Below are 72,089 nucleotides of genomic sequence, written 5' to 3' on the forward strand. Positions count from 1 at the left end.
GCGCTGCACTTTTTATCCCACGTACAGGATGTGACATAACGGAGGTGTAAATTATAAGGTAGTTAGGGTCATTGCATTTGTGTAGGAGGGCATTACATGAGTGTTGTTGATAGGTTGATTAAGGGGAGTAATTTTGCTAATGTTTTTCGTAATGGCTTCTATGGTATTAAAATTGTAAAGTGGTACTGATTTTCAGTAAGACAGTAAGTACTCGGAGTAACATAGTAGTAACACTAATACATTCTCATTGCTTTATTTACAATGTTAAAATTCTACCCTGTGCTAAAATCTCAGATTTTGGTATCAAAACTATAATAGCCTATTTTGAGAAAATGTTAAATGGAAACTTTTTCCACGGAACGTTTTCAAAGATTTTTCAACAAAGTGTTCAACTTTGAAAATCTTTGTCAACAACTCTGGATTGAAGGGAGATGTTCAAGTATAAGTTTCTAGTTGACAATCTCATAAAGGTATTTGAAACTACTTATTTTAAGAGTATTTCAATTCCAGTTTCTGAGAGAGAAGAGATAATAAGTTGAGAGAGAAAAGTTGTTTGACCTAAACGATTTATTTGTTTCACTTCAGGCATCAAACTACAGGGGTTTTTTTTTCTAAAAACGATCAATTTTCATTTGTTAAACCTCGGATGATTCAAGAACAGAATATTTTATTTAAAAGTAGGTTACACGTTCATTTTACAGTCTCTATTTAAAGAATAATAGTGAGTGGTCAGGTCATAAACTGAACTATGAACAAAATTTATTTTAGCAGCTGAATAACTCGTGTATAACAAAGCCTTTGTTATATCAATCAATTCATAATATACACCACCTTATTTCAACCTCTATATATTTTTGTCGTTATATATCATTATGTTAAATTTAATGTCCACTATTAAAACAAATACTTAAAAAAATATGTATTGTTTTTATTGAACATCAAAGCTTCACATGTACTCCAATAAGCAAAAGAAACCATATATTACACTAGTATTTTTCCACTTATGGTTTTAAATTGGTTACAAGTCTGTCGACTGCTCTTTGTGGCGAGTTGATTTTTTGTATACATGTGAAGTTTGAAGCGTGGGATATTTAAAAATGGGATTTCCTACACATTCTTAAATAAAATTTACATTTTGTACACTAACACAGTAATAAACAGGAACTGTCTGTCTACGTAGCCATAAAAATAGTTTACCTTGACGAGTTTAGATCGGATGAAAATCAAAACACTTTTCTAGTGAAGATAATTTTATGGTAGCTTGGAGGAAATCCTACGATACAATTCTTGATGCCTAAGAAACATGTATTTTGTATTTTCACAATATTTTGAGCTATAGTTTGCCAAATGGGCTCTAAGCCACCAACTCAGTCTACTCTCCCCATGTAGACCTTTTCCTTCAGTTTAAACTGCTGGTGTTTTTCTTTTCTTCTTTTGTTTTATCATAATATTTATATTAGTCATATTTAGAAGTTATATTGTAGTCAAGATTATTTGTTGTAATAAAATGAAAAAATGCCATGTATTTATTTGTACCGGTATTTTATTTATGGGAAATGAAAATGAATTTCACTTCATGTCATTTAAAGTATATAAATCGTTCGCCATTGAAGGGATTTGAGCCCAGCCCTCCAGAACTAATTTCCTATAAATAGCCAACATCAAAATTACTTTCAGTGGTTCATCAGTAAACCTTAAACGACCGATGGCGATTATTTATTTCTTAAGTCTGCCAAATAATACTTACAGAATTAAAAGCCGTATTATTAAACGAAAAATTATACAAACCTTGTTATAACTAAATTTGTTTACCAATATAAAACAGACGAGAACATGCTTCGCATCAAAACACCTGGTGAATCAAGGCGATTCATCTAAAAGTCAAAGTCATGGCAGTATGCATTTCACGATCAAGGAATTCCACTAAAAGGGGAGAGAATATCGTTAAACCCAACCTTCTGATGCACGTGCGACCTTGAGAGCCCTTTGAACTCATATCTTTCCACTATAAACAACTTGATAAATTATGCAACTCTAGTAAGTTAGTGGATGTCAAATCGAAAGTAAACTCTTGATGAATTTAATTTAAAAGTGTCTCTTGATTTTGTTTCTGAAATTATTTGGTGTGTTATTTGTCAAGAACAGTTATGTCAAAAATACCTCTACGTAAAAATATTGTAAGAGGGGAAATGAATTGTTTTACAGATATGAAATACACACAAAAAATAAAATTAAAATAAAACAAACCTTTAATATTTTACAAATTGAGCAAACATTTTATAATATCAGTCTAATATACAGTCGTACATATATATTTCATTTTTGACTAAATTCACCGTTTTAGTATCTTCTGAAATACCTGTTGTAGTACCTGTTGTTGTACTGTTTATTCTTGTATTGATTGTTGTAATCGTTAAAGTTGTAGTTATTGTTTGGAGCCGTCCTGTAGAAGTACGCAGGTTGGGCTGAAATCGAAATAAAATATGTTATTGTTTGATCTATTAAAACGATTTGTAATTTTTTTTAGTTATCTTACGCACCATATACAAAAATGCTATTTTATAGTTTTAAATTTTATGTATGTGTTTATGAAAGTACGTCAAATTAATGGTATCAGGTGTTTAATGTTTTATGTCCAGCCTTTTTTGAACGTGTTAATCTTGAGCAATTCAAAACAGTTTCTGTTTCTATTTCTAAAATAAAGGGTTATAAAAAGTGAGGTCAATGACTACTTACTACATAAAGGAGTAAAACTAAGGAGCCCAAATAAATTTCAACACCAAATTCAGTTTTACCTTTGTCGAAAAATATATTTGTATATTTATTGTATAAAAATAAATGACTGGGATGGTGGCGTCGTCCTGTAATCCAGCTACTAGGAGGTCACGAAATGTGGATAATTTTAGGCATGCACTGTGGATGTGATACTCTCTCGTGTGGATTAACGTCCACACGAGTGAGTACTACGACTATCCGCAGTACTATCCTGATAATTAGACCAATTCTTATATACCAAGGCAAAAGTGTGGTTCGGATTTCACCATAAACTGTAGGTTCCTTAGTTGTCATTAGCTGTATGGGCTATTAATTAACAGCTGTGTCTAAGGAATATGTCGGCCTTAGTCACTAACAAGACTACAAGATCGCGCCACCACCTACACTACCTACACTCACCTCCATTCATCCTTGGCTTAAAATACCTACTTCGTATGGTCACCATTTAATCGAAAAGTATTAAAAAGTATAAAAAAGTATTAATCTGCCCTTTTTGTTTAAACTCAAAATGTAATGTGTACAATCAAAGAGTTCGCATACCTGCTGGGGTGGAGGCGGTTTCCGGCGCTGCGCCCGCTGCTGCTGCCGCCTCCAGAGCAGCCTGTATCTCCGCCGGCACCGGGGGCGGTGTAGGTAGATGGTCTCCCTTGGGCACGAAGCCGTTCTCATCCGCCGTGTAGACCACGGTGTATACGACGCCGTCATCCCCGGTGTAGGAGTACGAGCCCTGCGCCGCGGTGCCGGGGCCCTCAGGAGCCTCCTTCTGCACCCCTGACTCCTGCGCGCTTATGCCGTTACCTGTCTCGTAGCTGAGGGAAAAAGGTCAAAATCATGTGAAATAATTTGTCTGAAACCCTTATGGTCTATATGGTTACTATCTAACTTTAAGAAACTGCAGATTCTATTTGTATTATTTCTCTTTAGATCTTGTCTTTAGATTAACACTTTTCAACTACTGCTAAATAATGTTTAGAAAATATCAATTTTTCAGAAACCATGAAGGTTATCATGACCTTTTACGCAATAAATTGATGAATTAAAATAACTGTACAAATCAGGCTAAAAATTAATATGCCTTGATCCAATACTGTGTTATTAGGAATCTATTTAAAACATCTTTAACGTTTAGTAGACTTAAATAGTGGGATGTTGTCCAGGTTATAAGAATCAGATTATAATCAAACTATCATTCAATAGTACATGTTATTGTATAGTTTATTTATCATTATTTGTCATTTGAAACTGAATTTTCCCCCGATACTATTTCTTTCACATTACATGTTCCATGGAACATGATACTTTTCTTAGTTAATTTTTTGTACTATTTTCATTTTTTGCGATTTTATCTTATTAACAGTTTTGTCAAATGAGATCAAAATATTACTGAACACAAGAATGCATCGTCAACAAAAGCCTAACCTGTATGAGTAGGATCCGTCCCCGGCGTTCGGAATGTTGGTGTATGACAGGATAGGGATGACCTCTGGTGCCGCTCCCGGCCCCACTCCAACTTGTGACCCTGGGGGTGGGAAAGCCACCCCCGCCCCAGCTGGTGACCCCGGAGGTGGGAAAGCCACCCCCGCCCCAGCTGGTGACCCCGGAGGTGGGAAAGCCACCCCCGCCCCAGCTGGTGACCCCGGGGGTGGGAAAGCCACCCCCGCCTCAGCTGGTGATCCCGGTTGTGGAAAAGGAGCGCTGAGGTCACCGGGGTCTCCTCCCGACCCTACAGCCCCTGGTGGGGGTGGATACACAGGGCTTAGTTTGTCAGCCCATGCTGTTGCTAGTATACAGAGACCGAGGATCTAAAAAATATTTTCAAACGTAAATTCTCAATGTCTTTCAATTCAACTTCTTACAGATTTAACCTAAATACAGGAACTGACATGGTTGTATACATTTTTTACATATTTATTTTGATTAAAATATAATAACAAAATTCATATTATGCACTGCGACGTCCTGTAATTTCGGAAAGCTATATCTAATGCTGACTTTTTATTTATGTAGAAACAAGATCTTTCGTGAAAGCCCGACTTATAACAAAAGTGGAACAAAGTGTTAACCTGATTGATTGAGTCTTTAGATCCCATCATTTACTAAATAAAGGGAGTCCAACAAATCATCTACTTTTTAGCTTTTAATTTAAATTTTATTTACTATTTTGTTAAATTAAAAAAAAAATTAAAAATACTGTTGTATTTAAATTATGTTTTAATAATACGGCACATTAAAGTGATACTTGGCGGATATATTCTCGTTCATGTATGGTTTTATATTCTGTAAGTTTGGTAACTCCTACAGTTTATTCAATTCGAAAAAAAAAACATCTCTAAATATTTTATTTTATCTATGGTATCTGGTTTTACTTTAACCAGATTGTTAATGTTTTTGTCCTACACCAGGTATAGAGCCAACCTTAATTTTATTGTTTATATTGTTAAGAGATCCTAGCTTGGGTCCATATTTTTTTGTATTAATATATTTAATAAAGAAACTAAGGTGAAAATTATTAAATATTAAAAATATGAAGCAATACTCATTCTATGCAGGCCTGACACTGACATTATATTAATATTTTTTTTTTAGAATCCGTAGAAAATACTAAAGCTTTAAAGTTGTTTTGTCATTTTTATTGTGTGTATTGCTTGGCGTCATGGAAATAAAAATGTGTACAATTATACTTGATTTTATGAATTAAGTACCCAGTGTTAATGTATATTTTGTCCTAGAATAAATATTTATTACTGATTTTAAAACATTTTTGAAACTTTTTGCATATATTGAATCAAACTTAAATTTTAAAGGCAGTATGTGCAGTTTGAAAAACGGGTTTTTATACTGATTAACTGAATAATTATTTTATTCAGGGTATATATGCTTTTATCGCCAAAAAGGTTATCCCTATATGCTTAGAGTAGTAGAAGTAGCTTCAAACTTACCCACATGATGAAGAATAGATCCAAACTATTTGGAGACGAGTCTATTCTAGGCTTTTATGACCACTTCCCCCACCGAAAAAATAAAACTATAGCGATGCGCTGGGCCCCGCCTGTTCCCGACAGGTTTTGACATACGAGGCTAAGATTACCAGTAGCTGATACTGCCTTTGTTTCAAAACCGATGGCATAAGGGGGCCATTACATAGTTTACATAATATGATCCATCCGATCTGTGATGGCTCAATCATTAACACCCACGTTTGAAGGCTACAAGATAAATGGGTTATCGCACATCAACTGAGTGCGGCACCACTATAATTAATTTGACATCTCCTTTCATCCATTGTCTGGTTTAGAGTTGTATTCGATTAATATACTTAGGCATGTCTTGCAATACGTTGGCGTTGTTCAAAGGTTTATTGCGGACATTTTCCATCACGAATGTAAAAAAACAATACACAACGTTTCGGGATCTGGAATCTGATCCCGTCTTCAGGTGAAAAAACTTAACTAACACATTACAACTAACAATACACAAACGCCCAACCTAAGTTGGAATACACTACCGAGGGTAGTAGTCAAAAAATATGCACTGTATAGCAGTCAAGTCATGATACAACATGCAATTAATAACAAAACACAAAACACTATAATCTATAAAAGGTTTACGTACAAAAAACTCACACAATGGAACACCAACAACACCGTACGCTATGACTCTACCAATGAGACTGACTGGCTCATTGGTAGAGTCATAGCGTACGGTGTTGTTAGTGTTCCATTGTGTGAGTTTTTTGTACGTAAACCTTTTATAGATTATAGTGTTTTGTGTTTTGTTATTAATTGCATGTTGTATCATGACTTGACTGCTATACAGTGCATATTTTTTGACTACTACCCTCGGTAGTGTATTCCAACTTAGGTTGGGCGTTTGTGTATTGTTAGTTGTAATGTGTTAGTTAAGTTTTTTCACCTGAAGACGGGATCAGATTCCAGATCCCGAAACGTTGTGTATTGTTTTTTTACATTCGTGATGGAAAATGTCCGCAATAAACCTTTGAACAACATTAACTCACCATCACCAACAATGAACTTCAAACAAAGAATACGTTGGCTTTTATGATAAGATTTTTTTTTCATTATTAGCTCCAATGCTTATATTGGTCTTTTCGATTAGCAAGTAAATATTTATAAAATATTTATGTAACCATACCATGTTTGTGCTTGTAAAATTTGAAACTAAGTAAAGAGAGAAGTCTTTTACTCCTTTTTTGGGTTGGCATTCGTAAAGCGAAACAAATTTTCCCTAGTACCAAGATCAAATCAATTTGCCATAAAAATACAAATAAATTCCTTTCCACTCAGTTTTACAGTAGTTTTATTGTATAAAATTACTACCATCAACATTACTCTTGTTACACTAAAACAAAGACCCAATGTTATTTTAAATCTTAAATTAAAAATCTAAGTAGTGTAGAAAATAGTGAGATTATTTGAGCTGTTTTGTTACATACTACATCTATAAATAGCTAAGACTTGTTCATTCTAAATGCTTGTCTTTAAATTAAAGACTTGTCCGTAATATGAAGGAGTCAAGTTACGAACTTAAAAAAGCTACTAGATTTTCTCATGATCAAATAGGACCTCCTAGGCACTATAACAACTAATTCCAGCTACATAATATGTAAACTCGATTACACGCAAATAGTAAACAAAAAAATGCATGTTTCTTTTTTCGAGTTTGCTCACAAGGGTTAAAAAAAACCAAGACCACACCTGACACAAATTTCAAAAATCCACTCTTCAAATGGGCCCATTCAGTGACGAACACGAACTAGTCTGTTCAATTTAATCATCGCTGATTAATGTGGTCCCGTTTGTTTCCATCCAATTACAATCGCAGTAGAACATTTGAGATTTATGGCCAAGCGAAACAAGTTGATTTACACAAGGCTCCTCTGCAACATTACACAACCGATACACGTGTCCGCCAGGAGACCTCTATCACGTGCTTCTGGGGAACTGTGGGATAATAGTGGTCAAGAGGCATCCCCTGGCATACCACATTAGCTCTATGGTTCTCAATTACTGTGATTTGGACCTAGTCTTGTTCAAAGGTGGCAAGCGTTGAAGAATTTTTCCATAAGGTGGCATAGAAGTGGTGTGTGTGCTCTACATTTGTTTGAGTATTTTTGAAGTGTATTGTTTTATATGTAGCCCCCGATTATTTTTTTTATTTGCATGTATTATTTTGTTTTGCATTTAATACAGCAGCTATTGAAGAAGCTAGAGGTTTAATTTAGTTATAAAGTTAACTCCTTTTCACTGTTATTTGGTATCACTGATTTAATTATTCCCCGTAAGGGATTTATTTGTTTGTATATAAATATAATTTGAATAATTAAAACACATATGATACACACACATTATATTTAGCTGTTTCTCCAATATTTACGTTATGGGTGTGTGTTTTAATTTTTTTCATCGAACTATGGCTGAATTATTATAAACATCTTAATGACCTAGGTTCATCGAATGCGGAATCCAAAATAACCTAAATATTCTCGTAACAGAAGAATAATAGTTCTTCTTATTTAAGAAAATCTGTAGAGACATTCTTTAAACAGTGATGGCAATACCCGTATGCCATATGACTGATGTAATATGTAGGCCTATCCTTGGTTTCTAAAAACCTTAAAATACTAAACACGCACACACATGAAACTGACTTTTCTTAATACGCACAATAAATTATCAGAAAACTTGTAGAACTCCGCCTCCACTTGGACTAACATTAGTGACTAGTAGCTACAGTAGTCTTTGGTATTTACCGTAGCATCTTAGCACGTAGTGTATCTCGTACCTTTTATGGTTGCGCTATTTGTATTATTTTGTACATTACATATCCTCCTAAGCCAAGCGCAGTGTCACTCATCGCAGCATTGATTGTAAAAATCAACATTAACCTCTAGCTTGGATGACAAGCAACATATGTAAACATATCCTGATGAGTCAAATCCTCGTCAGATGTCAAGGTTGCTGTTAAAATGGTGAAGTAATGTAGCATTAGATAAACAAAGAGAGTCCAATTGTCGTTACTATGGATTATACTAAATAACTAGTCATATGCATACTTTTGGAATGACTGTCCTTGAATACATCTGAAAAATAAAATGAAGATAGTTAAGCAAGTGAACTATGGAAAAACTAACTGAATTGCTGAAAGGAAATGTCCTACAGCATACAAAAAATCACTCACCATCCTTATACATCATCAAAAGTCCTTACTTTTTAATATTAACCTTGAAAATCCCTTCTAAGTGGCCTTATACAAAATCCAGATTCATACACGGTCAAGTTCAACGGCCACCAGTTATTTCCTCTTCCCTGACTACAAGGAATGTAAACAATGCTGCACCGGTTCCGACAACTAGTAACTGGAGCGCGAAACTGGTTCGGGTGACAACCTGTGACAGGCCGTAACAGTGACCTTGACTTTGACCGCTGAGGAACTGGAACCGCTCCAGATACGTCAGCGAAAGTAACCTGTCTGCTCCGCCTTCTGCTCGACATTCTGACACACTCAGTTGCTGCCGGCGTCCTTACCTCATCTATTGGGTAATGTTTGATAGTACTGTGTCACCGTGCAAGCGGTGCACTTCCCATGTGATCATGAGGGAAAGTCTTCAATATGCAAATCTGTGCCGGTAACAGGTGGGGAATGCTTGAATATGAACATGTTAGGTAAAAAATACCCTCACTGCGACAAATTATTACGGGGTGAAAAACATTTTTTAAACAGATTTTGAAAGCTAACATTCCCTGGTTTAATAGTGTTATGTTTAAGATACCTTTTCTGAGGACGGAATAAAATTCCAGATCCCAAAACGTTGTGAATACTTGTTTTTACTAGTCGGAATGATAAATGTTTCTGTTTCCCTCAAAATCTACTCGCTGGTTATTTCCTGTTCTAAATTATGCTAAGTTAGGTTGTGTTAGAGTAGCCTCCGTATTGTTTATCATCCCTTACTATTGCTAAAAACAAATATTTACATGTATCTAAACTCCACTTAAACAAATAATTGGCTTTTTTATAGTCCTTAGAAACAATGAATAAACAGCAATAAATCCAAACCAAGGCCTAATCTGTTGATGTTTACGATCATATTTTAGCATTTGAAATTAAACGCAATTTATCAGTTCAGTAAACCCCTTTTCAGGAATTCTCTTTTTGGAAAATAAATCGTACTTACCCAAAGCCTTGCAAAACATTCATGCTCTATTCTGATATAATGCGTATTCCAAATTCAGAAACTTCCTCAACCATTGTTCTATCAAGGCCTTACTACAGCCGTATGTCAAGGACATAAGATGGCAGCAATCTGGAGGTCAAAGTCAATTATTGATCAGGCTTGACATAAATCACAGACTTCCAAGGAAAATAACGTACCATCATGCTTGTGTAAACAGAGGATGAGTAACATGTGGGCTTTAACTTAACGGACCTATTGATGCTTTGATATTAGTACTGCGGTCGTCTGAGTCTGCATTAGCTCCATAAAAATATTAACTTATACAATGTTTAAGATGAATTCCTTCTTAATATTCACGTTTGCCAAATGTTCTATAAAACTCAGACGCATGAATGATGTTTAGAGAAAAAAAGCTAACGACGTAAAAAATAACTGCTTACAAATAAATGTTAACAAACCCTTCCTGCACCTATAATAAATAGTTAGATAAATTAGGTTTTATGTACTCTGCATTATGAGCAATACTATACACAATCACATATTTACATTTTCATTTGATTCCCCAATAATGAAACACAATCAGGATTAAGTTTAAAATATTCCCACATTTATATCATCCAATCTGACAAGGGTAGCTGGCAATAAATATGTGGGCTGTGAAACCGGCTATAAAAAAAACGATCTTTGAACTAATCCCTTCTATAATGTTTTTATATTCCACGCATTGAGGACTCATAGGTAAGCACAAGCGTTTACTATTTATATACAAAAGTCAATGGTAGCTGGGTAATTATATAGTGCCAAATATTAAATTATTAAATTTGGCAGTTAAAAACGGAGAGGTTTGAGACTTTAGTAAATTTAAACCTGAACCCAAATGGCTTTAGAAATGTTTGTTTACCATCCAATAAAAAAAAAAAAAACTTGATTGAATACAGAACTTGTAATGGTGTGCTACTAGTTTAGGCCCTAAGCTCATCATTATTTCATGTATAAATAAAAATACGCATCTAATGTGTTATTTTTGATAGCCAGTTAAGTTAGGAAGAACGCTTGGCGTTTTCAACCCATTATGAATTAAGAACGAACCTATGCGTAGTTTTGATAATGACCTAGTCGTCTCTATAGCAAGACTAATTATTTAAGTTCAATGATCAATGATAAAACCCCAACTACGTTCGCACCAATTCTATGAACGTGATTTTTGTACCTTAACCTTTTCATAGCTCCACAATGTAAAGCCTATTACTTCTTCCAAAGCCGCCGCACCAGGAACAGTGTGAGTTTCAACATTATATAACCTTGTTATACTCAGTTGTCTACAATTACACTGACACAGTGATCCGTACTTCTTTAATTATTCCATGCTCTGCCAGTTACCTAACTCCTTCACGACGTACGGTAGTAAGGGGTCACCAGGTCTGCTGCTACTCCACTACTCCACACAACTCCACAACTCCTGAACTCCTTTCGGACTTCAGCAGGTCCTTGCTCAACGGTATCCTTGACCGCAGACTTCATACACGATGTGAAAGTACTACCATCCTTATTAAGGTTTTGTCTAGTTGTTACTGTCCTAGGAAATGTCTTAGGATGCGGCCCACGTTCAAACAGGTTTAGCAGTTTCATGTATTTGTTTATAGATGTATTTAATTTGGTTAACGTTTCAAGTTTTTAAGCTCATTTTATATTCAAATATATTAATATGTCTAAAGATTAAAGTTTGGGATTGAAAAATAGTGATATCCATCCCGTAGGCTTGCACAATATTAAAATTTACAACTGTAGAATTTTTGGAACAAATATATATAATAAATATAACGATAAATAAATAAATATAATAAATACTCTTTGCTGACTAATCTTAAACAAAATAAATACATTTTAAATCATTTACTGGATGTTAATGACAAAATAACTATTAAAGAAAGAATTAAATCTTAAGAAATAAATCACAGATAACCCCATACTAACTCAAAACATACTGGGGAGCGAGCTGGCGTAGTGGCTAGAGCGCGGGACTTCGGTCCGTGAGGTCCCGGGTTCGATCCCCGCCAAGTCACCAATGGATTTATCCAAGTGATAATGCCGCAACCCCTAGGTCTAGCCTGAAGTAATGTGAAAAACAATCCCAGGCTCGTGCCTAGCGTCCTAGGAAAAAAAAAAAAACTCAAAACATACTGTAATTTAATTTCAGTCGTCTATGGAGATATGTAGTATTTGATTTATGTTAAGCAATTAATTACATTAATATTGACATTAAACATGTATACCTTTGAAGGTTTAGTAATTCACAATTTAAATTCAAGAATGTTATTTAAATTAGTTCACTGTTGGATAATCTAATACTCTGAAAACCCTTAACATTAAATCTCATGAAACTGATGTTGTTATTTTTAACTCAAAAGTAAATATTTTAAAAGATGAATATATATTGATGAATGATGTATTTGACAACGTTACAAGTCTTAAAGGATATATGTTAGTGAGGGTAAAGAAATTAAACCCATACAACTTTATCAAACATGCAAACTTTATTAATCTCTATCTACTTCTAAATATGTACAAAATATCTACACCTAGTACGACAACATCATTGACTCTTAATCTTCAACAATAAAATAAATACTACTACAATTAAAATTACATCAGGCAGTCATGTCTCAAACTATAATTTAAACTGTTTACTTTCATCATTTTCTGACTAATAACCAATGCATTCTATTTTCTTTGCAAATGCACTTTCCCTTTAGTAATTTACTACACACTAAAAGAATACAATTCAATGGGTGTAAAATTTATCACAAATAAATAAATTAAAAAATAATAGTCCTTTATTTCCCAGGTTTTGGGTAGTTGTACCCATTTCCTCCGCCACTACCTGCAAATAAAAATAAACTAAAATACAAATAGTCTTTAAACCAGTTTTATTTAACATAATCAGTTCAGTAGATGGTGTTCTAATACTTGTATGTAAAAATAAGTTAGAGCGAATAGTGTCCACTTAACAAATCATTTAGTCGAGTCAATATAGGCACTTGAGATAGAACAAATTCCAACAAATGGTTTTTCGACGGTTTTTGGTAGTAATAGGTGTAGAAAGTACCAGGAAAAAAGTCTACCAAAATCGGACAACCGGAAGTCGGGGTTTTCCAAGATGGCCGCCGCGAGGTACTCAAATCGACAAGATGACTGCAAATTCGTCGATTCATAGTTCCAGGATTGGCCGATTTCCACGAAAATTGGCAAACACATGTAGAACTATATTTCCAACCTTAAATATGAAAACTAGGCAGACAAAGTAACCCAAAGATGAATTTTCAGGGTATTATGTGCTAAAAAAAAAAATTTGTTTACCTCAAATATAGGTTTTTCTAATATTTTGTACAAAGTTTGTTATAATTTCAAATTTATTTTTTCACCATTAGATTCAACACAAAAATCCTAACAATTTAGTATATTGAATCTTTGTTCTGCTTCAATTTGTTACAGAGATATTGAAAGTAATAACTTTAGTATGTTTTCTTGCCGAGATAACTCAATGTTAATCTTATGGAGAATAAGCATAAATATTAATATTATTTTTCATTAAACCTATATAGATAAGACTTTTTTCTGCTTCATATTATCTGTTTTAATATTTTTTTTTACTAAAAATTCCTTTTTGGCAGTTACCATTGCAGCAAACCTACGTATTCGGTTCCTCAGTTTTAATCATAAAGAGAATAATAGAATGTTACCTTAAAAAATTGCAAGAAAACGTTTTATGGTTTTATTGTAGTGTTGGGTATGCAGAGTAACATAGTAAAAATTGCCAAAAATCGGTCTACTGGAAAACCCTTAGAATCAAGATTTAATATGACGGATTTTCTTAACATTGGAAAATAAATCTACATGCATTTTCATTGATATTGACTTCAGACCACCACCGATATTTATTGGGTGGTCATTTCTTCATTTCGACAGGGAACGTGTTTTCGGCCGTCATTTTGGATCCCCATAACGGATATAAATATTTTTTTTATGTAATGACAGTGTCATTTCAATAGGGAACGTGTTTTTGGCCGTCATCTTGGATCTGCCATATTGGATATAAATATTTTTTTAAAAGTAGGTAATGGCAATGTTGTGACACATTATTTTAAACTATATTTTCACGCCTATTCCATTGCCAAAATGAGTTTTTAAATATATTTTAGCGAATTTCCCATATATAGGGAATAAGCTATTACCGTAGTACTCATGGTAAGACCTGGACCCGAGACCGATTTAATTTTTCATTTTGAGGTCCCTAGAGGCCAAAAACACCATCCGTTCAAATTCATATATATATATATATATTTATATATATATTTGTATATATATTTATATATATATTTATATATATATATATATATATATATATATATATATATATATATATATATGTGTGTGTGTCCGTTAGCGCGATAACTCGAGCAAAAATGATCCGATTTTGATGAAATTTGGTACAAACGTGTAAACCTACGTTTATTCGAACGAGTTCGCGATCCAGCATAATCGGACCATGGGAAGGGGGGTAATGGGGGGTTTTATTGGGTAAAAATGGGGTTTTCCCATTTTTGAACTTAAAAACAAAAAATTTTGCGATTTCTTTCTAAACCGTTTTGTAGAGCTTAAAAAAAGAAATAATTTAGTATATTGAAGCGCTGTTGTATGCCTAACGGTCAAAGAGAAAATTCAAAAATAGTGCAATTAAAAATTCCCATGTTATTCTTATGGAGAAAATGAAAATTGTTGTAGTTTACTTGTTTATGGGTATATATTAATAAAATTTGGCAAATTTATTTATTTCATCCTATACTATTGACGTATGGTCAAAAAATACTTTTTACCTTCCCCGTAGCAGCAAACCTAAGTACTCGTTAAATCTAATGTTATTTAAATAGGGAATAATATGTCTTATTTATGGAAATATTTTCGTAAAAATGTAATCAAAGGAGTTGAAATTCGCTTAGTCTGCAGGTTTGCTGCGGCGGGGGTATTTTATTTTTAAAGATATATTCAAACGACAATTCTCCTGCATACATTTCTTAAGGACGTTTCGTATTTTGAACATTTTTAAAGATATTTTTTCTCATATCTCCAGTAGGCCTACATATTAACGCTTGCAGTTTGTTCTAGCCTTAAACATTTAGTAATGTAAGGGCTTACATTTGAGCTATTGAACATTAAAATCTGACGAGTTAGAGACTAGTTACCAACCCCAACAAAATATTAAATTTCACTTTTTAGAAATAAATTTTTATTAAAATATTTATATCTCGGGTTCGTAATACGCCACCAAGTTTTTTTCTGGTTTCAAATTACTCAGTAAATGTTTGGGTTAATTTGTTTAATCATTAAATAAAATGTGACAAATTTAATATGGGTCTGTCTTATTTAACAATAATTTTTTTTCGAGATTAGTCTTTAGCTTAAGACATATACCCCCAAATCGAAAAATAACTCCCAATACTCTTTATAATCCTAAAAGATTCATCAAAGTATTGACTTTTACTGAAGTTATGGATTATTTATTGGGAGTTATTACAATTGGGGATATATTTACTTAACTAAAGACAAATTTCAAATGCAAATAATTTAATATTAAATTAAGGTGCATGACTCATTTTTTTATTAATTAGTCAGATATTATTTAGTGACTAATAAAATAAAAACCCAATTCTCTACTGAGTAATTTGAGACAAGAAAGAACTTGGTGACGTATTAAGAACCCGATATAAAAATCATTTAAAAACTGATTTATAAAAAGTTAAATTTAATATTTTGTTGGGATTGGTATCTCGTCTCTAACTCGTCCAATTTTAATGATCAATGGCTCAAATGAAAGCCCTTACATCATTAATTATTTAAGAATGAACTACTAACTGAAGATAAGGAAAATAATAGTAAAAAATTTCAAAGTACAAAACGTTTAAAACAAAAAATGTATTTAAAAACGGATTTCGGCAATGGAATATGCGTGAAAATCTAGTATATATAGTTATAATGTGTCACAACACTGTCGTAACAACAACAAAAAATTATATCCAATAAGGTGGATCCAAAATGGCGGCCAAAATACGTTTCCCATCGAAATGAAGTACTGACCACCTAATAAATATCGATGTTGGTTCCAAGTCAATATTTAGAAAATTGTGCATAGAAAATGCTTATGGTATCTTTTTTTCAAAATCTGTCCAATGTTGGGAAAATCCGACTCTGCACACCCAAAACTACAACATAAAACCATAAAACGTTTTCTTGCAATTTTTTTAGGTAATATTCTATACTTCTCGGACTAATAAAAAAATTGATTATTGCTTATTCTCTTTATTATTAAAACTGAGGAACCGAATACGTAGGTTTGCTGCAATGGTAACTGCCGAAAAAGGAATTTTTAGTAAAAAACTATTAAAACAGATAATATGAAGCAGAAAAAAAGTCTTATCTGTATAGGTTTAATGAAAAATAATATTAATATTTATGCTTATTCTCCATAAGATTAACATTGAGCTATCTCGGCAAAATCTTTTTTTTTTAGCACATAATACCCTGAAAATTCATCTTTGGACTACTTTGGGTCTGCCTAGTTTTCATATTTAAGGTTGGAAATATAGTTTTACATGTGTTTGCCAATTTTCGTGGAAATCGGCCAATCCTGGAACTATGAATCGACGAATTTGCAGTCATCTTGTCGATTTGAGGGCCTACGGCGGCCATCTTGGAAAAACCCGACTTCCGGTTGTCCGATTTTGGTAGACTTTTTTCCTGGTACTTTCTACACCTATTACTACCAAAAACAGTCGAAAAACCATTTGTTGGAATTTGTTCTATCTTAGAGGCTTTTTAGGGCTAAATCGACTCGTCTAATTTGGTAAATCTAGCATCAGTAGAAAGAGTAAGGTTACTATGCCTTTGTACTAGCATCAAAACATATACACAAAATATCACATGATCACACTTAGATGTCATACTAACTTCACCAAATAAAAAAAAAAAAATAAATGTCCTAGTTTTGCATTCAGAATTTCGGTGGGGGTTTTCTGTTTGATATTATACTCCTGCTCTTTCTCAATGAACCTGTTATCACGCTTGGTAAAATTGTTAATTAATTTCGAAGAAAAGATTTACTTCTCCAAATTAATAAAGATACATCAAATTATAAACCTTTTTAATTTCTAACTATACGCCTTTTCAATTTTGGACGTTTTAAGAACTTCAAATTATGACTCTTTTTTATAAATACTACGATTGAAGATCGATTTTTATGAAACAAATCTAAATTAATTGGTGTGATAAGACCACATACCTGCCCCGCCTCCTCTTCCAACTCCACCGCCCCCGCCGAATCCACCGCCCCCAGCTCCACCTCCTCGACCTCCGGAAGTGCTCGCTGGATACGTGGGACCACCGCCTCCACCACCTCCCGAGAATCCACCGCCCCCCGCGCCACCTCCACCGCCGCCTCCGGAGTAACCTCCTCCACCTCCACCTCCTGAAAATATGTAATGATGTTATTGTGATTCATCATAGCAAAATTTAATAAATTTCACCAGAGGATCATTTGAAGTAATTAAGAGATAATAAGATAATTTAGAAAATAAAGAGTCACCGTATTACTATGGTTAGGTTTGGATAAGTCACGGTGGTACCATATGTTTTGAAACACAGTAGAAAGAACCTTCCAGTATTTAACTCATGTGCTGAACCTTGTAAGCTTTTTACAGTTAATGTAAAACACTATCTAAGAAACACTAACTTATACTAGGTTATTAAAGCTGTTGCTGAAATGTATTACAGCTTATGGGTTTTAGCCTCAGGCATAAAAAAGTGTTAGTACCGACTAAGATGTGATGATCATTTTGGCAGAACAAGTTAAAATAGTTGTCCAAAGAAACCTTAGGTTCAGGAAAGAATTTTCAAAATGGTTCTAGTGGCCTACGTCTTAAGACATAGCTATACGTATAAGTTGATTGATTAGGTTTGACACTTTTTCATCCCTTACAGTCAATTTTTTCGCTATCATTTTGTCGTTGTTCTAATGTAATTGATAATCCTATCTGAAAACCCCTTACCCAATTATCACACTAACAGTGTCCAAAACAATTGCATTGCAGTATTTTCTTTATACGAAAAATATTGGCTCTCAGTTATCATGAACCTATATATTGAGTCAGTAAAGATTACTAATAATTATTTTTCATTGTTCATAAATCAAGAGTTTCCTACCTTGTCCACCACCGGCAGCCTCTTCAGCAGCGTTCTGCTCCAAAGACTGCAGAATCTCTGGAGGTATGGGAGGTGCTGTAGGAAGATGGTCTCCCATAGCTACGAACCCGTTGGCGCCCGCCGTGTAAGTTATTGTAATCAACTTACCGTCAGGGCCTGGGGCAGGAAAACGGAAAATTATATACTGTTTGTAACATTACCAATGTCAGCAGAACAACTACTGTAATGTTCCTTTGGGACGAGATTAAAATAAAATTTATTACATTTTAAACTTAAGGGGGGGGGGACACTAATTTGCTAAACTTATTTTTGTCAGTACGACACATGGTTTTTTAATGATGAATTACTGTTTGGACAATTTATTAACTTAGCTGTTGAGTTGGTCTTAGTGTTAAGTTAAATATAATGCTTGTAAAGATAATTCTGTCAAGGGTTCCTCGCCGATGTTACAAGGCAAAGTATTAGTCGAACGTTATTATTACCAATCTTTGTTAAATATACTTGATTTTTTATATTATTTATATGTGAACGGACTTTTTATTTGAGTCATTTATTGTAAATCAAGAATGAAAGATTTATAATTATGGATTTGACGAGAAAAAAAAATCTAAACTAAGCAATAATCATTCTTTAAGGATATATTTGTATGCCAATTTTTGTTAAACTTGTTTATCGTCTACCATAAAACTTGATTACATTAAAATAGGAACTTGGTATGTGTACATAAGTATACTCATTAACATATTGTAATGACAATTTGATACTCCAATCTGAACATCTACATCTTCTTATCTAAATTCGTAATAAATTGTCACTATCAAGTTACCTTCATAACTGAAGCTCCCCTGAACTTCAGAACCCGGTCCTTCTTCTGCCTCAGCCTGCGAACCTTGCTCTTGAAATTTTATTCCGTTGCCACTCTCGTAGCTAAAACATTACAAGTTTTTTTATTTTTATATGTCGGTGATATATGTCTTAAATTTAATAATTTCCTATTACTAGCATAAAACTCAAAATTATTTCGGCAAAAATGTTTGAACTATTTTCAAATTTCTAAAACAGACACTTTTTTTTAAATTCTTTCAATTCTAATAAAATGTACTTAGAAAAATCTATGAACTCGGTGTTCGCAAAGAAAATTGTCCGTTATAGGAACCTTAAATGACAAGTAAGCTGCAAGGAATTTCAAAACGATTAAAGATTTTACGAATAAAACCTATTGGTGATTGGCAGGATTTTAATCCCGAACTCGGTCTCCTAAGCCCCATGCTCCCCCGCTAGACCATCTTGCTCCCCAAAAAGCAATATTTGTTTAATAATAAACTAAGTTACCTAAATGAGTATGATCCATCGCCCTTGTTGGGTTCGTTGGTTTGGGAGATGATTGGAATAACGTCCCCTCCCCCTCCACCACCACCTCCGCCACCACCGGCACCTGCTCCACCTCCAAATCCTCCTCCGCCCCCACGACCTCCTGAAGTGCTGGCTGGGAAGGCACCTCCTCCTCCACCTCCTCCGAAACCACCACCGGTGCCACCTCCGCCTCCAAATCCACCCCCACTTCCACCGCCTCCTCTTCCTCCTCCAGCTCCTCCGTAGCCGCCTCCTCCACGACCACCAGCCCCACCGCCACCCCCGAACGGCGCCGCTATGGCCCCCGGACTGCCCCCGGCACCACCGGCCCCGGCTGGAGGGAGGTAGTTATTGGACAGTTGTGCAGCGGTCGTCAGACCAACCGCTAACGATAACGCTAACTGAAACATAAAAATTCATGAAATTAAAGTTTAAAAATATTAATTTAAGCCTGCCTCAAAATTGTAAAAACGTTTGGCTGTTCCGCTCCTGATAAATTCAGTTTCAAAGGACAACTTAAAAAATGAGGTTAACGATTAAGTATAATGTTTAGTGGAAACCCCTTTTATTATGACTTCACCTAAACCAAATGAACCGTAAATTATTCATTCCTTTAGTACACTAAATTATTACTTTTTAAATAATTATCAAATATAACCGTTAAGGGTTACTTTACAGCTATCTGACTGACACCTTATGACCAGCATTCGTTTCTAAATGGTATTTAAGCTACCTTTGATTTTTGTCAGTTGCTTTTTTGTTCCTGAAGTTATTCAGTAGCCACTAGTGCGCATTTCACCATTATTGGAAATTCTCATAAATGACCACATAAAGATGCAATTTTCATCAGTACACTAACTAAACAACATCAAAGAAGAAAATTGACTAAAATAAAAAAACAAAAAAGTTAATTAATAAAAGGTTTTTTATAAAAGGTCTTAGTTAATTTCATTACTAGGAAATACTATAGTTTTAGAAAGAGGCGTGTCTGTATCTAAACATAATGTTTACTCTTCAAAACATATCAATTCTGTAACGTGAAAGTAATATAGTGTTCACTACTTATTCAGTTGTATCTTTGATATCTACAGTATAATAGAGCACTGTATCTCTGTTTGTATTTGGCAGTGATAAACTCAGGACACAGGACGCAGGACCGATGGTCACGAAATTTGGTACATACGTGTAGAATTTCATAGAAAAGAATAGGTACACGATCAATTATGAAATAACTCTCAGAGCTTAGCCCTGGGACGGACCTCTTAAAGGTACCCATGACAGGGATTTTGAAAGAATTTGAGTAAGATTTGTTTACTAACAACACACATGACAGTAAAATTTAAAACACCATTTAAATTAGTGGTATTTTTCGTTCTGCTATTTGATTGTATTTATTGAAAGAAGATTTGTTTTTTGGTGCCGTGTGGTTGATGAATTTGACTATTGCACAAATTTTAAATGCAATAAACTATTTAAAATTCTGGCATGTATTACGGTTTTCCAACTTTAAGTTGTAATATTTAGGCAGGTAAAACAGTTCGTCTAAGAAATGAATTTTTTTTAAATGACGTGTAAACATTTTAATATTCCTGGAAATAATTTGGATTTATCTTCATTAGTTTAAGCGTTAAATTCCGATTGAGCTTTGTTTCTACGACATCTGGTAAGTGTGTTGTAACTGTTTCTCTTGGTAGATTTTTAAAAACCGAATTATTCTGTCTTGTTTTCTTTCCCAATAGCAAAGCAAAGGCAGAGCAACTAGTATTATACCAATAGGTAAATTACAATCGATTTTATTAATGCGTAAGTTCAATTATCTTATTAATGACACCACACTATTTATCAAAGGAAAAAATTATAAATGGGAAAATAGCCGCAATGATTACAATTATATTCCTACTAGGCCTATGTTAGTGGGCCATAATACGGTATATGTTTATTCATAGTTAATAATATTAATTACAGATATTTTAATGCAATTTCATTTCAACGAAGGATCATAATTTTTTATTGCCATAATACATTTACGGTGGTAAGAAGAGCCATTTTTGATTTAGAATAAGTTATGCTAACCTAATGCAAACTGAAGTATTAATTTAACCAATTAATATATTATTCTTAAGGAATTCTCAAAATATAGAACATTTAAAATCACATTGCTAATATTTAACAACGTAAATAAAATTAAACCTCTTTTAATTTAAACAATTGAGTTGTATAGTCACTATGTTATATCAACGATAGTAGTGAAAATTCTCTCTTATTCCGTCGTTTGTAAATCTTTCCGACACTGTTTCAAACACTCATCTAACGAAATGCCTCTGTCTACCAAGTGAAAACCTACCCGCGTTAGCCTGTTGATTAAGTCTAGGCATTTCTTGTTAACTATAATGATTATCATTCAGAATAAAATTAAGGAATTATTAATAATATAATGTTAAACAATCATGTTTTTATAAATTATAGCTATAATTTATTTTAAATAATAAGTAGGCCTACCACTTGTTAATTTCCATATCGTTTATTTATTTTAAATCACATGTCTAAAATTGCGCTTTTTAATAAAAAAAAATGTAACAACCCCACGATTGAATATGTTTTTTATAAGTTAAAATGGTATCTATATTATTTTAATAGCTATTGATAATTGGTGGAAAACGGCTAACTGTAGTATAAAGGACGACACTTACCCAATGCATGTGTGTTATTGTGGTGAATGGGACCGTCCTCTGTTTATATACATTACCCCTGCAGTCCCCCTACCCTGGATTTTGCAACTGCACAGTGCACACAACGGTGACACTCTCCACTTTCACACAACTGATCAGCTGATTTAATTGATCAGCTGATGTCAAGGTCAACGAAGCCACCAGATGACTCCTGGATTCCACGAGGTGTTCGTCATTGGCGCCCTTTGTCGCGTCTATGATAATGACGAGCGTAAGCAATTTTCCCCAAAGATCCTTGGTGGGCACTAAAGTCACTGAGCCTCAAGATATGATACTTACAAGAAGACAAACACACATTTATTAGTCATCGGTTCAACCCCAAGAAAAGCTAGTAATTTTTTGATCGTGGAATCTGGTCCCTGTCCTTGATTATTTGTCAAAATTTGAATGAATAGTGTTAATAGCCTCTGGGGACATCAAAATGAAAAATTAAATCAATCCCGGGTCTAGGTCCTTGTCTTCCCCACGGTAATAGCTTTCTTCCCTAGAGAAAAATTAGCTACAGGCTTGCAAAATAGGTTAGGTCTGCGAAATTAGTCAAACCTAAATCTAGTTTAAATTATATTAGATTAGATTCAAATGACAATTATTATTCTTGTATTGTACAATAAACCGTAGTTCCCCCTGGATATAATAACATCAATTAGGCCATAGTTCTTATTCGAGCCTCAAGTAGTGCTCCAGGCACAAATTACCGAGACTTTTCAAGAATAAATAATTATTTTGGAGCAAATAACCATTTCGGCACCAAGATTGATTCTAGAAAAATAAAAAATCCAAGATATAACAGAGATCAGTCCTAGACAAATAACATATGCCAGGACATAACTGGGATTCTTTATAGATTAATAAAACATTCAAGGACGTGACAGGGATCAGCTCTAGACAAATGAAATATTCAAGGATGTAAAATGGATTGGTTATAGATTTGGGAAAAAACAGTCCAAGACATAACTGAATTCGTTTATGCACAAATTAAACATTCGTGGACGTAATCAGGATCGTCCCAGGCATGTTAAACATTTTAGTGCCATCCAGGATAAGTTTTAGACTTATTAAACATTCCAGGTCATGATCGAAATCGGTTTCAACGAAGTACGCGTACCCCGAAGTACCAGGATCGGTTCTAGACAAAGTAAACATTCCAGAACGTAACCAGGAGCTGTGGTGACGTCACGGAGATTGTGGACTGTCTTCGTGATCAAAGTGACATTTAAGACCAGGACCTTGATCCACCCTGTAACTCCTGCTAGGGCAAGCATACATGAGCTACATGCAGCTGTCTGGCGGCTGTATGGGTACGTTCACCTCACCACACCGCACACACTCACTGCTTTGTTTACGTTACCCAATGACGTTACTTTGTTGTGGTGAAAATATTCTCTTGGGATTGGTGTAAGATATTTTTCCAGGTACTTTCCAGGTTAAAGGGAACATTCATTATTATCGATGATTTTTTTCGATATATCGATATTTTTGTTTTCCGATCAGATCTATTACAAATTGACAACAACAACTAACTGATCTTGTTTAGGCTAAAATAGTCTATATGGATTAAGAAATGAAACTGTTCTAAGCTAACCTAACATAACCAACCAAACTTGCTGTACCATTTAAAACTTCCGTTTGGGTTTGATAATATTTTAAATTTTACAGCAAGTTTGGTTAGTTTTAGGTTATTTTTTTAACAGTTTCATATACTGAACAATATTTATCGTAGTTGTCAGCTGATATGTTTCAATTTGTTAATATCGATATATCGAAAAAAATCATCAATAATAATGAATGTTCCCTTTAACAGGAAAGTACCTTTTTCCATATAGGTGTCGATATATCAATGTAAAACGTTTAAGAATCCTCGATATGTTTTGTGTTGCACTCACACTTGTGGCTACGATTTAATAGCAAGTCTAAGGAGCATTGATATACTAAATGCGTAGTACCATTGACTATGAATCCTCATAGTCAATGGTAGTACCATACTCTAAACAATTTCATTTTGCTTTTTAAACCTTAGTTGTGCATTTAGGCGCTCTTTCTGAGAACATGCATTTAAGACCAACCTCTGTGCTTGGTTGTAGAATCCATCCTAAGGTATAGCTAAGACTAGTTAAACAACATTGTTAGTTACATTTGAGTTTAGTGCTTATAGACAAATCTCTTTACGTCTTGCGCATTCACTCCTACTTAACCCTCAACGTAAACAATTTACTAACTCTTCATATTAATAGTTATCCAATGCAAAAAATTTACTATATAAAAAGAGACACATTAATTCAATTTTATGTGTCAACCTTTTTCACAAGTAGCTATTCACTATTGGATAGGGGTTAGTCTTAATCTACAATCATTAAAACGTATTCGTAAAATGTTTCTTTAACTGTAACTACTAAGCATACATGTTGCTAACTATATAGGCATATTTTATTGTGTCCATGCGATTTTTAAGTTAAAAGCTGGTTTGGTATTTTTTTTATTCGTTGAAACCACAGGCATGAAGTTAAATTATAAAACAAATTTTAATTTTAATTTTTGTGCCGAACAACGGAGTAAAATACAAATAAAAAGTCGTCTTTTGCACAATCATGTCATAACTTCATTCCAAACATGACTGAGGCATCTGTGGAATATCGTTGTAAGAAATCATTCACTACATCAACTAAAGACAACTTTCATAAACATTTGTGAGAGAAAAACTGTATTCGTGTTTGCACTTTCTTCTTCTATTCCCAACAAAGGATAATGATGTAACGTCAACTTGCTGAAATGGAATGGAAAATGTTGAGGGCTTGGAACAGGTTTCTCAGGTCTGTTGGTATTCTAATTAGTCGACTTTTAGAATATCGAGCTCTAGGAAATCGATAGTGTGATGGAGCGAAGCCAAACTTTCGCAATCTAATAAGATTTTGGCAAGAAGAATGTGTAACCAGCTTTTACTATTACGAGTCAGATCTGTTCTAGATAAATAATTTTCTACCATTGGAATTTTACAAGCTTAATAAGGTCCCTGTTGAGACACTAAATTTACTTAAACATCCGCAATAATAATTCATTTATTATTAATTGTTACCCATATTTGTTGACTCCTGAAAAATCACTATATCTCTATAATAGGCTAAGATTGAGCCAGGGACACAATGCGGTGTATTTTATAATAGGATATTTTATAATAAGAGTGTATAAAATGAAGTTAATTGCTTTGTGCAGTTTTGATACTGATTGGGATTATCTATTCCTATTGCCAGAGCCATTTAGTTAGCCTAATGAGATTCTGATTATAAAAAGTTACTAATTTATCCCATTATCGGACATCTACCTTCTGCCTACTAGGCAATTAGCAATTTAGCTTCTCAGCGACAAAAGTATACAATTGTAGTGGACAGATTAATCTGAAGTTCACATTACAGCCAAACAATATGCTGCGAGTAAAGGTTTGTTACTTAGGTAATAAAGCTAGATTTTAAATGGTTTTTGCTTTGTTTTAATAGTGTTTAGTTGTTGCAACATATATTTTTTAGATATTTTCTATAGTTTGTTTTTCGGAAAGTAAGTCTTCAGCAATATCACTCTGGAGTCTCTGGAGTTTCTCTTGTTAAAATTTGAAAATCATTCAAACTTTTATGATTTTTCTTCACCTTTTTCTTATTTGAATAAATTACCTATTCACTACCAACTTTCATTTCCATATGTAGCTTTTTTGAGCAGAGCATTCTATTTTCTTGAAGCTGTTACTAAAATGCTTTGGAAGAAAATCTAACTCTAGTTTAAATTATGCTTATGCTAACAGTTATAAATTAAATAAATAATCATCTTTTAAAATTGTTATTGATGTAGAAGTGTATAACATTCATTATGGACAACTTCATGGTAAGGCGTATCTATGATATGCACAATGCTCAAAATTAGCTCATTGTTATCAACAAACCAAACACCTTTTTTATAATTTGTAATCGGTGTTAGATTGTCAGCTGATGTCAGCGTCCAGTGCAATCTAATCATGTTTAATCTCTGACTATCCCAGTTCGGTGTACAGTTATCAATGAAATCAACACAAATCTTTCACAATTGCGGTTGATTGGTATGGAAGTACGGTCTCCGCAAGAGAATGTTGACATGAGCAGTTACAGCTACAGCTGGGTAGATGGATAGCTGTGTCAGCTGTCTATACCTGACAAAGCCTTCACAAATCCTTCCAAGAACCGGTATCTGTGATTAAATATGGCATCGATAAAACAAAACCAATCATTCAGTAGAATCCTGATTGATAAGGGAACGACAGTGTTCAAATACATCTTTGCCACACCATAGTGATTTGGTTAACTGGATACAACCATGTAGAACTAAAGTTCGATAATATGATTCTATGAGATGTTATTAAAGAACTTTTGTCGTGAACTCGTACAACTTTCAAACCTAACTCTCTTGTGTTTAGTTAGTCTTTAGTTCTAGAATATCTGCTTATTTTAACATAAGTAAGGAGAAAATATTGTGATGTTTAAAATAAACTGTTTCGTTTTGTATTTAGGTTAAAAGCTAGTCTTATGACTATATTATTGGGAACTGGGATTGTTAATTAAACATACTAAACTTATAAGAGAGCATTTTTTTTCTGATACGCTTAAGGTGTTGACATAAAATATAGTAAAACTAAATTCAATATTTGTTATGCGTATCTGTCTCATCAAAATTATTAGTCCATTAGTCCATTACTACAATTAGTTACTTCAATTAGTCCATGTTATGACATTATTGATATATTTAAGGATGAAATTGTAGTGTATGTATAGTTAAGTATGATTTCCCTTAAGTTCAAAGAAACTTCACGTGACAGAGAGACAATTCGCTTTTAGGTTCTAGTTATATGTTTAAAAGATTATTATGTCGCTAAAAGTGATTGGAGATTATTGAAACTCGAACCAGGCCCTCCAGGATAAAAGTCCCACATTCTACCTTTAAAACTAGCTGAGACCAATTGTTACCATAATTGTTGTTATATTTAAATCATATTTTTTAGCTTCTCTTAAACTAAAACAATATTTATATTTTTATTTTTTGCTTATTGATCAACATTCGCCATTATTCCATTTTGAGAACACCAACGTACCAATGTGTTCTGTGATGCCAACGGCTATGTACGACACAACCACATAGTTTAGGACTGTTTAACGACCCTTGCTTCTACCAATTACTACCTAACGACTGCATGACTCACCTCAGAAGGCAGTGGTTGACCACTCGATGTGCAATGGTGGATGTTCATGGTGATCAGTGGGGCTTGAGGCAACGTTTGTATCTGAATCTGTAGCTAGGATGGGAAAGTAAAATAAGATTAATATTTTGTTTTGAATATATATAGTGCAATTGTTACCATAGAATGGTGTGTAGAGTGGTATAAAGACATTTAGAACTGTTGCATATTAGTTGCCTTGCTAAGCCAATTGTAAACAATGGTTAAATTAGTTGGGTACCAATCTGGATTCTGGACCCTGCATGGCCAGCCAACCAGCCAAAATCCAACCGCAGAGTCGTGATCAGTGTATTCTGTTAAATGCTTTACTTTACATAAGTATGGAGTGCGGGAACTGAATTAGATAGCGGATCTAAACCAGACCAGATATTAGTTCTTATGTAAGCCACGATACGAAATTAATATAGTGGAGTTATGATTAATAATGATTATACAATAATTTAACAATGATTAACAACTACCATTGTTGATCGAATAATTTAAAAAGCGGTTAATAGAGAAAAGCTTCTAGTTGAAAACTAAAAGTTGGCATTCTTTTTCAGTACACTTTGACGTTCTCAAATTTAGTTACCTATTTATTTTAACTATCTATTGATAATTATTTTGTAATTATTTAGTAGTAACTTAGCTCCTTAAGAATTTCGGGCCAAGATATTAATCAACACCCTCGTCAAGGGCTCTCTATATCTACTTAAAATTCAGGAAGGTTTAACAATAGCCAATACGAAAATCTCTTTATTTATTTGCTATTTAACAATCCATAGTTTCTCAGTGAGTACACTGCCAAATAAAACCTGCTACCATGAGATTTTAAAAATCGCCAAATTGTCGATATTCTGAGAGGATCTTCAAACTGATCGTTTAAAACTGGTGTCTTCTGTATGTATATTTCATATTTTGTTACGAGAATGTAAGTTGGTGCAAACAACTGTTATCCCTTATTTTAGGGAGAATTTTACAGCTTTGTTTTAAATTTTTATTGTAATACTCGGGGTAAGTAGCAATTTAAAAGCCGGTCGTTTACCCAATAAATTAACAAGAAATTGTAAGCATAGTACCACTTTGTAGCTACCGGATAGGAACAAACCTTAAATCCCCTACAATAAATAGCCAACCTGGTTATTAACGTTAAATTTATGTCTATGAAGATGACATATCTAAAGGCAGTGAGATTCATCAACGACAATACCTATAATAAAAAAATAATATTTTATTAGGTAACTGGAAGTCATTACGTTTAGGTACTCTGTAGCAGCGTTCCTGCATTTCATTACCCTGATAATAGCTGGTCTCTTAAAGAGGCATACTGTGTATGGAGCAGTCCGTGCTAAATAGCAACATCAAGATACCATCTGCTTGTTTAGAGGCTTACATTTTCTCTGCTTATTTGGGCTTTCCTCGTCATAGCCAAGACTCATCATCATTGCACTCTCACTCATTCAAAAATGCGAATTGTATTTTTTCTATGTGAACCAAAACACAAAAAAGATAGTATTTGATATAATTTTGACCGTAAATCCTACTTCAATAATGCGTGTTTCACAGTTGGCCTATTTTGTATCTGAAACTATAAACATAAACCATCAAATGAGTAACCATATCGTCAACTAGATGTAGTAATGCAGTAAAAGTATTACTAGTTAAACAGGTCAACTAATGGGAGCAAATTTTCTCACTTAATTTTCTTATAGGAGTAGGTTAGGAGTAGTTAGAAATTGAAAGACAAATATATGGCTAATATTAGTAGGCTTGTATATTTGTTATTCAGTGTGTTTAGGAGTTTAATGATTAAAACTTGCCAGCAGGGTATTTTATGAAGCCCTCTTTATAACGGGTGACTTATAACTTTGTGGAAACTTAAGACTGTATACCAGACATACACGACTATTATATTAAACTATAAAATATTAACCATGTAACTAACTATACTAAAACTATACATTACTATGTTAATCTTCAGATATGAAAGTGACGTAGATAAATTGAGTGAGCAATTGTTACTGTTGTGTAAATGCACGCATGACTTGTGCAGAGTTCATACGCTGACTTAAATTGACCACGCCAAACAGAAGATTCTGATAATTATTGTGGACAATAGCATCATTTAATGTAAATTAACTACACCAGTAACAATAACCAACAGAGGAAATATAGTGTTGACAGTAGCACATTTTGTGAGTAGCTCATTCCACTACTGTATGTACTTTTAATAGATTTTAAATGTATGGTATCAAAATTTCAATGGCTAAATCATCAGTAAAATATAGGCAAATAGAACCTAAAAATAGTACAATAACGGCTATTTAAATACTCTTACTTTTGAACTACATTTTTATGAACAATATTTTACAATATTTATGATTATTTTAATAATTTTATTTTAATAATAGTATTTCGTTTGATGTGTCCATACACCAGTACAGTGCGGAGGTGTGTAGGTCACTGACATTTCTCACACTACACGCCGAGCCGTCACGTCTACCAGCTTATACAGCATCAATCATCGGTCTGCACTTAACTCTCCGACTCTCTGACGCGTCTTCCAACTCGTTCACTTCCTCCATTACTATATCAGACAGAGTGAATTAATGTTAGATATTATTCTACAAATTGTATTTTTAAGTAAGCATTCGGAATATTTGTAATAATTTGAAGTGCATTTTATAAAAAGAGGAAAACCTTAAGAATTTTGAACAAATTTACACAATTTTTAACACATACATCCCATAAGAGCAAAAATATTAAATTTAATTATATAACATTATGGTCAGAAGTAAATTCGCTGTGACTTTTGTGGTTATAAATTAGTAAGCTTCACTAATGACAAGGTTTGATTAAGCATCAACTAAAAAAATAAAAAAATAAAAAGATTTGGGAGCTGGTTAATAAATACGTTAAATTGTAAGAAATTGAATTTAACACTTTAAAACACAGTTTTTTTCTGGTAAATGTTTATATATTTAGCCAATAGTTTACTACAATAATAAACTTAAGTATGCTTTAATATCTTTAACATTAATTTATAAGGTCTTTCAAAATGTTAGGGAATATTTTTCGGATTTGCAGAATATTTTTCACATACTAGACTAATTTCAATTAGATAAAAACCTTGACACTAATGTAATAATAGATGTGTGGCTTCGTATTCAAATACGTATATATCAAACTACCCTTTAGTTTTACCGCGCCATCCCGGAAGCCAAATGACTAAGTTTTGACACCTAGAACACTTGACGTTTTGAAAGGTCATAATGAATTGACATGTTGGCAACGTGAGTGTAATTTAATTACAGATAACACGTGCGAGGACAGGTGACAAGAATGTAGATGGCACTGACACAGCCTTCATGATCGCATCCCTGGAGGAGAGGGGAAGAGCCACAGCCTTCTCGAGCATTTATCTAGGAGCGCCGTTGACAACAGGGCTGACATACCTAATGATAGGCGGCGCTTTTGATAACTAGGAAATATAATTACCTTAAACATCTTTTGTGCGGCTCTTGAAAGCTGATGAGCATAATATCAGTGGAATATGCGGTAAATGATACGAAGAGTTATAAGAAATCAAGGAAGATATTCTTTCTATTTGTGTTTCTTTACTTATGACACTTCGTATTAAAACGCAAAGGATTGTTGTTCGTCAGAAACCTTACTTGTCCCTGAAGAGTGAAGAATCACTTACTTTATTCACTATGTGTGTTTCAAAGCCATTATTTGGAGTTTTACGTTTTTTTCCTCTTATATGTTGTCGCCAGACATTTCATAATCTGGCCAAAATGGCCCATTGACCAGTTCATGTTTAATGGAGATGATGCTGCCCCAATTTGCTGTTGAGTGGGAAGGGCTTGCTGTTTTATCAAATAATTCCCCAATTAAAATGCAAGAAAAGCTGTACAACCGGTCCCTGCGAAATTCGAACCCATCGTGTGAGAACGCACCTTTTATTGGTCAGGGAAAGTACTATGCCAAGATTTGTTATGGATCCACTTTAGCATAAGCTTAAGACTTTAACATAACTTGGGGAGTGAGCTTGTCTAGTGGTAGAGCGCGGGACTTTGGTCCCTGAGGTCCCGGGTTCAAATCCAACCAAATCACCAATGGATTTTATATAAGTGATAACGCCACAACCCCCGGCTCCCCCCCTCAGGCATCCCGGGCTCTTGCCTAGAACAATAATTAAAAAACACCTAGATTAGAAACAAAATTGTAACTATTTGTAGAAATTTGCTATTTTTTTCAAGAGTGTGTGGATGCTGTAGTTAGTAACTTTAGATATACACAAATTTATTTAATACTATTCTGTGTTCCTCTTTTTTTATTTTTTATTTTTATTAACAAGTTCGAAAAATAAAAAAGGTAAATTTAATGTGTTGGTTGTTTATTCCTAAAAGTGAAAATTAACAATTTTACACAATTTTTAGTTATTAATTTAAACAGATTTATGTTACTTGGGGCCATTCGTTCTTTACTATTATTTAGTTGAATTTTGAAATGTAGTACATTAAATTTCAATAAAGAGTTTTGAAAAACTGTACTAAAACTGGCCCTAATTCATACACGTTTTTCAACCAACCATAGTAAATTAATAAATTGGTACTGGTAATTTATACATCCAAAAACTAATTAAGATATTAGGTGTAGAAATTAATACTTCTTATTCTCAGCAGTTCACATATACTGCAATATCTTTCCAACACAAAAATACATCATGTAGTTGACTGTTAATCAATCCTTATCAAAATTCTTTTTAGTTAATCATGAATTTGATAAATTAATTGTTTTACACAACTTTTTAAACATACCGGTAGCATACTATTTACTCTTTGCGTACACACTCTGCACCAAATCTTCAACTCGAATGGCCTATTGCATAATACATACCGTAACATACACTTTGCACGGATACAAGGTGGACGATGGTGAAAGGTTGTACTGGCCACATGAATAATTGAAACTGATCGGTCAAGAAAAGAGTGATGCAGTTTGTAATAACACGGGGTTAGTTTATGTAAACCTTACGACATTTAGTGTGATCTTCTTTAAAAAGCACTTCAAGCGTTTTATATGAAAACAATATTTACTATAGTTTTTAGGTCAATAAAATTCAGTCATACTCTGTAAAAAGATAACACAGTTGGAGAAACAATTAATGAACACTAAGAGACTTGGGACTATAATTCAAGTTTGCCTGTATGGTAGTTAAATATTTTAATACTTTACTTTTAATACTTTTCAATGATATGACGACCATACAAAGTAGGTATTTTAAGCCAAGTATGAATGGAGATTAGTGTAGGATGAATAGCGCGATCTTGTAGTCTTGTATATCTTGACTAAGGCCGACATATTCCTTAGACAATGCTGTTAATTAATAGCCCATACAGCTATTGGCAACTAAGGGACCTACAGTTTATAGTGGAACCCGAACCACATTTTTGCCTTGGTATTAACGAATAAGTCTAATTGTCAGGATAATACTGCGGATAGTCGTAGTACTCACTAGTGCGGACGTTAATCCACCACAGGGATTATCGTATCCACAGTGCATACCTATAAATATCCACAATTCGTGACCTCCTAGTAGCTGGATTACAGGACGACGCCACCGTCCCAATCACATTACGTTATGATATCATTAAACCTTAATGAAACTGTCTAGTATGTAACAAAACACAAAAGAATTAACTTTACTTATGGAGTACTAGCTGTTGTACCCGTGCTTTGCAACGGGAAGATGACACAAAATAGAAACATTTTAATCTTTACATCTGTTGCATATAATAGTTACACATCCCCCAACGATTTTAGAAACAAAATCAACTTTTATGGCCCTAATAGAAACGTTTAAGTTATGACTTTTAAATCTGGTAAGCAGTGGATACCACCATTTCATCTCCCCTAATAACATATTTTTTTATTTATTATTGACATTTTAAATTTCAATTTTGAAGTTACTACTAATTATTAAATTTATATGATCATTTTTTTTAAATGTCACTCTTTTTTATATTAAACTAGCAGAGTACCCGTCCTTCGTACGGGGTTGGCATATAAGTATCAAATGCTTATAGCAGTTATGAGTGAGGACATGGTTTAAGAAATTTCGGTTCTTTTTGAAGTTCGTTCGCTACGCTCACTCACCTTTAGGTTGGAGCTCGTTCGCTGCGCTCACTTTCCTTCAGGTTAGCTCGTTCGCTACGCTCACTTGCCTTCAGGTTAGCTCGTTCGCTACGCTCACTCGCCTCCAGGTTGAAGTTCGTTCGCTACGCTCACTCACCTTTTGCTGTTGTCATAAATGTAAAAGAAATAATAGTGCTAGTGCTGCACCCTGTTGGTAATCCTTGTAACTTTTATTGCTATTGAACATCATAGAACAGAACCAACTTGTTTAATTGAAACAGCTGTTAAGATTCATTAATTCCATTTCTCATAAGGTTAACATGGGAAACTCCAGAGCCACTGGGGCGGAGCCCCGAAGGATTTTTGGGATAAAAATATGCCTATATGTTAATCGGGAATGTGAGCTATCATCATGCCAAATTTCAGCCCGATCCGACCAGTAGTTTTTGAGATTAGCTCATACAAACACACACACAGACACCACCTCTTCTTTATACAGTAATAGTATAGATAGATAGATCACAAATCCCTCAATCTTCTGTTTCTTCACTCACAAGAAATCATTAGCAAAATTAAGTCAGCTGTTATAAACTTTAGAAATATTGCTATGCCTTTTCAATACTGTCTTTTAAATATTAAAGAAACTATATCTATAGGTTCTATAACAAATTTTAAACAAATAATTTAGCATTAAAGACAGCAGACAAAACTAATATGATTATCAAAGCATCAAGGCCTAAACAATTTAACAGCAAATACATTATATGTTTCATTGCATCTCTGATTCTACTCTACAAAAATATCAACAAACAACGTAATATAAAAACCAGTTCTTTTAATCAGTTCCATCGTCCATTGGCTTTACATTTTCACACTTACCATAAAGTAAACATAGTAACAGATATTTAATTGATTTTAGAAACAAAAGAACACTTTGTACGGCTTAGTTTTAAGATATTTTCCTTGGTTTAATTCAGTGGTGTGGCAAAACACAAATAATAAATGTATCAAATAAAGTAAATGTGAACTGAAAGCTATGTTAAGATAAAATAAGAGTATTTTGTATTACCATTTGATAATTAATTATAGTTACGCATATACAACAGATAAAAAAAATCAACACAGTACAATTTAGTTATTGATGATATTCTTTAGTTTAATTTATGCATAGGTTTAGCAATACACAATAACTTAATTTACCTAAATATACATATAAAAAACAATGTGATGTGCAAGTTATGTTAAGTTAATCTAACACATGTTAAGGAGTTAGAATTTATTTAAAGTAGCCTCCAAATTCATATAAAACATCTATACATTGTAATTTAAATACTGTTTCTATGAAATCATATTATAATAGCATTATTTTCATAACTTAGACGCTTAAAAAAAAATCCAAAGCAGAGCCGGAGTTGATACAGCAACGGTTATAGAATCTTTTTTTTATAATAATCATTGACATAGTTTTAGAATAAATAAGCCATGATAAAAGTTTAGATTAAAATAAACCTACCTCATAGTTATGGAATATATTATATTTAATTTCTTTGTATCAGCTGTCTGAAATTGTGAAATATGCAGTTTAGCAAGTTCTTCTTGTTTACATTTAAATGTCAAAGCAAATGTAAACAAACATTGTTAAGTGTTCTCATCGCAGCCATGGAGACCAATCAATATTTACTTTTAAAATCTTCACCTCACAACTTTTAAAGCCAGAGGGGCAAAGCCTACGGTCAGTATCGAAATGTGAATAGTCCTATAATGGTCCTTGGTACGGTAGCTATATTTTTGTAAAATTTTTGTCCAGTTTGTACAGTGGTTTTTGCACCTATTAGTAATACACATACAGACAGACACCATTAGATTTTTATATCATAGTATAGATATACTATCTTTCCCTTTGTGATAGCACAGCATCCCAATGGTTTGGATTCCACATTTAGATAATAGTCTAACCATTTAAAATACCCTTAAAAAGACGGTTTTTAAGGCGAGGGTGACTTTATATATTTTGACAATCTCCCTCCACATAAAGCTTTTTCTTTAGCTTTATCACCTACAACAAACTGTTTTACAGAATAGGCCTACTATTGTTCATTAGGCCTATTCCATCGAAGAAAATGTCTTTAACCTCTGTAAGAAACTGAGCGCATTGTTAACATTTTGTCCCCTAAAGGACACGATAGTAGTGTATGACCTTGGAATCCTAACTACTAGTATTGACAGTTTTATTCAATACAGCTGTTTTGCGTTATACCATCACTACTATTTTGTAACACCTTTCACCACACCTCAGATCGATCTCCATGACCCAACACTATCAGACGCGCTAATGGTACAACCTGATGCTTCAAACCGCATCTCAGCTTTACAGCCTAATGATAATCGACGGTTAATACTCCTATTATGTGGTAACCAGGCCAAGTGTTTATACCGACAGTGGGTGATTTCGATTGTTATAGAGATTTTTTGATTAAGGTCAGATTAGAAGGATATTGTTTAGTATAATCACTACTTTATTTTTATTCAGTAAAAAATCTAACCATTAACCGCTTAAGGTGTGTTGCAACTAACATTAATCTTAAACAACTATTAATAAATCGTTAAAATTATCATTTAAATATTCCGGCTTTAGCCAACGCAATGGTGAGGATTGAGCTAATAAAGCTACAATCTTTTGTTTTGTTTTGTTTAAAGTGTGTTTTATAAAGGCTAAGAATCATTATCACTCGTTCTAAGATACAACTGAAGATGTCTTCCAACATCATTTTATGTCTTGAATCTCATGGGGGCACTCCACCCAAAATAAAAAAATCTTTATTATTTTACACATTAGTTTAAGCTATCAAAATAAAAAGAAAATATGGGGTTACCCCCTTTTCATGATCCCCCCCCCCACAGGGGGGGGTTGATTTTACTGAAAAGATCGATGTTTACTGGAACGGATGTATATTAAGGTAGGTATGAGATATCTTGATTTTGTAAATTTTATTTTGTAGAGCACATGTGTGTGCACAAACTGTAGCATGGAAATTTTAATCCACTACTTATAAATGTAAAAAATGTATCAAACAATTTGAAAAACAATTTTTTTTCAAAAATATTGTTTCATAATTAAATTACAAATATTTAAAAACTGAATTTGTGTAAATCCATGATACAGTTTATAGAATACACTATAACCTTCAAAATAAAAAAAAGATTATTAGATTATCTCACATAGAACCTGAGTTACATCCGTTCCTGTATTTTAAAACATGTGAAAATCAAACTTTCGGTAATCGCCCCGGAAACGAAAGGAAACACAATTCTGTTGGTTTAACCAAAGTTTTACAGATCATTTGTACTTACAAATCATAGAATATGTACTACTACATATTGCACACCAATGTGTTCGGGGAAAACCAGAGAAAAAAATAAAACAATAAATTTTTTTTTTTTTATTTGCCTTTAGGCCAGTTTTTGGGTGGAGTGCCCCCTTATACAACACTTACGGTACGACGACAAAACTGTTCATACAATGTTAACAGATGATTTTCAAGATGCCAGGTTATACTAAATAGTTATTCACTCCACATTCGGTATTCTTACTCGGTGTTTCAAGTCTAGAAAGAGACAGGTTCTCCTTACTTAAATTGGTTGGTACAGTTACAAATTAAATTTGTCGCACCTTCGAATTACTACACCTTCGATTCTTCCGTGACAACTTTTAGCGACCTTAGGTTGGTACGCTTTTATGATTCCTTAGGATTTAATTTGGACCAGATATGGCCGGCGCATGGTTAAATAGATAACAATTGACACTGTATATTCTAGCCATTGACGCTGGCTAAGCTAGTGACCTTCACATGATGCATTCGCTGTATTGTAGCCTACACATTAACAATATGAGTGTAAAAATATCGATTAGTGTTGAAAGACACCCTTCATGATATATAAATAATATCCTTAGCATGAATAATGTTTATCAAGAAGTTCTAATAGAATGTCTGTGTTTGCACTACTAGAAGTATTAAGAACTACAATAACGTACAAAATATTTTTCTTTGTTTAGGTTGACACGTTCTAAGCAACACATACTATTTTAAATCTTAATCAAATTTAAAAGCTGTTTCGTTAAAATGAAATGACTTGTTTCAAATGACCAATAAATTATAAATGGTCCTGCCATGATTTATCCCAACAAACCTACGATTCCGCAACCACGTCTCGTGACGTTGGGCATTTCGTATGCCAAATTCTAACAATGATCGCAGTTTTGGAGCTCATGCTCCAAGCTCGTGTCGCCCCAGTCACGATAGCGGAGCTCGTGAAAGACCTGAGTTACTGTGGGAATGTTGGACCTAGTGAATAAACTGTTCGTCATCTTTATTGTAGTTTGGCTACATAGGATCTTGTAGTCTGGCTACATTGAATCTTGAAGTTTGGCTACATTAAATCGAGTGCAGTGTATTTATAGGTTAATGATTGGACATAGCAAACGTTTCAATACAATTTTAATTCTCCTTCAGGTTCGACAATGTTAACATTAGATTGCTTGGTTACATAGCAATTTATTTTAGAATAAGTAAATTTATTATAACACAAAAACAATTAGGCCTATACAAAATAATTTGGTATGGTGTCTATAAGAATAAGGCCAGAACAAGGTAAGATAAGATGGTGAATGGTGGTGTTATTCCGATTGTAACAGTACATTGTTGCAGTAACAGAAATGTAGATCTGGGGCCCATTTCATAATAAAGTACAAACTAATATTATTAGTAAATCAGCTGATCGCCCAATGCAAATCTAATGGAAATTACAAGTTACAAGTTGTAACTTGTAACTTGTAGTTTATTATGAAATGGGCCCCTGAAGTACCCTTAGATATATGCTATTTCCACGAATGATTACTGTTCTATCTCAGTTGCTGCCTAAATATTATTTAGCATTAACTCAAATCTTCATTGCTTAATACAAGACCGTAAATAAATGAGTGTAATATTAAGGTCATCTCCAGGTGAGTTGAGTCTATGAATGTTTGTTTGTAGCTTCATTGTAATCACCGATATTTAAATCATTGTTTTTCCAAATGTCTACCAAAGCTTAACGAATACAGTACCATCGATGGTTTCTTTTACCATCGATAAAACACACTCCTTGCAGATAATCATCCTTTACTGAGGACATTGTTAAGGTTAGTTTCGTCTGGTTTAAGTGAAGAAGATTAGTTGTTTTAAGTGTTCCTTGTTCTTTAACCACTTTTACTCCAATTTCGACCAAACCAACGAGATATTTTCAATGTATTGAGGCATAAAAAAGGCAGTTCAAAGCAAATTATAGGGAAAATATTAAAATTTAATCTAAAACAAGAAAGAAAAAGCATACGGTCTTCATTATATTAAAACTGACCAACATAACACTCAAACTACATTAATGTTTTACAGTCAGCAGAGATTTTGTACTCGTAGCCTATTATTAACTACAATAACTTAACTGAACTAGCTCATTGCACACCTAGGTTTGCAAATCCATCGCAGAATCTCAGTTGCAGAAGACATAATGATGATCCACCAGTCTCGCCAAGTCGATCCACTTCGGGTAATGACCCAGTCTCATTCCCGATGCAATACTCGCGATGATACGTTACTCTTGCTTCAGAAAATTGTATGTTGCTTCAAACCCTCCACTCTGGTAACCTCTGGTACATAGGTCATTGAGCAACAAACATTCCAATGCGTTTTGGAAAGTGAAATAAGAAACTGTGTGTTCTCAATTTATTTAATGCGTATATATGTTGAACAATGTCAATTTATATTTTTATAGTGATGTTAATTTAGTGTGACATTTATATGATTGTTTTAATATAAGATTGTATTTTTCCGTGTGAGACTTTTAAAATTGGCAAGTGACAGTAAAAAAGATGCATTTATGCTGTATGAAAAGGCCCATTTATTATTTCTAAGTCAAATTTAATAGCTTAAATAATTAAAAGATATCATTGTTTGCATTGTCTGGCAAGGTGACAACTTAATGTAACAGACAACTGTTTTGAAAGATTTTTTTAAGTAAGAAGACTCTTTAATGCCACAATGCATTCATCTCATGACCTTTGGTACAATTGTTCAATAGGAATTCAAAGTTACAAGTAATAAAACCACAGAATCATTTAAATTTGCGACATTTATTTCCATTTCATAATATACAATTTGCTTTATACATAAACGATTTAAACATATTTACAGTTAATACCCGTTGCATACATGTAACAAAAACATTAAAACGAAATACAACAAAACATATATCACCACACAAATGACTTAATACTGCCTTATCACTAGACAGTACATATAGTGAACGAGAAAATTAATATGAGTAATGAACGAAATAGCATCAATGATTTCTTTAAAGAAGTTTGATATAAGGGGTATAGTATAATACAATGGCTTTTTGTCGGATAAATAATTATGTAGTTCAAATGTATATTAATAGTGTTTGGCAGTATGAAGAAGGAGTAAAATATATTCTTACAAGTAACACTAGTACGCCGCCTGACTTGAGTATCCAGAACTTCTAGAGCTACCATATCCTCCAGTGGCGCCAGCGCCACCATAGCCTCCAGCTCCTCTAGCGCCACCATATCCTCCTGCGCCACCAGCTCCACCATAGGCTCCAGAGCCTCTAGCGCCCCCATATCCTCCAGCGCCACCAGCACCACCATAGCCTCCAGATCCTCTGGCGCCACCATAGCCTCCAGCCACAACAGCGCCACCATAGCCTCCAGATCCTCTAGCGCCACCATAGCCTCCAGCCACAACAGCACCACCATAGCCTCCAGATCCTCTAGCGCCACCATAGCCTCCAGCGGCACCAGCACCACCAGCGCCTCCATAGCCTCCAGTGGCACTCTCTTCCCTATGATGAGAGACTAAGTAAAGCATTTGTTGCTACTAACCATTTTTACATACCATGACTTCACCGTTAAATAAGACTATGCATACATTTTGCTAGATCAAGAGTCATAGAGCACAATAAACCTCTTTACTTTAATCTAAATTTTTATTGTAAAAATAACGTAATTAACAAAGAAAAGAAAAACGGATTTATGTGTTAGAACACCAAATGGCACGTGAGGGAATATGCTTTGAAAGCAATATTTATTTAGCATTTATTGTATTCATATTCATACTTAAGTTGAAAATGTGCACCTAAGTGTGGACATAAATAATAAAAGCCTTAAATTGTATAAAGGTATTCGTGTCATATTTACAAATGGTCCGAACGTAATATTTACCTGTAACTTCCGTCATCGTAGATACCAGCCGCTTCGTCAGCTGCGTTTTTCGCCAGAGACTCGAGGATCTCAGCAGGGATGGGAGGGGGTGTGGGGAGGTGGTCACCCTGGGGTACGAAGCCATTCTCGTCAGCTGTGTAGTACAACGAGATCAGCTGACCCTCGGGGGATGTGTAGGAGAAATATCCCTTAGCAGTCTCTCCAGGGCCTTCGGGTGCACCTGGGTTCAAATACCCTTCCTCATCAGCCTTGATACCGTTGCCAGTTTCGTACCTATTTGCAAAAAGAATCGTAATGGTTTGCTTACATAAATATACTCTAGAGAATAAGGATATGTCAGTAATAAATCTTTTATGTGTTAAGTGTTAGTTTAAAATATATTAAACTAATAAAGACTAGGAGCAAGATCTTAGTGGTTATTATTATGAACCTTTTTAGTTAATTGTTCTTACAACCAAGGAAACTCTCCATAAAGTTGAATTTTCTTACATATGTGATCCGGAGGGCAGGAAGCCATTAGGAAGAACAAGGATTAGATGGATTGACGAAGTTACAAAGAACCTAAGGAGTATGGGAGCAGACGGTTTTCAATGGGTCACAGAAGTAAGGGTCAAAAAGTAGGCATGTGATGAAGAAACATCATTAAATGTAAAACATTTCGGAGAAGTATTATGAAATTGAAAAAAAAATACATATATCTTTAAATAATTATTAAAAAAATCACATACGCACCTCCAAGAATAAGATCCATCTCCAAGATTGGGGTTGTTTTCGTAGGAAATGATAGGAATTATGGCAGCAGCGCCACCACCATAGCCTCCAGCACCACCACCGTATCCTCCAGCACCACCGGCAGGTCCACCATATCCTCCAGTGCCACCAGCTGATCCACCATATCCTCCAGCACGACTGGCTGATCCACCATAACCTCCAGCACCACCAGCTGATCCACCGTATCCTCCAGCGCCGCCAGCTGATCCACCGTATCCTCCGGCGCCCCCAGCTGATCCACCGTATCCTCCAGCTCCACCAGCTGATCCACCGTATCCTCCAGCGCGACTGGCAGATCCACCGTATCCTCCGGCGCCCCCAGCAGATCCAACGTAACCTCCAGCACCACCAGTTGATCCACCGTATCCCCCAGCTCCACTGGAAGATCCACCGTATCCTCCAGTTCTGGCTCCAAATGGAGCTGTGATTCCACCCGCTCCTCCTCTACCTCCCGAGTACGCGGCACCAGAAGGAGGGAGGTAGTTGCTGTCAAGACCGGCAGAGGCTGCTACCCCCGCCAGAAGGACGATCATAGCCTGAAAAAAATCATTTTTCAAAGTTTTTTCTTCGATTTAAATGTAAGTTAATTTGATTTTATGCCTATTTTAATATTTTGCAGTACAACTAAATTTTTAAAACAATTTTCCGATGCGTTTGCTTGCTTCTATTTGAGTTAATTACCCAGGTTTGTGACAGTAATTCTATAATTTTGGAAAATTTGAAGAACACATATCTGTTTTAGCTCAATATAATTGATATTAAATTAAAAGGGTAGCTATAATTTTAGTCAATTAAGGTAAAAACTCATCTACGTTATGCTAAAACAAAAGTGATTTTTAACTATAGTACCCACATAGCCTTCAAGATAAATTCAAGTTAAAGTTAATGTAAGTTTTCTTTAGATTTTTAAAACACCTGGGTTGTTTTCTTTACTTTATTGACATAAAATGCTTCTATTGTAGCATACTTAAAAATAATAAGAAAACATGTTTTGGAACCTTTCCATTTCACGATTTGACCAGTTTATAAACTTTTTTTTTTAGTTTATAAACCAATATATAATTCAAATATAACAAAATACAATTAAAGTTTTAGGTTACGTTTTTGGACTTAAACTAAAAATAACCAAATCCAACATAAAATAATCTAATCCTAAAAACGATTTGTAGATAGATGTACGTAACATGTAAACCATTAAAAATCGTAATAGTGAATTAAGAGAAAAAATCTTACATTTTAATTAGGAAAACGATTTGAACTTTCTAAAACTAAATAATTTTTACTTACAGTACTTTAAAACGTGTGTAAACATGCGTAAGCATAGTACGAACATATCATATATAAGATGGTCAAGAAAATCTGTTAACTGTCTTTTTACAATAATCGATATAATTTATGAAATTTAAAAATCTATTTAAAAGTTAGGATGAACATAAAAAACTTCTAAAACTGGAACAAAATATAATTTATTACTATTGCTATATAAAAAAAAAATAGTTTTCCCCTTAGCATCAACAGTATTTTAAAAACTTTCTTGCCAAGAAGTACTTACCGAAGTACAATAATGAAATCTCAATGTTCCTACTACTTTACTTAACCATACTAAATATTTATAAGCGAATAAACTAAAAAAAATAGTTGAAACCACACAATACCACCTACTATGGTTCACTCTCACATCACATTAGCAAACTTACCGTCTTCCACTGCATGTTGAGAGATGATTTGACAACTGATCTCAGAGTGACCGCACTTATATACAGTATCATCATACCACTTCCCCCATCACTATAATTACTCTGGAGCAGATACACAAGTCCAGCAATGACGTCATCCGTATCATCTGCAACCGGTCGCTCAACCTACTTACAACTTGTTCTGGTTTACACTCAATCCTAATTTGGGGTTTAATAGAGTGTCGATAAATTCTGCCATAAATTTTGTGATGCAATTCAGAAATGAAAGGGTGACTGGTGATGCGTGGGAATGTGCCGGTCTTTTTTTTTCTGTCAATTTACACAATCTGTAAGAGAATTGTTTTGAGATCAAATATATTTAGAATTCAGTTTGTTTTCTAATGCTCGACGCTCTAACTTATGGAAACAATGTTTTATTGTAAAGAAATGTTGGCACTGGGGATTATAACATAGGTACTTTTTGAAAATGTAATGGGTAATTTTTAATTTTTAATTTTTAATTTTCTCGTCCACATTAGTCTCACATTACTATGAGAAATGTATCCAGCAAAGCAAGGGGTGAGTCAAGCCAGAACAAGAATACATTGAAATATTAAATGTGGGTAAGTAACACCAAGACACAAACCTATGCACCTTTGGTTTTTTTTTTCAAAGTAGCCTATTCAAGCTACCGACTGGGCCAAATATACACTATGAACCATTGTTAAACCGATGGGCCTTTAAGACTGTCTGTAAAGTATCTTAAGAACATAAACTAGGTTTTTCCTACAGTTACCTAACACTGTACATGTTCTCTCACTGATTTGAGAAAGCAAAGTGGCCAATTCGCTCATCAGTGAGACAAAGCTAACATTGTCTCACTCTAATTACTTTGTCTCACTCCATATTTGCAACGTGAAGGCACGATATAGTGAGCGCGTAACATGCAGGCAACGTCGTATGCGCGCGAAATACGTTGGCAGCACTGGCTGTAAATCAGCTGGTCAGCTGTTGTACTGTTGTATTTGTCACTTCACATTAAATGTTATATTAAAAGTTCACTTCTGTGTAAAAATAGGTTATGTTTCTTCACAAATTTATTTGTTTTATGGTAACTGTAGGAAAAGTATAATGTGCAACTCCAGTTCAAAGTACAATTGCCTCACTCGAGAAACCATTCCTCACTCGCCTACGGCTCGTGAGTAAGGATTTCTCTCGAGTGAGTCAATTGCTCACTTTTCTCACTAGTTGCACAAATAACTATAGCCAATTCCTTATTAAAAATTACTTGTTTTAGTCGTTAATAGAGTATGCCGGTGTCCAAATTTATATTCATGTCTTTTCAATGTTCAAAATGTTAACATATTAGGATGATTTCGTCTCTAGTCAGCGTACTAATTTGATTTATTCAAGTGAAATCAGCAAGCTCTGTCGGTAGCTTATTTCAACTGAGTTGTTAGTTGTTCTATAACAGGCTACGCTATAACTTTGGAGTGTGTATTCGTACACACTCAAAAACTGTATCTGAAAAAAATAGTTATAAAAATTATATTATAAATGCAATGACAATAATAAATATTTCATTCAATACGTATTGTTTGAACATTTTTTTAACTCTCATTTGTGTAAAAAGTGTTATAGCTTAGCGTTCAATTTCCTAAAGCAATTAATATCATAAGATTTAAGATTACAAGCTATTTTGAAATTTAATACCTCCTTTCCATTCAGAATGAGATGAATATTTTTTCAGTTATTGTTTTACATTTTTACAATATTTTTTTAATTGAAACAATGAGATTTTATTCATTTGTGACGTTCATTTTCTCTCATAATTTATTTTGTGGAACCTGTGATAGAGGGATATCTTCACACATTATACGATTTGCAACAGAAACTCTATTCCCAACTCCACTGGAAGTATTAGTTTCCAAATTCAATTTTGTGTCAATTCACTCACACCCCAACCCTTCAATGAATGTTAAAGTTCTTAGTACAACTGTACGTATGTACGTATCCTTATAAGAATTTTACCAAACTAAATCATCTTCTTTTTCAATGAAGTAAGAACTCCAATACAGAGACAGTTTTTCTCGCCTAAAAACATAGTTTTAACCTTCTCGCTTCTCACCTCACAAGTAAACTTACTGGTCGTTTTAAGCCACAATTTTAAGATAGTTTTAATAAAGAACTCGACATAAATAATTTTTATTAATTCGCAACACATAATGAATAGCTCAATATAAAAGTAATTTTAAGTTAAAGTATACAGTCAACCCAAACATGCAATGGTCAATGATTGTGTACATTTTCGGCCACACAGTCAAGTGTAGCCTACAATTTCTGCGTGTGATGAAGTTAATTGTGGGTAATCCAGTGGAATGAAGACGTTCCGGAGCCATCCTTGAGCGTCGGAGATCGGTTGAGGACAACTAGTAAAAAAAAGTAGATTGTTGCTGAGCAGGATGGATAAACTCGGCTTCATGGTTGAAATTATAAACTGTAATTATCAGATGTACCGTAATAGGGCATCTTATGAACACCTGTTATAATACCGAGTTATAATAAGAATTGATTAGCAGGGAATGTGTGTTACATATCTTGAACTGTTTAAGCATATCTCGATTGATTTGTTCGATTATTCAGTACGAATTAAACTTGATGTGACTAATTAGTTCCTGGGTACCTTTTTTTGCTGTGAAATAAGCACGTAAGGCCAACGTTCAACCTCGAAGCGTATAATAAATTAATAAGAACCTATTTAAATGGTTTCAATAGTTAAGATCCAAGACGATTTAATGCTGTAGGAAAAATAATAATTCTAACCGGGAACCGTATCTCGTGTATTAATCTATGTTTAGTTAATGAAAATCAAATGTTCGTTGAGTTTGTGATCGTATTCCGCAACTAACCAAACTCAAGAATGATAAGTTTTAATCAGCTTCATGTTTTGCTGAAGTTTTCGCAACATGCAATAGTCATATATTATAATGTGTGAATAATATATATAATGTGTATCTTCACACACTATGACTTGCGTGTTGCGAAAACTGTAACGGATCGCTCTGACACTAACAAATGTAAATTACCCTAGTTTATTAAAGCAGTTGAAAATTAAATTAAAGTTATCACGTTATTGATAAACGTAATTATTGTTTTGTGTGTACCAAGGAGTGAAGAGGATATTTTTGGTTTGCATAAAGTAACATGTACGGAAAACGTATTTTAAATACTTGTTTACTGTATGAAAAATAGTGGTTTGATCAGTTAATTCACATTCAGTTTAAGACAACATCTTCAATGTTTTCTCCTGTGGCATTTGGGAATTTGCTATGAACTGCTAAAATAGTTACATTTTACTTTGCTATTACTTTGCTATTAACATATAATCATAAGTGAAAGGTCATAGGGTGAGAATAGTATTATAATAAAACACATTATGTAGGTTGTTCCAAAGTAAGTAGTTCTATGTGCTTACTAGTTATGGTAGCTCTTGGTGAAAGGACAGTTAATTTTTGTTGTTGAAGTTCTCCCTTATTTCTTCAAAAGTAACTTATTAATCATGCCAATATTTTGTCTTTAATGAAAGTCCAAGCTACAATTTATTTTTATTTATTGTTATTTTTTATTATTATTTATAATTTATAATTTATAATTTATAATTTATAATTTATAATTTATAATTTATAATTTATAATTTAAAATTTATAATTTATAATTTATAATTTATAATTTATAATTTATTATTTATTATTTATTGTTTATTATTTATTATTTTTTATTTTTTATTTATTATTTATTATTTATTATTTATTATTTATTATTTATTATTTATTATTTATTATTTATTATTTATTATTTATTATTTATTATTTATTATTTATTATTTACTATTTACTATTCATTATTCATTATTCATTATTCATTATTCATTATTCATTATTCATTATTCATTATTCATTATTCATTATTCATTATTCATTATTCATTATTCATTATTCATTATTCATTATTCATTATTCATCATTCATCATTCATCATTCATCATTCATTATTCATTATTCATTATTCATTATTCATTATTCATTATTCATTATTCATTATTCATTATTCATTATTCATTATTCATTATTCATTATTCATTATTCATTATTCATTATTCATTATTCATTATTCATTATTCATTATACATTATTCATTAATCATTATTCATTATTCATTATTCATTATTCATTATTCATTATTCATTATTCATTATTCATTATTCATTATTCATTATTCATTATTCATTATTCATTATTCATTATTCATTATTCATTATTCATTATTCATTATTCATTATTCATTATTCATTATTCATTATTCATTATTCATTATTCATTATTCATTATTCATTATTCATTATTCATTATTCATTATTCATTATTCATTATTCATTATTCATTATTTATTATTTATTATTTATTATTATTTATTATTATTTATTATTATTTATTATTATTTATTATTATTTATTATTATTTATTATTATTTATTATTATTTATTATTATTTATTATTATTTATATTATTTATTGTTTCTTATTATTTATTATTATTTATATTATTCTTTGTTTAATTAATATATTAGTATTTATTATTATTCTTTGATTTATTAACCAAAGAAAATAAGAAAGACAAGGGTTGTAAATGCTATCGCAAAGTCTGTTTTATACTATAGAAATTGCTGGCTTATTTTATTTACCTAGACAAGTTTTCAATGAGACCTGTATTTGAGGGGGTTTTTCGTGATCAAGAGGTTTCCTTGTTTAAAAAATATATTGAACATGTTAACACTCAATACGAAGAAACACATTCACTATAACAAGAGAGAACAACAAGAAAACTTTTTAACAATCTGGTAACCTGTCATCGATGCTAAACACCAAACCTTTCAATTGGTAAGTTTGTATTTTATTCAGTAGTATTGTGTATGTAGATTTTATATAAATATTTTGTTGTTAAAACTAGTAGTCGCATACTTATCTATTTCGTTGGTGATACAATTATGTGGAAAATTAAAAGTTCGGTTTCATACCATTAAAAACAGTATTTCGTTTGTATATTTACTATTGGGGATATAGTGTGCTATATTGTACTTTTGAAGGACAAAAAGGAGACATGTATGATCTTTTCGTTAGAAGGCCTAGAACAAATATACCTCAGGATGTGTCTCTGATGCAAGATTCCATTGTTTATCTTGAGGACTTGTTGACATTAAACTGTGTAGGACCTTGAAAACAAAAGATAAGTACTGGTTTTATCTTACAATACATTTTTTACAATACAATTTTTGTCGTTAAATGGAACGTAATCTACATGATAGTCGTAGAATATGTGAACTTCTGTGATTCTTGATGTGAGTGTTGTCAGTGTGTTGTAGGGACGTCTACAATTAACGATTGTTTATCCGGTCTCGTTGTATAAAGAGCATTAATGGTTTTGGTAATGTTTCAGCATGTCGACTAAAAATCTCCTTTAGAAGAGATGCGATGCACAGTGGAGGTCATTGACTGGTCCAATGGGGATGAAGATATCTACAGTGGATGCTACCCAAAATCAAAGTAGAAGGTCACATCGGTTTTCCGAATTCGTTGAAAGAAGCAGAGAAGGGATGAATTCTGCAGCCAATCTTTGCTTATCTATAAGAGAGGGGAACATCATTGTCCCCTGATTTATTTGTAGCACAGGAGGATGCTTCATATTCCTTCATATTCATTCATGTTTCATATTCCAATAAAAAGGAAAAGTTGAGGTGATAAACCCAGTAAAGTAAAGAGATTCCTTCAGCGAAAAGAGATCAGTGTAACGAGTTATTTTTCCTAGGGGGGGTATATTTTTGTTATTTGGCCGCGCGAATGTTGAGGTAAGCAAGCGGTGGCGGCGAACCTGGCTAGCGCCCTTTGACCCGGCTTATCAGTTCGGATAAGCTTGGGTATCCTGGGACTACCGGATAGCCGAGAAGGAGATTCGAGTCGTGGATCCCGGACAGTGAGGATAGTGTGGTGTCTTGTGGAGACGACTGGGATACGTCGGTGGTGTACGTAGAGAGGAGTGTACGTGACAGTGGTGTCGGAGTACGTTGGTGGTGTGATCGCGCCAAGTGTTGGTGTAAGTTGGGTACAGACCCACTATTGGTGAGTGGACGACGTTCCTTACATTTTGGTTTAAGAGTTGATAATATTAATATCTGATTTTATTGCGAGAGTTAGTTGTAACCAAACTGGTCAAAGCCTGACGGTAGTTAGGATTTATTTATTAGTCAGGAATAATATCAAGGTATATTCCTGACGGTTCTGGGCAGGCACTAGAGCGCAAATAATATAATTTATTGACTGTAGTAGATATTATTTTGCGTTGTACCAAGAGTTAGTTACATTACTAGTAACTCTGAGGCCCGACAAACCCAGGCTGCACGATTTGGCGTGCGTAGTTGGAAGCACGTGGCCAGTAGGCTAGTAGCTAATTTTATTAGCCTATTAACAGAAGCCCAGCTAAGCAATATAAAGTTGGTAGTAGCAGTAGCAGTAGTAGGGTTGTTATTGTTTATTCATTTGATTTTTTTCATTTAACCTGAACAGCTTGTTTGGTAATCCAACACGTTATCTTGGTAGCTTGGATAGCGGAGTACTGGCTATCAGATAATATATTTATCTAGTGTTTGGATCGTATTTAGTATTTATTTATCTGCTACTAAGTAGCTCAATAATTTTATAGTAGTGCAATTGACATCTAGTTTTGCTTGTTTAGCTTGGTATTTATTGAGACCAGCTGCTAGAGGTGTAGTCACTCTGCTTATAGTGCACTTGTATTATTATATGGTATTATTATTGAGTAAATTGTCTGATTCTTAGCTTGGGCATTAGAGTTGTGTATTGGATTATAGTGGCCTAGTAGACCCCGCCTGGTGATAACGCGCGTTGTGGGTTTTATTGGCAAGTCGTCGTGTAACTTACTGTGTTTTAGGCACTCTGGGCTTAACTATTGGATAGTTAGGACGCAGCCCGAGTTGCGTAGTCAGCAACGACCCCCTAGGAGTGTGGAGAATCGGCGTAGGCCTGGTAGTGATTATTGCACGTTTGTTTTGGTGACATGTTTTTGACTTGTTCACAGTGCCCGTGTATGAGCCAGTCCTATACCGGTTAGACCCGACTATTGGCCTAGTGGTTTCCCTGACCTTATCGCAGACCCTGGAACAATACCCAGCCATTGTAGGCTGAGCTATCCCCGGCAAACGGTTGCGACTGCACGCACTTGTAATATTATTTTCCCAGTGCAGAAAGTAGCGTCGCATCAGTACCTAATACCAAAAGGCTGTGAAGATACAACTGCAGCTCCCTGAATGGAGTTACATTTTGGATTGAACAAGAGTGATACCCTAACTGATACAAATCGCTGCAACTTTTATGGCTGAGATTGCAATATTTTTCAATTTGTAACTCAAAACAAACGAAAATAACCAACGTGAATTGTGAACTAATTAAACTGATCGACAAGATAAAAAGATGATATACCGTTAATATGTTGTCAACACCGCTGTCACCACCATCAGGATTAGTATAGAGTTTGTCCTCCACCACTTCTATACCGGAGGAGGACATCATAGTTGGCAGAAGGCAGGTTGTTGAAACTTGAATAGTAAAAAGATACTTTAAAGAGAATGGAGAGGTCTAGTTTAGTTGAAACCCAGAACATATTTTTTATTTGTTTACAAAATATAAATAAAAAACAAATAACAGGTGAACATATCATCTTATATATTTAAAAAAAATTGTTTTTCTTTTCCAAGTTCGTTTGACTCTGCTACCCGACTGATTTTATGATTGAGGTCTCAAATTGAAGGCATGCACGCACAGATTTACCATCAAGCATCGGCATATATTTATCTACAATCCCACTCGGCTTATACGTAAACAAAGTTTGCTCCCTATGCATTTTTATTGGAGTTAAATTTGGTTTCTCTGTTCGGAGTTCGTTTGTCTCATTTTAGAATTCTTACTTCAATTTAAGATGTATTTTACCAGTGATAATTATAATCCTATACATTTTGGTCTAAGAACTTTTAGTGAAATACCGGCTTTCATTTAAGCTATTAGTTATTCAAATCGGATGAGTTTCACGCAAAACGCAGGTGAAAAACCAACATAAATATTATTTTTCATAAATGTTTTCTATGATTAAAATTCAATAGCTCCAGTATGAAATAAACCCCTAAATATTGTATTATTCTAATCTTATCTCAGTTTAAACAGTAATAATTACGAGGACAGAGGTTTTAAAGTACAACGTTTAATGGTAATTTACATAAATGATTAAAAAGGTTACAAAAATTGTTCAGGGGTGGGGATTCGTGCTGGCTGAATCAAAAGATGTCGTTGATGCCCAATTTAAATTTTCAATAAGTACGGAAAGTTATAAATTAAATGATCTTTTAGAAACAATAAATAGGAAGGATTTTGATTTTAATGAATGGAGGTAAGTTGGGTGCAAATGGATGTTTTAGGAGTCTATAGTCTGAGTTAATAACTTAATAACTTAAATGGAATTTTCTCACCAATCTTCTATATTAATAATTTTCTTCTAAATAATGTAGGCCTAAATTCTTCTTTCTTCAGTTAACTTGATTTGGATAGTTTGCCAATACTTTATTTTATAATTTCACAATTTATTTCACAATTAATAGATTCTGTGTGTTCTTCTTGGATACGGTACCTTAACTGCACTGTCCATTGTTGTATTACATTTTTTTAAATATGGGGTTCACATAAATAAAAACACGGTTGAATTTTACTTGTAATCTTGAACCCAGATGCACTGTATTATAAATGGAGGAATTGTTTTGAATAATAATTTTGGATAAGCCAATGAATAAATTTTGATTATAAATTGTATATGTGTTGAGACAATATGGTTTTAATAATATTAACAATAAACATGAATAAATATTGCAAATATAACAAGATTGAGTTTGGAATTTAAATAAGGACTATATTTATAAACATTGAATTTTGAGTCATTATAAGTATTGTTCATGTTTTTATATATATATATATATATGTTTTAGACTGAAAATAATCAGTAAATTATAGGCTTTAATTTGAGCTATTGGTCGTTTTATACTGCATTACTCAATCAAAAATCATTAATTTGATCATTTTTCGGATATTATTTTTATTTTAACACTGCGAAGCAGCATGGGTCCTCTAGTCTATATAAATAAAATGAAGTTTTAAAAAGCACGACAGGGAAATTAATTGTACAGAAAAAAGGTAAATTATGTTAATGTATAATGAGTGGTGACTTTTGTCATATCAATTAAATTTAGTGGAATATTAACTAGATTAAGATATACTTTAGATAAATATTGTTAATGATAGATATTATGATTGATTAGATTTTACAAAATAAAAGAGATGAAAAACAATTGATGGTTTATTAACATGGTTGAGAACAAAACTGATAAAAAGTAAACAAGTAAGTAAATAGATCATAACAATTAATAAAACATATGATTTTATCCTCAAATGGCAGGCAGTAGAGAGTACACATAGAGTACTTCTAACATACTCCCCCCCCCCCCCCCCCAAATTGCAACAGGGAACTGGGCAATTGTATTCTGTGATAGGAAGAGGGCTTGGGTGTTCCAGTAGCTGTCTCCAGTGTTACCAAACGAATGAGGTTGTCAGGTCCGGGATTTTTGGCTGACTCTTTTAGTGGGAGTTGTACCAACGTATCTTCCTCTTTCAGTCATAGAGTGCGTCGGTTGAAAGTGTTCTTCACACTTTTGATTTTCAGGAGATAAAACCTGAACTGGATCTTTGGAAAAATCCTCATGTTCCCAAAACTTCTGAAGTAAATCATCTACTTTATTCTCCAGTAGGCAATGATACATTGGTGATTTATTGATGATAAATCCAATTGGTCCAGATAACACCCAACCAAAGATGGTTGATTGAGCGATAGGAGTTAGAGGCGGACCCTTGATAAGTCCAGGAAGAATGATACTTCCATAAACATCAGCTCCAAGTATCAAATCTACAGACCCAGGGGTCATGAAATTTTGATCAGCTAGTTGAAGCTTCTTGATATGATGCCAGTTAGATTTACCTGGTGTCATAGTAGGTAACTTAGCAGTGAGTTTTGGCAGAATATGAGCTGTTAACGGACAGATGAATTTTGTCATTAGATGGACTCCCAATGTTAAGGGACACTACTCCACGAGTAGTTGATGTTTGATTTCCTCCGATACCGATAAGAGAGAGTGAGGATGAGGAGCGTTCAATATGAATTGTCTGCACTAGATGCTCGCTGATAAAGGTAATTTCGGAGCCTTGGTCGATTATAGCTCTACACACAATGTTGGATAGTTAGTATGATTGATTAGATTTTACAAAATAAAAGAGATTAAAAACAATTGATGGTTTATTAACATGGTTGAGAACAAAACTGATAAAAAGTAAACAAGTAAGTAAATAGATCATAACAATTAATAAAACATATGATTTTATCCTCAAATGGCAGGCAGTAGAGAGTATACATAGAGTACTTCTAACAAATATAAACTACTAAAACTCTATTCTTGTAATTTTCGATATGGTAATTGAAGTTATCTAATGATAAACACCTTTTGTTTATTGTTGTAAGAAAGAGAACACCCCTCCTTAATTGTTGCACATTATGGGAATTTGTTTGTAATTCATAACCATTAATAATAATATTGAATCATAAAACTGTCATTATTTTGACTTTTTTTAGGAATTGATACCGCCAGTTTAAATTTACGTACTTGAGACAAAAATTCTTTCCTAGTTCAAATGTATTCATCTAGTGTATGTGGATGGGTCTTTCTCATGTTGTTTCCAATGAGAATCTCAATTTAAGCAATGCCCACTTCCCTTACAGCATTATATAGTAAAAAATGGCAGTTTTACTACTGTTTGCAGGTTATTCATTTAGTTAAATTGTATTGTTTCATATATATTTTATAGACTCTTCACGTTGCAATTCACAACATTTGTCAAAGTGTCAGAAGTCAACAGAACGACAACTTGTGTCTTAAAATAACAGTACAGTGTATCGAAGAGTATATACTTGTAAGATAGAGTAAAAACCCAGCCAAATTAATGAACGAGATGTTGCCACTTCGGATAGAATTTTGCACACTTAGTCAATGCTAGGAATTTAAAATCTAAAACCATTCAAAGAGATCGACAACAGTAGTTGTTTGTGATTATATTGCCACAATCTTAAAATCTAAAACTATATACACAAGAATATATAATAAACAATAATTGTTTTCTGAACCTGATCTACATCACAGTATGAGATTCATATCGTCATCTGCTTCTTTGTGTTTTGGTTAGTCAAGCCGGACTATTGTTGTTGTAAGAAAGAGAACACCCCTCCTTAATTGTTGCACATTATGGGAATTTGTTTGTAATTCATAACCATTAATAATAATATTGAATCATAAAACTGTCATTATTTTGACTTTTTTTAGGAATTGATACCGCCAGTTTAAATTTACGTACTTGAGACAAAAATTCTTTCCTAGTTCAAATGTATTATAATGTATCGTAATGCTATAATATTCCTGATCATAAATCTAGACTGAGCTTATTATCACTATTCGCCCAGCAGCGATAATGCTTGATGGCTTAGCTTATTTAGCGATTGATTTACATGTTTCATGATGGTTTTAGATTAAGTAATGTTGTTACACGTCGTTTTACTGTACCCATAAAATTTAGAGTACTCTGGCTAAACGGATGTTTACCTATTTTATGTTGTTTTACCCTCTTGCATGGATAAATGTCTAGATTATGGTTGTCAAGCCCAACACAATTCAACTAAGTTGGTAAGGTCACTTGGTAAAACTATTTGGAGGGATGGTTGTTTCTATAAGACTAACTGATGAAGTAGCAGAGATGTTAATAGAGCAACCCGATATCGTCTTGCAAGAATGAGAATGCTCTTTTCTTTTTAAATATTAATATGGATCATAAAACAATTGTTGAACGTATTAAGCTACATACAGCTATGATGTAATCTGTAGAAGTTGCTCCGAAAATACTTGTTCTTTTATTGACTTAACTGCTTAAAAGGAAAGAGACATCATGCCATATGCCAGGGTACAAAAGTTAGAATTCTTTTTAACGGAGATGTTTAACTCAATTTCATGTTGTAAAAAGCATGTTGTTCATTTCATTGTTGAGCCTTCTTGCAGATTATTAGGATAACTCCTAGTAGGGTAAATTTAGAGTAAAACTTCCTGGAAAGCTTTTAGTATTTAGAATGCAAAACCTTGGATAACCTTCTCAGCTCTAATAGTTAATAGATTTGTTATGGGTTTAAATTATTAAAAACAAATATTTTCATACAAAATTGTATTAAAAATTCAATACATATATACAATACTAAAATAACTTATGTACAATCGCCATCAATTGACACTTTCATATATTAAACACCTGGTACAATGGTAGGCCTATATCACAATATAAGACTTGGCACAACACGTACAATTATAGCACAAACTACAAAAATTTTTGCAAATGGTCACTAAATTGTACCAATCTCAGGTATTAAATATTTGAAAGTTCACTAATGAGGGAAGAGTAGTCCTATATTTGACTTAGAACACTACTTTACAACCAAGGGTAAAGACAGTACACGAATACATCATAACAAGGAGTTATTGTATAAATTAGAGTAGGCTATCTAGCGTTATTAATACTGGTCATGAGAACAAATTGGTCAAGTAATAATGGTAACACATGTTTAGTTAAGCGCTTCGTTTGAATCGTAATGCTATAATATTCCTGATCATAAATCTAGACTGAGCTTATTTTCCTGGTTTAGGGTATGAGTAACCAGCTGAACCTCCTTGGGAGTATCCACCACTACCGGCGCCTCCCGCTCCACCAGCACCTCCATAGCCACCGGCACCACCAGCACCTCCTCTACTTCCGTAGCCACCGGAGCCACCGGCTCCTGCTCCGCCGTATCCTCCGGCACCACCAGCGCCACCCTTGCTACCGTATCCTCCGGCACCACCAGCGCCACTGGCTCCTGCTCCACCATATCCTCCAGCGCCACCGGCTCCTGCTCCACCGTATCCTCCAGCACCACCGGCGCCTCCCTTGCTACCGTATCCTCCAGCGCCACCAGCTCCGGCACCACCGTATCCTCCAGCGCCTCCAGCTCCACCGGCACCTCCCTTGCTACCGTATCCTCCAGCGCCACCGGCTCCTGCTCCACCGTATCCTCCAGCACCACCGGCTCCTGCTCCACCGTATCCTCCAGCACCACCGGCTCCTGCTCCACCGTATCCTCCAGCACCACTGGCACCACCCTTGCTACCGTATCCACCGGCACCACCAGCGCCACCGGCTCCTGCTCCACCATATCCTCCAGCGCCACCGGCTCCTGCTCCACCATATCCTCCAGCGCCACCGGCTCCTGCTCCACCATATCCTCCAGCGCCACCGGCTCCTGCTCCACCGTATCCTCCGGCACCGCCGGCGCCTCCCTTGCTACCGTATCCTCCAGCGCCACCAGCTCCAGAACCACCGTATCCTCCAGCCCCACCAGCTCCAGCTCCACCGTATCCTCCAGCACCACTGCCTCCAGATCCACCGTATCCTCCGGCACCACCAGCACCTCCCTTGCTACCATAGCCTCCAGCTCCACCAGCTCCAGCACCACCGTATCCACCAGCGCCTCCAGCACCAGCACCAACTCCGGTGTAGCTTCCGTCATCGTAAATTCCAGCAGCTTCATCAGCGGCGTTCTTTGCTAGAGCGTTCTGAATCTCTTGGGGAATTGGAGGAGGTGTTGGCAGATGTGCTCCTTGTGGAACGAATCCATTCTCATCAGCGGTGTAATAGACTTGGATTTGCTGTCCGTCGGGCGATGTGTAAGAGAATGAACCTTGGGCGGCCTCACCAGGTCCTTCAGGAGCGTCTTGCTTCAGGTATCCATCTTCTTGAGCCTTTATTCCATTGCCAGTCTCATAGCTGAAACATAATTAAACTATGAGCTATATTTTAGAAAAAAAACTTGACAAATCTAACGATATGGTTTTTAGGTGACTTAAAATTAATGCGTTATAACAAACGAATAAAGTTCCAACATTGTAATAAGTGAGTTTTTATAGGATACTATTTATCACACTTGCCTCCAAGAGTAAGAGCCGTCACCCTGGTTGGGACTGTTTTGGTAAGAGATGATAGGAATAACAGGTCCAGAAGCTGCACCAGCACCTCCAGCTCCACCGTAGCCTCCAGCTCCAGCACCGCCGTATCCTCCAGCTCCAGCGCCACCACCGTATCCTCCAGCTCCGGCACCACCAGCGGATCCACCGTAGCCTCCAGCTCCAGCACCTCCAGATGATCCTCCGTATCCACCGGCTCCTCCTCTACCACCAGCGGAACCACCGTATCCTCCAGCTCCAGCTCCACCTGCGGCTCCACCATAGCCTCCGGCTCCAGCACCTCCAGATGATCCACCGTATCCACCGGCTCCTCCTCTACCACCAGCGGAACCACCGTATCCTCCAGCTCCAGATCCACCAGCAGCTCCACCATAGCCTCCAGCTCCAGCACCACCAGCTGATCCACCGTACCCTCCAGCTCCTGCGCCACCAGCGGCTCCACCGTATCCACCAGCTCCTCCTCGACCTCCAGCTGATCCGCCGTAGCCTCCAGCTCCAGCGCCACCAGCTGATCCGCCATATCCACCAGCGCCTCCTCGACCTCCAGCTGATCCACCGTAGCCTCCAGCTCCAGCGCCACCAGCTGATCCGCCATACCCACCAGCGCCTCCTGCACCACCGGTACCACCATAACCTAAAACACGAAATTATAGAATTTTAACTAAATCTTGGAATTTACCTTTTTAAGATTTAATTGAATTAGTATTTATAAATATAAAAGTTATATTTATAATCTATTAAGAGAATGGGTAAAACATATGAAGTTTTTTTAAATACCTTCTAGTTGATTTATTGTCAAATAGATGATCAATTGCAAATCAGATAATACCATTGATAAGATTTAGAAACGAGATACACTAACTCTTTTGTGCTGACAAAACTGCATTTTTATTTAGTCGATACTTGGGCTTATAAATGGTGCTAAGTCAAATTTCATCAATACAAACTTTAGTGAGTCTAGTTGTAAATTATTCCTACCACCAGCACCTCCTTTGCTTCCAGCGCCTCCATAGCCTCCAGCTCCAGCACCACTAGCGCCACCGTAGCCTCCAGCTCCAGCACCACTAGCGCCACCGTAGCCTCCAGCTCCAGCACCACTAGCGCCACCGTATCCTCCAGCTCCGGTACCCGCGAAGGGTGCCGCGATTCCTCCCTGGCCCCCAGTACCACCGGAGAATGCTGCTCCGGCGGGGGGTAGGTATGAGTTATCTAGTCGTGCGGCTGTAGCCACGCCGGCTAGTAAGACGACCACTGCCTGCAAACAAAAATTTTAAATAATTTAATGATGAAGAAATCTACAATGTACAAAAGAAACTTCAGTGTATTACCTGAATTGTTTAAATTCTTTGAACTGACAGTAAACTACCAAAGTGGCAATTCTAAAATCGTTGAGTATATTTTTTTCTTTTGCATTACAAGACATCCGATAATCAATAGTCAATGATTCTTCATTTAAACCATTCATGGTAGTTTAGTGGGGCTAGTAAGCCAGAGATTTCTGATTCGACACCAGCCACCTATTTTGTTTTACCTCTACGTTTGCTTAAGACTGCCATATTGTAAATTTACCACAACGATCCTCTACTTTCAGAGGCCAGTAGTCACTGGGCAAATGAGAAGAAAGAAAAACCATCGATGATTACTGATTTGTGTCGTTAACTTAAAAACACTACACAATCAAATTGTCTGGGTACTTAGGTTGTCATAAAGCTTGTTTTCTAGATCTTAAATTTCTAGTTAGATGTAAGCAGGGTAAATATTTATTATAGATTCCACTACGCTATCAATAATTTATTACGTATTTAAAAAATCGATTTGAGTTAATAACTAATGAATAAATGCAAATTAAGTATTAAAACACAAGTTCGTGTATAAGTGTAGAATAATATAATACCAAACGACGGGTGAACTATCAGATTCTAATATACATTCTGAATATGTAAGCGCAAAATTAGGAAATATTTTTTGAGGCATTCAAGCAATTTAACAACGGATACTTATCTAAATAGTATTATTCCAAAAAGTTTACTTTGTGGATTTGCTTAAAAAGAGTCAATACAAACACTGTATGTATCTAATGAAACGGATAAGTACGTCTATGGACTTAACAACATAATCACTAAACGGTAATTATCACCAGTGCTGATATGAGGGGTCGTTAGATTCCTCGAGCATTAGAGGCAATTAAGAAGTTCGTGTTTAGTTAGCAAATGTTTCCATCAGTGAGAATGTAATGGCCTCACCTTTGATTGTTACAGCTATTTAATTGCCAATTATTCAGCTGAGACATGGATTGCATGCTTCAATGACGAAATAATAAAGATATTTCACGGTTAGCTAATGAAGACGCTTCGTGAATAACTCGTGAGATCGACCGAGAGGAGAAGCTATTGTAAGTTGAAAACCATGTGGGCTAAAACATGTTTGTTTTACTAAGCTTAAAATTATAGGCCTAAACCGCTGAGTTTCTACTTACCGATATTCTCGTATTGATCAAGGGGGTGTGCAGTGAGTAAAAAGGCATTTAAAATAGTTAAATTGAAATCAAAACAATCAGAAAATATCTATCAAGGCAATGGAATGTCTCAAATTTAGATTATCGTCCAACACCTATATGGGATGTTAATTGAAATTTCATTATAGCTTTAATCAATGGGGGTTGTAAGAAAATGTCTAGATATGTGTTTCACAAATTATATATCTTAATTCAAACTCACATTTCAATTGTCATTCCGTCCTAAAACACTAAAACTTTAACAAATAATTTAAGGTTTTAGACTCTTTTAGTTTTACAGCTACCACATATTTGTTAGATGAAACTATACTACCATTTAAACAATGAAATTCAAAATAAATTATTTGATGATTATTAAAGCTATATATAAAGCAAAAACAATTATACTTGTCTCAACAAAACCCCACCAGAACATTGTGAATTTTAATAATTTACCTTATAATCCGTAGCTATTCAACTTTACCACTACTTCAACTACTTGACAAAAATGCAAAAAAAAAAACTGACGGTTGCAATTTCTTATTTCAGCATTGGCAAGCAGGGACAATTGACAATATACTGGTGTAAACTTGCAAGTTCTTCAGCTCTCGGCTCACTTGTGCAACCTCCCATGACAGGCAAGTATCACACGGGCTGTGTGAAGGTACGACATTACAGTATTGCAACTATAACCCCATTACCATTGATGTACAACGACTAGTTTGTTACGCACGCTACATAGTGGGGAGGGGGAACCGAACAATTCCTGATAACAGGAGCAAACGCATAAACATTAAAACGACTTAATAAGCCTAGAATGTGTCTAGGCCATGCACTTAAATGAAAAGGAAATAAAACAATTTATAACATGTACAACATCTGTAACATGTGATGTGAGATATTTTTGGCGGGAACGTATTTTTCTCGTAGAATTATTAAACCCAGGAAAGGTAACTGTAATTAAAAATATAATTCGTCTTATTTGGGAAAGCATTACACTGCAGAGAGGTTTCAAAAAACTAGTATATGGAGTTTTAAAGGGAAAGCTTGAACACCTTACATAATATTTTGAGCATGCAGTGAATTGAACTTATCCTGTTTGCATCTTGGACCGAGATAATAGCTACTTTCCTTACAATCCAAACTATTCGTATGCAAATTTGTTGTATTTACCACATATCAACATGGAGTAAACACTTGGAGTAAAAAACAAAGGACGGTACTAATTTATATTAACTGTTAAGCTTATTGAATCACTAGACAATACTGTTATTCAAAGACAGATTTTACCAATTACAAATTATAAAATCCCACATGTTCACAAAGTTAAAGAATCTACGTTACTCAAACACAGATAAAAACACAGCTATGACGAACTAAAATCCCTATACTATTTTCGCAAGTCCACTAATAAGCATAGTAACACTAAAAGTAAAACTGATCCCATAAAAATGAACGGACCTAGTGCACTTCCTTGCGAAACTCCCCTGGAGCACTCCTGCATTGCCTCACGTAGCGTCATCCTAGCTCTCCCCCACAATTAGTGACGTCATTGATACAGGATCACCTCAAACACGGCTTCGCGTGGCGAACGAACACAAGATTGCATGCCATCCACTTAGGGATGTCTCCAAGGCTAGCTAATGTTATAATTGGAAAATTGGATACTAAAAGTGGATAGATTGTCGATGAATACATGTTTAGTCTTTGGTCGTTTGTTCTGTGGTCATTTTCTATTTCAGTCTGATTTAGGTACAGAGTCTTTTAAGGTATACAATTTAATATAGTAATAGATAAATGGTGCGATTCAATGTGTTCAACTACTTTCCTATTTAGGCGTAAGCGTTTTAAAATTATACGTCTTTTTAAATACAATTGATTATTTCTATATAGCTGTAACTGCACCACTATAATTATATATTGGGCTGACCGTTTTTTACACGAATAAGGGATGGATAAAAAATGGAGTCAGACCCCTAAGATAGTTTTCTAATAAGAAATTAATCTGTTTCTTTAGCCAGTGTCATTTATCAAAATAATGATCAATTAAGGGATCCCTTACTAACTTTATAAAAATAATATTTAAAACCATTCAATATTAAACAGTATTGTACTCACGTTCATAAATCTGTGTTTACAATCGACTTCAAAATTTATGTAAATTAAAATAGGGTTTAAAACCTTCCTGCAATGTGGTCTTTATAACTGAATCAATGTTTTTAGTCCGCGTTTAATTTTTGTCTCATTTGGGTCAAAATGGTTCATGAACATAATGGAGATATAAAAGCAGGTATTAAATACTTTTCAGAACTTGAGGTTTTTACGACAATCGCAAAAACGAAATACACAAAAATAAATTGTTTTCTATTAAATGCCAAGAATAAAAAACTGTACTCTTAAAAGTTTCGTGAATAAAATTAAAATGTAAAGTAGCTAAACCTTTTCGACAGAGAATTTCATGTTCAAATCTATACTTATTTAATACGCAAGCAGATTTTTTGTGACAACTACTCCTCCGAAACTACTGAACCAATTGTCATGTTTTTGGTGTCATTGGAAAGAGCGTAACGTGAAGTTGTGCAGGAAACTTTCTTTTTAGGGAAATAATGAGAGAGTGAGGCCCTGGAGCCCTTTAAAGTTTTGTATTTCTCCATAAGATTAACATTGGAAACAAAAATTGTTATGAAACTTCAGCTGTTGTCAGAAATCAAAAGTGAGAAGAAGAGCATATGTTAATTGTAAACAGTCAATAAGTTTGCTAATTTAACAAGTTTGCTAAAGATATTTGCTGACTTGGTTGAAATTCGTTTTAAAATAACGAATTGCTCGAATTCGAGCAACAGGGACACTAGTTATTTTAAAATGGTAACTATTACCACTAACTGCAACTAACCACTTTGCAGCAATCTTTTAAAACCCCAAAGGAATTAAGAACAAATTTGTATACACATTTTATGTCGAGTTAATTTTATGCTTCATTATTTTCGTTCAATATTTCACAACATTTACGATATTACCTTAATTTTAAATCAATCGAGAGAAATGTGAGGTCAAAAGTGAAGTAAATAAATTTGACTGCTTACACACAAATCATTTGATCTCGTACATTAAATTATTTTTAACACACTGTATGAATGTTAAACTAGCTGTAGGTTTGGATTCCAAGACTCGTGTAAGGATTTGCATTAATGGTCAAACAGTTGCTGTCTAGTAGCTTTTCACGCAAAATTTACCGCACAATTTCATCTCCATCTCCAGCGTATTGAGATGTGTGTCTAGATAGAACCAATTCTAAAGGTCAGTGATTTAGCCCGTGATTTTGTGGTTAGCATAGGTCGCCTCCGATGTTGGTTAGAAGCTGTCATTACTGAGTGGGATTTCACAAACCTTATCTCAGCAGTTGGATAAAACCGCAGCGATTCTTACTTGTGTAGCCAGAAACTAAATATGGTAACGTTATGTATGTTCAAAGAATTATGCAAGGTATTTAAGCCCTTAACATTATAATGTATAACCGGTTGAGTATTTATACAGTTTTATATCCTCTGATTTGGTAATTAAGTTTTTTTTTATTTTGCTCCTTTGATTTGATTTTTTTTTGTCTGGTTAATTAAATAAATCTGAATGCCGATTTGAATATGTGATTAACTTATTTTAGAAAAGTGAAAATAATTTAATTTTTACTAAGTTAACTGGAGAAATGTTATTTTTAATAAAAAAATACAGTTTGAATCCATAACATTGTTCATTGTGATTTATTGACTGAATTAAAATGCATTTTAGACCAATACTGGATTCAACATATTTCCTCTAATATTAAACGAGCTAAAAGTATTAACATTAAAGATATGAATTAATATAGTTAAATAATTTGTATTTAGTTTGATTTTTCACCTAATTTTAATCATTCGAATATAACAACAATTATGGCTCCCTTTACTGCAATTTACCATCGTTTTTTTTTTTTTTTTTGGAACTAACGTTAATATTTGGTTTTTATATTTTAAATACGGACGTGTTCTCTTTGTATTAGCTGACATGATCTTTTATAAGGATATTTTGGCTCAATAGGAGGAAATAGTTTTTTTTTATAAATACATTCCTGAAAGTTAAACTTTAAATGAAATAGACCTAAGTAGTTTAAAATGTGATTTTTTCTTTGTCGTATCAGTGAGTAAAATTATAAAAAATATTCTTTCTGTTTTTTAAGCCGAACTATTTTTCAATTCCTTCTTAAAAGCACATTAATCAGTTATTCGACGTTCTATTTATTTTGAGCCTAATCACTCAATAAAACATTGTAATTACTTTATATTTTACGTTATTATTTCAAGTTTATCTATAGCCATAAAACTACAATAAAAAGTATGTTATAATCTAATTCACTGAACAAAAACCAATCAACTTGCACAAATTTGGCAGATCAATATAATAGTCTACTACCATTAACATCGAATTACGAGTAACTGGTTGCAAACAAACAGCTGATCCCGTAACAGCTGACGGAGTGGTGTTTTGGAGGGAATGTGGACCATCTGATGACCCCGCGGTAACCACCATCCTTCAGTGACCCGCACGTCTCGGCCTACAGCCTAGTGTTACAAGTCTCAGACCTACTTTCTTGAAATAAATGGAACCGTGCATATATAGTTTTGCTTAATGCAACCCAAAATGTTAAGCCGTGATCTTTATTGAGTATTTGTTTATATGTTAATCACATTATGTCCGAATATTTCACCAAATTTCGGTTTCAATAAAAATGTAAGACTGCATTTAGTTTATAAGAATAGTTTAGATTTCCTGATATAGTATTTATAAAATAGGCAAAGTATGATGAGTTAAGATTTGACTGCCAAAATATTTCTTTACTAGTTATGAATAAAATCCACATTGGGGATTTCAGTTATCGTATTGCCGTGCTTTGAAAATACGTAACAAGTAGCCTAAGTTTGAAGGCAAAAATTGAATTTTTGTTTACTTCTTAAAATTTTAAATACTTTAAATTTAAGTTTTGAGCTAGTTTTATACTTATATCAAGTGTCCAAATTAAGTTTTAATTTGTGTTTTTGTTGTTTGGTATTCACGAGTAGCTAATAAAACGCATAATATTGATTTATACATGTAAATTACAACAAAACGCAATACAGTAATCTAGGATTATTTATCAAAATATATTTTTTCTTAATATACAAACTTTTTCTTACGTGACGAATATTTAAATATTTTAACACACCATTGTTGTTCCGATTCCTTAATCTTAATCCCAATAACCTTATACACAACGACCCCCTTAACAGTCCTGCCCTTAAACCGAACTGAAGCTACAGCTCATTATGGGTTTCACACGGTCACTGGTCACTGGTCACTGGTCGTACATCATCATATCGTGATCGCCCCAGTTCCTCCCCAGCTTCCTCATATACTGACATATTGCACAATCTCTACGTGGGAATGTGCATTTGCCTTAGGCCCAGTATTGTTTACAGTTTAGTTCACTAACCTCTCGTTTGGTCCATTGATTTTTTGTAGCTTTTATGACGTAATAGGGTTTGACTGTGTGTAAAAAGACGTCTCAGTTTTTATGTTTTAAAATACCTTCATAAGTAATGTAAAATTATAAGTTCTTTTTTTATAACTATCTTGAAGTTTCAACACGATAAAATCTGTCAGAAAATGTTTAATATTGCATATTTATTTAATATTTTAATTACCAGATAAACGTATTATTTACATATTATTTTTTTACTAGTGTACATGTTGCTCGAATTCGAGCAATTGTAAAGTAATACAGGATTTGCAAACCAATAACAATCATACTTAGCTATCAACATTTCAACAAAAACACACCTACCTTCCCTGTAGCAGCAAACCTAAGTACTCATATTAAAATTAACTTAATGTTATTTAAATAGGAAAAAATGACCATTTTAAGGGAATAATTAATCTTTGTATTAATTAAGCCAGGTAAATGGAAATTCGCTTAGTCTGAAGGTTTGCTGCGGATACACAATTTTAATAACAGCAAAGATTGAAGAATCTGAATTAGGTATTACTTATATCAATGAATTTATCTAACAATTATTTCCTGTAAAATATTATTACAGCAGTTCAAAAATATTGAAACAAACTCGATCAACAAATGATGTTGAAAGAATTCCATACTAATGACATTAACATGTAGTATGACCATTTAATCAATGTTAAATGTTTACATTCAGGTATAGACAAAAATTATTCGGGTGAGTGACATATTTGATTAATGTTTATGATCCCTACCGTTCCTGTTCTAATAATCATGCAGTATTTAATATGTTTGAACCAGCTGTGTGGAATTGTGAAATCAAAATTAATTTGACAGTTAGTTCTGCTTGTTTACATGTTTTAATTTTGTGGGTTTGTTCTTTGTTACCATGGATACCATCAATAAATATTTCACTCTTAATTTCTCACAACAGCTGGAGTTCCATAACAAATTTTGTTTCCCATGTTAATCTTATGGATAAATACGAAACTTTAAAGGGCCCCAGGGCCTCACTCTCTAATTATTTCCTTAAAAAGAAAGTTTCCTGCACAACTTCACGTTACGCTCTTTCCAATGACACCAAAAACATGTCAATTGGTTCAGTAGTTTCGGATGAGTAATTGTCACAAAAATCCTGCTTGCGTATTAAATAAGTATAGATTTGCAAAAATGCTTAAATATAATGCTAATAAAAATTAAAAATTATTATAAATATTAAAAATATGAATTATTATAAATGCTTATAGCAATTTAATGACCCAAATACTCCTTTACAAAGTCAATCTAAATTACCGATAAAAAAGCTATGTAAAAAAAAAATCTAACTGTGTATGTTTGTTACACAGTTTATAACATCAATGTAACAATCAATGTAGACAATTATAAAGTAAATTAATCAGCAAACGAATAATGCAGTTTAAACTTCAAGAAATTCCACAAAGCTCTGAACGGATACCCAAAATGACTTTATGAAGTTTATGTAATTTTAATATGTTTCTTTGCCTCGAATACTCATAATAAAAAACCCCAAGTTGCTGTAAAGCAATGACCAAAGACCAACGTAAGACAAACCAAAGTTTTATACTTCTAAACGTAATCTCAAACCAGGCAAATGTGGGTTTAAGTAAACATTAAAAGCATATAAACATGCATACATTTATATCCTTAAAAAATAATCAATATTATTCAAGCAATAAAAGTATACACGCCTAATATTTTTCTAAATTTTGGTATATTTAAAATTTCCACGTTGACATTTATTTGTTATTCAAACTTTATGTATATAAAAATATGTTAATAGTTGCAATTATGACTCTACCAAAGTCCCTATAAATGTGTAAAACCATTTTGACATGTTTTTAAATCTAATCTGTAAGCATTGAATCCAATCTGAAAACTAAAAAAAGATTTAATTGAAGTAATTACCGAAATTATCCTTTAGGAAATAGCAAATTAATATTATTTATAAAATATTTATGTAAATTACACTATTGTTAAAATTGGCAATTAGATTTCAACCGATTGCCTAATGTCTATCCTACTAAAATATGTTCATGACCCAATAAAAAATAAATTCACTGTAAAAAAGTAATGAATGACCTACCGTCTTCCAGTGCATGTTGTCTAACCAATGAGAACTCGAGGAGAGGTGGCGAACTTCTGACAAGCCGGGGCTTATATACAGATACTTCATACCTTTCCCCACCCGGCTACACTCCTAATTGACGCTACAGATACACTCAAGTAGTCTGGTCATCCATGACGTCACGGGATCACCTGATTCGCCAGTCAGCTGATCTGATGGGATCACCTGTTGTTATCCCGCCGTCCTGCGAGCAGCAACTGTTGTTTTCTCCTGTATCCACACTTGAGTGAGGTTATGTTCTTGTGTTGGCTATGCTACTACGGCGTGTTTTCTTTTTGTGGAGTGGCGTGTTTTTACGGTTGTATTGTGATGTTGAGGGATAAATAGTTATTTTAAAGTCAATTTTCACATGGGTAGTCTGGACTTGGTTTTTGTCTATGCGTCGTATTAGGAATCATAATTGTATGAGTCTTTTTAAAAAATACACATATTTCGTGAGGATATTATTTCAAGATTTCTTTTTTTAGAACCGTTGCTTTGTAATTTAATTGCATATCAATAAGACAATAATAAGACAATAAGAATTTTATTGATTGTTAAGTAAATACAAAATACAATAGGTCTTGTCATTTTAAAATAGATTTTAAAATAAATTTACGGTTCTAAACATTTTCATATATATTTCATAAATTGTGAACTTACTCAATTCTAGTTATTTTTTTGTAATGTACAAAGCTACACGACTATGTTCCGATGTACTTCAGGAGATATCCAATGGATTTACTTTTGATTCAGTAAGAGAAGCTATCGTTTTGTATTGATTTACGTGTTTCGGATTTCGGCACAGCTAGCTGTGTTTACCATACGCATTTCAGGTCAAAATTCGTTATCTGCTCTCAACTCTATTTGTTCTAATTACACGTCTGTAACTAATTGAATATTATTAAAATAAATGATAAAAAAAACAATATTTAGAATGGTTTTTTAAACGCATGCTAAATAAATTTGGATTGGATCGGTTGGTCAAGTTGGTCTATGAGTACATCAATTATAATGAAACTGTTCTAAACAAAGCTAACCTAACCACATGGGGGTTCTATTTGGTTGATAATCCTAAATTTAATTGGTGTGTCTAGCCAATCTTACAACACATATTTTTTTTTATTCATTCAGAAAAAACTACCCGTTTATTCAATTACAAAATCATTCCCAAAATCATATAAGCAATAACCCAAAGACTATTATATAGATATAAAGTCAAGGATATTAGCTTACAGAATAAATCCTCATTGAACGATCGAATAAAAGGAATAATAATCACAGAGACAATTAACTCTTAATTTACCATTTTATTTATAAAACTTACAAAACCTTTTTAGCTATATATTTTCAATTTTGAATGGATAGATAATATATCAAAGAATACGAGTTCTTACTGACAAGGCATTCCAAAAAGCAATCAAAACTAACCCTACAGCCCTGATGTATACACTAATTCATGTATACATAGTTTCTCTCCGTGGATAAAATTATTGGCAAAATCGTATTGGGAAAAATCAGTTGGTTTTTTTGTCATTAATTAAGCTATGATTTTTACCAACGTAAGTTTACCAAACGACAAAATAGTCTTCGAACTTAACACACCATCGCATGATTAAAACTGTTTTGTTGTAACTAGGGCAAGTGTATATAAAGTTATATTGGTCCATATGAATTTATGTCAAGTTATCGTTGTTTAGCTAAAAAGTTAAGTTTATAAGTCACTTATATTTGAAATTAAAATCTAAAATAAATTAATTCTTTAATAACCTAAATTCGTTATGTACAATGTGTTTTATGTAGGCAGGCATGGGAGCAATAGTTAATTAAATAGAACAAAACCTTAACTACAACATATCAAATTTGTTCTGACACATTTTACTTAAACAGTATTATATTTTCATAATCGTGAATGCAAAAATGTAAATTTTTGATTTAGGTACTTGATTTAATTATACCTACCTCAATGTGATATGTTTTAGTAAAAGATTAACTATACCTTCTTAATATACAACCAATATAATAATAATATTTTTATTTATAAATAGTTTAATAGTTTTGTAAATCAAACAAAATTATATGACAAAGCAAATAATGTAATGATAACCGAAAATATAGAATGGTACATACTACGGTAATAATATTTGTCTAAAATATTGAAGCAGGCCAGTGAATAAACTTTTTTATTCTTACAGCATATTTTGTTAATGTAATAGTCACTTGTATTTTTAAGTATTTTTAACACACACATTTTGTTATTGTTACAGCTCTAAAATTCACAGATTAAAATAAGACAACGTCTTCTATTAGTTTTGAAAAGTTGTATTTTTCTAAGGTGGTGTCAACAACAATAGGAACAAAAATTATAATTTAATATTGAAACCACTCCTTCCCAGAATATAGTATAAACATGCCTACATTCTCCATACCACGTAATACTTTTGTAGATACCAAGGAATCCAGTCCGTTGCGCAGTGAGGCGTATTTTGGCATCAGATCACTGGAATTACGTATCTGTGAGACCATGAAACTGATGAGTTGGAAAATTACTTAGTTTATTCGAACATAATTCTACTGAACTTTGCGATGCAAGGTAAGGGGTGTTGAAAATATTCTTCTGACTCTTATAGTGGGCAAAATTACAATTTAGTGGTGGTACGAAAATGTGATAACCTTTCCAATTAAATTATTCAACTGAATAGCTACCTCATTGAATACGGATTTTGTATTTCCGTATGTAGAGACAAATGTAACATCCACCTTTCAAATTGAAAACACTACTTTTTTGTTTGATCGCCGTTTTTGGCTAAAACTCTTTTACATTACTGAACACTTCAATTTTGTCTTTTTTACTAACTATACAGCGACGCACATTCTCAAGATACATATTATAAGTATGATAGTTCAGAGCGAAGTGCATAGAATGGACTAAGACGATTCATACAGAAAATATTATAGTAATGACAGCACAATACTACCATTGACTATATAGTCAATTATAGCCTACTACTTAGCCGGTGTTAAACCTTAATTTATTTTTTCCAAAACTTGGAAAATCGATATGAGAGAATGCCATTCTCTTTAAGTATTATATATTTACTAGGCTAAAAGTGAATAAGGAATAATTATGGGAAAACACTTTAGGCAACATTAACGTTGCTTTATAAGCTAGGTATTTGCGAATAGAAACTGACTTAATGAACCGTTATCTATGATAATAAGGCAAGAGGTATTCATATTGTTTTCATGCTCGACAATAATCGATGTTTCCAGATTTTTTCCCATTTATTTTTTTAATATACAGTTCAAAATTAAATTGAACTATGACTATACTTCTAAAATAAATAAGCTTTGTATTTTTGATTCTTCCTGTATCTTTTCCCGCGCTGGCCACTCCAGAAAGCCAGGCAACAACCATTTTGCAAATCCTAGTCCCATTTGTCACAAATTTGCAATCACAACGCTCGGACCCCAGAAGAAACTAAGGCAATATCTATTGTCACGACTGAACAGAAGATCATACTGGGCAATAACAGAAATACTAACGACTTCGTGTCAACTGGTCCAGAACTGATCTGAGACAGTCCAGAAGTGGTCTGGGACTAGTCCAGCACTGTATAGAAACTGTCAGACAATGTCTTCACACAGGCATTGTACGTAGCTGCTGAACATCCACCTGACGAGATGGAGATCATAGATATTCTAATCAAGAGCAGTTGCAAACAGCATAGATATAGCTCGCACAAAATATTGTGTACATTTGTTGTTGATTGTTTGGATTAAGTATTTTGTTTAAAATTGTATTTAAAACAGCTTAGATGTATCTAATTTCTTCTCCCAGTACATTTAGGGAATTGTGGCTACAACATGTTACCTGCGGTTAGTTTAATCAAATTACTTTATCAATTAATGATCTAAGACAAATTTGTATTGAGATTTAAGAAATGGATAGTGATAACAGTTACTGTAATGGGGCAATATGTATTACACAATTAATTAACTATTTTCAGATTTTCAGGGATATTTATTGGTTGAATTTTGAGATAGCTGAGTAGACAAATAATAAAAGTGTTCCCCACAAAGTCAAAAGGCCACTGGCTTCAGAATAATATTAAAAGTATTATAGTAAACGCATTTATAATATTTCGAGACTCAACCTTTTTATCTTGATATTATCTTTGCTTTGAATCAATTATTTTTGCTAAGAACCGGCTATTTCCTAGTATGATTCTGCAAAATATCTATCACCTCCTTTATTCATCCTTCACTTACATAAGCCAAAAATTACTTTATATGGTGTATCTCC

General features: G+C 33.9%; 3 protein-coding genes across 5 annotated transcripts; all 3 read right to left on the reverse strand.

Annotated features, from left to right (window-relative positions):
• Positions 1–12,478: 12,478 nt before the first annotated feature.
• On the reverse strand, positions 12,479–30,947 carry LOC128981901 (pupal cuticle protein 36-like). Its single transcript, XM_054400892.1, has 8 exons — positions 30,842–30,947; positions 30,043–30,116; positions 27,515–27,607; positions 19,553–19,974; positions 19,047–19,147; positions 18,221–18,376; positions 17,301–17,486; positions 12,479–12,848 (listed from the first exon to the last, which is right to left on the reverse strand). The coding sequence occupies exons 1-8, from the start codon at positions 30,945–30,947 to the stop codon at positions 12,802–12,804; spliced, it is 1,185 nt and encodes a 394-aa protein (XP_054256867.1). The 3' UTR covers positions 12,479–12,801.
• A 9,116-nt stretch (positions 30,948–40,063) lies between these two features.
• On the reverse strand, positions 40,064–43,438 carry LOC128981919 (pupal cuticle protein 36a-like). 2 transcript variants are annotated; one of them, XM_054400913.1, is made up of 5 exons: positions 43,415–43,438; positions 41,977–42,253; positions 41,679–41,874; positions 40,947–41,219; positions 40,064–40,567 (listed from the first exon to the last, which is right to left on the reverse strand). In XM_054400913.1, exons 1-5 carry the CDS (start codon positions 43,427–43,429, stop codon positions 40,192–40,194), a joined length of 1,137 nt encoding a protein of 378 aa, XP_054256888.1. In that variant the 5' UTR covers positions 43,430–43,438; the 3' UTR covers positions 40,064–40,191. The 2 variants fall into 2 exon arrangements, with proteins under 2 accessions (XP_054256888.1, XP_054256887.1); XM_054400912.1 differs by having other exon boundaries at positions 41,679–42,253.
• A 12,359-nt stretch (positions 43,439–55,797) lies between these two features.
• Positions 55,798–67,876, reverse strand: LOC128981918 (uncharacterized). 2 transcript variants are annotated; one of them, XM_054400911.1, is made up of 4 exons: positions 67,763–67,876; positions 58,631–58,898; positions 57,608–58,277; positions 55,798–57,446 (listed from the first exon to the last, which is right to left on the reverse strand). In XM_054400911.1, exons 1-4 carry the CDS (start codon positions 67,850–67,852, stop codon positions 56,273–56,275), a joined length of 2,202 nt encoding a protein of 733 aa, XP_054256886.1. In that variant the 5' UTR covers positions 67,853–67,876; the 3' UTR covers positions 55,798–56,272. The 2 variants fall into 2 exon arrangements, with proteins under 2 accessions (XP_054256886.1, XP_054256884.1); XM_054400909.1 differs by having other exon boundaries at positions 58,622–58,898.
• Between the last annotated feature and the right edge of the window lie 4,213 nt (positions 67,877–72,089).

This window comes from Macrosteles quadrilineatus, unplaced genomic scaffold (genome assembly GCF_028750875.1).
Source record: "Macrosteles quadrilineatus isolate MER2022 unplaced genomic scaffold, UCM_ALF_1.0 Scaffold_57__1_contigs__length_777910, whole genome shotgun sequence".
NCBI classification, from domain to species: Eukaryota; Metazoa; Arthropoda; class Insecta; order Hemiptera; family Cicadellidae; genus Macrosteles; species Macrosteles quadrilineatus.

Excerpts from the sequence above, each read along its gene's own strand:
- LOC128981919 (XM_054400912.1), bottom strand. Across the intron at positions 41,220-41,678 it reads GATGGATCTTATTCTTGGAG|GTACGAAACTGGCAACGGTA; the intron begins GTGCGTATGTGA and ends TTTTGCAAATAG. Across the intron at positions 40,568-40,946 it reads TACGATGACGGAAGTTACAG|GGAAGAGAGTGCCACTGGAG; the intron begins GTAAATATTACG and ends CTCTCATCATAG.
- LOC128981918 (XM_054400909.1), bottom strand. The coding sequence starts at position 67,852 with ATGAAGTATCTGTATATAAGCCCCGGCTTGTCAGAAGTTCGCCACCTC. Across the intron at positions 58,899-67,762 it reads ACAACATGCACTGGAAGACG|GCAGTGGTCGTCTTACTAGC; the intron begins GTAGGTCATTCA and ends TTTTGTTTGCAG. Across the intron at positions 58,278-58,621 it reads AAGCAAAGGAGGTGCTGGTG|GTTATGGTGGTACCGGTGGT; the intron begins GTAGGAATAATT and ends TTCGTGTTTTAG.
- LOC128981901 (XM_054400892.1), bottom strand. The coding sequence starts at position 30,947 with ATGCTCGAGAAGGCTGTGGCTCTTCCCCTCTCCTCCAGGGATGCGATC. Across the intron at positions 30,117-30,841 it reads TGTCCTCGCACGTGTTATCT|TAATGGAGGAAGTGAACGAG; the intron begins GTAATTAAATTA and ends TGTCTGATATAG. Across the intron at positions 17,487-18,220 it reads GGCTGCCGGTGGTGGACAAG|GAGGTGGAGGTGGAGGAGGT; the intron begins GTAGGAAACTCT and ends ACATATTTTCAG.